This window comes from Cavia porcellus, unplaced genomic scaffold (assembly GCF_034190915.1).
Source record: "Cavia porcellus strain 051 isolate PalLab524CR breed Dunkin Hartley unplaced genomic scaffold, mCavPor4.1 scaffold_7, whole genome shotgun sequence".
Lineage (NCBI taxonomy): Eukaryota > Metazoa > Chordata > Mammalia > Rodentia > Caviidae > Cavia > Cavia porcellus.
In genome coordinates this window covers 52,890,312-52,962,400 of record NW_026947490.1, presented here as the reverse complement: position 1 = coordinate 52,962,400, position 72,089 = coordinate 52,890,312, and the positions used below count along the sequence as shown (strand labels likewise).

Below are 72,089 nucleotides of genomic sequence, written 5' to 3'. Positions count from 1 at the left end.
AATAGCTTGATTCACTAAGCAAGCAAAGAAACTCACCTTGAAGAAAATTGTGAAGAATGACCTTTCTGGAAAATAAATTCAATCATATCTCTAAGGAGAAAATTAAACCTTCTGCTATGATATTGAATGATATGTATGTAATATTCAAACCAATATAAGGAATTAGAAAGTGCAAGTTTGGAAATTATAGTCACAGAATACCTTTAGTCGTTGTGACAAAACTTGTTTTTTCAAGTATAATTATTTCTATATGCTTGTACGAAGGCATTATTAATTCATTTTGAGACTAAAGGAACTGAGGTTAGGAAGTTTAGATTAATTGCTCCAAAATCACACATAATGACTGAACAGTGTAGGTCATCTGCCTTTGGATCTCAGCCTCTTTCTGTATATTTAAGTGTATATTCGGTTGAACGTATATGATAAACACAAAGTGAACACCTGCACATTCAGAAACTTTCCATTTCTCCTGCCTTTTAGAAGGAAATAGATTTCTTGGATGGGCAGCTGCTTTTGTTCAGTGAAATCCGCTGACGGCAAGGGAGACCTGAATGATTGAGCTACACTGGTAAGGACCGAGAAGTACTCAAGAGAGAGGAGACTATTTCAGAAAAAGAAGCAGGCCAGGAGATGACAGCAAGCGCAGGCTGAGACTCCAGAGAGGAATTTTGGGTGTTTGTGGGGAGTGTGAGACATGAAATTGATCGCATGTCTGTGTTCTCTGAGAGAGGAGGAAGGAAATGGGGGAAAGAGATTCTTGAGAAGTTTTATTTTTATTATGAGTGGAATGTTCCCTTGGTGGCTTTTTAAGAAATTGTAGTGAAGATTGTGTTGCTTTTCAAATCTCGCTGACGGCTAACTTGTTCCTTCTTTGGATTCAGTGCCTCTCAGCAGTTGGCCCAGCTTGGTGTGCGTTTGAAGGAGCTCATTTTCCTACGGGTTTAAATTCGGTCTTTTGTGCAGTTAGGTGGGGGTAGAGAAGTGAATCATATGCAGAATCCAAGGTCAGTGCCAAAGAGGACTCAGAGAAATAGTTTCTCAGAGGGCAAAGGAAAGGCTTCTTTCTTTTCTCCTTGGTTGTCTTGTTGGAAGCCAGGGTCAGCTCTTGAACCACGCTCAGGTTTGCATTCTGAGGGTCCTTCATTGGACATCTTAAAGCCCATAAATTCTTCTTTATGCTAATCTGATTCTCTTGTAATTGCTAATGAGTATTAATGCCCTTTCATTCACAAGAAGAGAGATAACCGGTTGTAAGGGAGATTTTCTTTTTAATTTTCTCTCTTTTCATAGCTTGTGGTAAGCATGGCATAATAGCCCGGGCAGCAGTGCTACAGGTCATGGGTATGGAAATTTGCTGCCTTAGCAAAGCCACTGACCTTGTCCCAGGAGAGAAGCCACTGAGCCTGGCACAACTAGGGCTGGGAATAGGAGAGTCTGAGGCCAAAGGTAAAGCCTGGCATATGAGTTGTCTACACAGCTTCAGAGAATTGATACTTCATCTACAAGCTGTTATTGCAGGTGAAGGCGCTGAGTACCATTAATTCTGTAACAGTATTCAGAATGGCCTTATCTTGTACTGACTGACAGAGGAAGAGCTTGCAGTTTGAATAGGAATAGAAGTGACCACTTTTCTATTCCTGGAGCTACTTCCTATGACAATATGACATGACTATGCTTGCAAAGTGTGTACATTAACTAGAAAGTAGTTGATAAGTTCTGTAATTTAGGGGCATATTTTCATAGGCTCTGTCTCATTTGAGAAAGCTTCATTTACTGTAAGATGGCTACTTTGAAATAAATTGCCCTTATCTGTGTGAATAGCCTTTGGTATGTGAGTTTTTGAGATGGTCTCGCTATGTACTTCCGACTGGCCTTGGACTCACTGTGTAGTCCAACCTGTCCTTGATCTTGCATCAGTCCTCCTCCTGCCTCAGCCTCCCCAGTGCTGGGATTAAAAGGCACCCCACAGTATGTGAGTTTTTTTTTAAAAGCCATCCACTGTACCTCCAAGTATATATCTCTTGGTTCAATCCCCAGTGCTGCCAAAAAATAAAAAACTTTATATTATTTATGACCTGATTTTACAGGTGTTCAAATTTATTTCAGATAGGACTGCACTGCAAGGGATTGTTAAAAAGCCAGGTTCTTTCCTTCTGTTTGGGCCATTACAACAAAATACCATTGACGAGCTGACTTACAAACCTTAAAAATTTATTCCTCTCAGCTTTGGAGGCTGAGAAATCCACGATCAAGACAATGTCACACCCAGTTTCTGGTGAGAGTCTGTTTCATGGTTCATAGGTGACACCTTGTCACTATGTCCTTACGTGCTGATGGTGGGGCTCCTTGCTGAGGCCTCTTTTATACACACATCAATCCAATCAGGAGGGCACCATGCCCATGACCTTGTTTCCCAAAATGTCTTACCTCCTAACGCCAACACTTTGGGTTAAGATTTCCACGTATGAATTTTGAGAGACATAAACATTTAGTGTATACCACGTCAAATAAAATAAAAATTATGGTTTCATGGCTCCTGTGACTGAAAAAGAATGTGTTATCAAGGCTTGATTGTGTCCAGAGGGCCCATCTTCCCTGCACTCGGCTTTGCCCACTTCCTGGTTGCCTGCAATTTCACCTATGCGGGCTGTATGGCTGTCAGCACAGCGCTGCAGAGACGCAACTTACTGGAGAGGCTTAACTCATTTGGGATCAGTCTGGGAAATCTTGTGACCCTTCTGAGCCTCAGTTTCCTCATCTGTAAAGTGAGGATAATAAAATCACATCCACAGTGTATTGTGTGAATGATGAGTTAGTAAAGACACATTTTCCATGGTTAATAGCCTGGTTGTCACCTTCTAAATGAGTTGTGTATGTGAATGCTGATAATACTGGATCACAGGATGTCTGAGATTTAGGATGACAAGATATACATAAAACATCTAATAGCTTGTCTCACACACAGAGCCACTCAATAAATGACAGTGTTAATCGAGTAGGACTTTAAAAAGTTACATTTAATAGTTTTAATGGAAAGGCAGTGGGCATGGGCAATGGTAAGAAAAGAGGGTGGGCAGTGATTCTTTAGGGGGCAATTTGGTAGCAAGGTAAGCTCACGTTCCCCCCAGAGACATGTGGCTTTTACTCCTCATATCAGAGCTACAGTAAATCTTACAGTAAAGCTCTGTTTCTCTGGGAATGGTATGTTTTTGAAATTTTTCTTTTTGTAGATTTATGATATCTAGCTTAGTAGTCATTGTATTGACTTGAATTGTCTTTAAAGTCAGAGACAGTGGACTTGATTGTGGCAAAGGCTTCTTTTATGACGTGGATTCTGTAGTTTAGAGCAAAATTCAGAAATAAGATGGAATCAAACAGCCATTCTGATTCACACCAAGAAAGAATTACATTGGCATAGTTATTTTTTCCCTCTGATTTACACTGGCTTTTGAAAACAACAGTATAAGTTACAGTATTTAAATTTTTAACTAATATGTGTTTACAATACATAATGATTACATTCATTATGACAATAAGATACCTTACTTCTTTCTATGTTTCTTCTCCTCCCTTCCCTACTGGCTGCATTTTTTCTTCTCTGTGCTAACAAGTCAGCTTTATAATTATTCTGTATTTTACATATGGACCTATTACGTCAACAAACTATGGAGTACTTCCAAAGTACTAGACATGTTAAATGCTGGGTTACAAAGATGAATAAATACTCCGCCATTGGCAAGCCTAAGGTGTGGTGGCAAACAGGACCCAAAGATCAGCTGCTACATGATACACCAGGGTCTGACTTGTGGAGCTTATTCATGTTCTGAGGTAGTGGGCATGGATGAGAGGCGCCAGGCTGTACTGGTTTTTAAGGTTTTTAAGTAGTAGTGCTTGAGCAGAAAGCTAGAGGATGCACGTGGTTCATAAGAATAAGGAGGATGTAGGGGTGTGAGTGTGTATCTGAGCAATGTGAAGGTCTGGAGGCCATGAATATCAGCAGAAATAAGGAAATGAAACACAGGAAACATTAAAGGACAATTTTTCTCTGTTTAATGAGGCTGTGAGAGGCAATTTCTGATGTCTGACTGGGGGAAGCATCTGAAGAATCCTTGTAAAGTTATCCGGTCATGACAGTCAACAAAAAAAAAGGCAACTGAGAGAAAAGCTTTGCTTTCTTGCCTAATTGTCCCTCCCAAGGATCCTTACAGGGACCTCCCCACCCCCACCTCCTTGCTGGCTAAGTGCAAGAGAGTGCCTTATGCATGCTGAGGAGACCTGACCAATACGTGACGATTTTCCAGGTGAGAAGCCTGATGATCAGTGCATTTAAGTAATTTGCCTAAGGTCTCTGCAGGCAAGAAACAGAACTGAGCTTTGGGTTGGCCTTAGGATCACTCCTATGATATGCCACGCGTAGCATTTCATCTCTATCTGATGACTCAGGACTTTGCTCATCTCAGGAACACTTCAGAACTGGGGAACTGAGATGCAGCAGCAGGCACAGCAGCCTGAGCATGTGGGCTGGCCACAGGCGGTGTCCAGACCGGATGTTTCCTGGCTTTGAATGCCTGGGGAGCCTCTGAGTTACCTGTAGCCATTTAGAGTTCTGGGCTCTACTTCAGATAACTTGTCTTGTTAGGCAGCACCTAGGCTGACTTTGTGGCAGAGGAAATGCGGTATTCACTTTGGTTTGCATCACCCTCCATGAAGTTTTTTATGATCTGCTTTCTCTCCTTTTTCCTTTTCCTTTTCTTTTTCTCTTTCTTTTTCCCTTCTTTCCTTTTTTCTTCCTTTCTTCCTTGCTTCCACTAGCTCCTTCTCTCACTTGCTCCTATCATTGATTCCTTCTCTTGCCTTTTATTTTTCGTGGTGACTTACTTCTCAGATTATAGTGTTGGAAAACGCCCAAATAGTCATTTTGATCAATTGGGTTTTGAAATGTGAGGAAATTACCCACTAGCATTAGTCACTCTCCCTGTGTGGGGATTCTGTCTCTCCAGCAGGAGGAAATAGCAGGGATCCATCTCTGTGGCTTTCACAGATAGGTCTGTGCTCATCTACCTGGGATTAAAATCCACCCTGGTTCTCTCCTACCTTCTGATGGCAACCACACATTTTAGAAAACATCATTCAGCCAGGGCGGGCAGGTTCAGATACTTGTCTTAACTTTTTGTGTTGTCTCTGTGAATTCTCTCAGTGCACTCTGCCACATGGGCTCTGCCTTTCTAGCTGTCTGCCTTTCCCAGTGTCCTGAAGGGTTCTGGCCAAGGGGAGCGTTGGCTCATACTGAGGGGTTCTCTTTAGAGCGGCTCTCAGCCCTAGAACTCCCCATACCTGTTCTGTTCTCCTCATGTTCCTCTTTGATGCTTCTCTCACCTTGCCTTTTTTTAAAAATTTTTTTTTTTCATAGTTTGCTTTTCATTCAGCAGTCCAGGCTGCCATCAGCTTACTGTCTGACATGTCCCCTTCCTGGTGTGGCAGATCTCTGTGGAGGATCCAGTGTCCCAGTGAGGCAGTTTCCTCTTCTGGACCCTGGTGACAGAAGCCTAAGCATCGTGGCATGTTGGCTTCTTTGCACAGCACCACACAAGTGCAAGATTCCTTCCTGTCTCTGCCTTGGTGCGGCTCCCTGGATTCTCGTCAGGTTACAAGGATTCAAATCCTATCTGCTGACAATAAGCTTGGTCAAATTTTTAACCTCTTCAAGCACCCATTTTCCACATCTGTACAACAAAGATAATAAGTTCCTACTGAGAATTAAGTACAAGAATGTTTGAAATGAGAGAGTACCTGGTATTGTGGCAGTTGTTGTCACTAAGTGATTGTTTTTATTTTTTCTTTTAGAATTCAAGTTCTGTCCATCCTGCAATGCTCAGCTAGAGCGCTGCTTCACCCATAAAGATTCTTCTGTGCACTGTAGGCAGTGGGAAACCCTCCCTTACGTTATCATGATACCTGATGTAAGAGATTTATGTCTCATTATTTCCTTTAACATTGTGTTACTATGGGCTAATTGGTTTTATTCTTGGTCCCTTACTTACAAAAACATCCTAGATTACTACTAATAAAGACTTTTTCCTTTAGTCTTTTCACTGTTAGTAGTAATATTAGCATTAGCTCTTTTTTAAAGAAAAAGTCTTGATCAAGGCTGTATAGACCACTAATCTGTGTAAACTGGCAGCATCTACACAGCAAAAGACAGCAACCTGCTGCCCTCCATTTAGCCAGCTTCCTCTGGTTGCAGCTCTCACTAGATGGAAGAAGCCCTTGTCTGGGGAGTAGCGCATTTCAGGCTTTGAGTGAGCCACTGCTGCATGACCTTGTTGTGACTCCATTTCCTGGTGAGTCTCAGCCCCAGATATGAGGTAGAATCAGTCTGAGATCTTAAAAGACACCAATTCCCAGGCCACATTCTGGGCCAGTTAAATACAAATCTCTGTGTGTGGTGCCCAGGTATAGCCTTTTTTTTTTTTTTAAGCTTAGTGAGTGATTTCATTATGCAGTTGAGGTTGAGAGACTTTCACTACTCTAAAGTCAGGTTTCCCAGTCCCTCCACCTGCTGAATGGCCTTTGGTTTGACTGACATACAGCCAACCTAGTTTTTTCTGGGGGTGCTGGCTGTAGTTAGCATGTGGAAGTTAGCTTTTAAGAGCTCATGCTGTAAAAAGAGACAGTTTATTATGCTAGAATGCCTTGCAGACTGCTCAAGCCAGACTGTTCACTGACACTCAGCATGCATCGGAACAGAAGTTTCCTTGTCTTAGGTCACCAGTGCCATTGCGAAGCATGGCCAGAGCTCCCCAAGGTCCTAAAGTATTTATGACACTTACAGTATTTCTGCAAGTTGAGCTTTGTTGCCAGAGACCTGAACTGGTGCTGCTAAGCATCACCTGGAGTCAGCACAGCTGCTGAGGTCGCCCAGGAAAGAGTTCCTGGGCTGAGAAGATCTGTGGGATCCTCGGAAACCACCCAGGGTGACCCTGGAGAGGAGACTTTGAGGCAATCTCCTTTGCTTTGCTTGTGCTATTTTGCCAAGAAATCAATGAAGACCTTTTAAAAAGCAATTTATTGAGATGTAATTTACAAATCACAAATTTCACCTGTTGTAAGTGTACATTTCAGTGAGTTTTAGCAATTATACAGAGCTGTGTAGTCTGTCACTGTCTCAGTTACTTTTCTCTTGTTGCTAAGACAAAATAGCCAACACCCAAAGTTAAAGGGGGGAAAGGTTTATTTAGCTTAAAGTTTGTAGAGGTTTCAGGTCATAATTGACTGGGTCCAAGTGAGGCAGAGTGGCATGGCAGAAGGATAACAGTTCATGGCAGAAGACAGCAAAAACAAGGGAGAGCAAAAAAGGGGAAAATAAGTCTCTTTCTGTCCCTTGAATGTTAACTAGACTGCTGGGACTAGGGCAATAATCCAATCCAATCAGTGCTGATTGATAGATCGAGCAATCATCCATCCTTAATCCCATCACCCTTCATTTTAGCTCTGAACCATGAATGGATCGCAAGCTCTTGCTATTAGCTTCCTCCAAAAAAGCCCCATCTAAAATGCATGAGGCTCTGGGGGGACATCTAGACACAAACCATACCAGTCACTATTACCACAAACCAATTTTAGAATTACTCCATGTCTTTTTGCTGTCAGTGTGTGATCTGGCCCCATATCTGGGTAACCTGAAATCTACATTCTGTGTCTAAATTTTTGATCCCCCTCTTTTTTTGACATTTCATTAAATGTCATACAGTACATAATCTTTTGTATCTGCCTTTTTCACCTATCATATTTCTGAGGTTCATCTGTGTTGTAGCATGGGTCAGAACTTGGTTCCCTTTTTGCCAAATACTATTCAATTGTGTAGATAATTCACTTTTTACTCATCCATTCCTCATGTGATAGATGTTGAGATTTATTTCATTCTGGTTATTATGACTGACACTACCTTGAACATTGTGCTTAATTTTTTTTTTTTTTTGCAGGGATCAAATTTATGTCTATGGGCTTACAAGGCAGGTGCTTATGCTGCTGAGCTAAATCCCCAGCTCTGTGCTTAACTTTTACATTACACATGGGCTTCCCTTGCTCTTGAGCAAATAAGTAGGAGTGGACTAGCAGGAAGGTATCAGAATTTATGATTCACTTTTGTTTTTGAGACAGGGTCTCACTATGGAGTCCAGGCCGGTCTTGAACGGACTTTGTAGCCCAGGCTTTTGATGCTCCTCTTGCTCCAGCCTCCCAAGTGCTGGGATTACAGGTGTGTGTCACCAAACTGGTTTTATGATTCACTTTTTAAAAGACAGTCAAATTGTTTTTCAAAGTGGTTGGATATTTCTAGTTTTTCCACATTCTCACTAATACTTGCTATTTTCTTTTTACTTATTTATTTTTAAATTTTTGTGCATGTTTGCAGTAATGATTACATTCATTGTGGGGAATTGGTACATGTACAAAGCACATTGTAATTCTTTTTATCTCCCTCCGTTCCTCCCTTCCCCTCTATCTCTTGACCCTCTTTCAATTTGCAAATAATCAAGTTCCTGTTTCCTATTAGCTATGTTTTATTTTGCTCTTGATTCATACTGTTGGTGAAATAGAGAAACCATGGAATATGTGTCTGATGTACTTTATTAACATTTTGAGATGTTCTCAAGATGTATCATTTTCCCACAGATGATTCAAACTTATCTTTCTTTAGAGCTGAGTAGTACTTCATAATGCATACATAAATGTCACATTTTCTTTATGTCTTCTTTTTATGTGAGTAGGTATACGGTGGTAGCTCATTGTGATTTTAATTTGTGTTTTTCTGATGATTAATGATACTCATTATCATTTTATGTGCTTATTTGCCAGTTGTATGTCTCTTTTGTTAAATGTCTCTTTAAACCTTTTGCACACTTTTAAACTGGTTTGTTGTATTATTCAGTTGTAAACACTCTTTATATATTCTGGTTAATAAGTACTTTAGTTACTTTTCTCTTGTTGCTAAGACAAAATACACAACACTTCAAATTAAGGAAAGAACGGTTTATTTAGCTCACAGTTTGTGGAGGTTTCAGTCCTTAATCAATTGACTCCAAAGCAAGGTGGCATGGCACAGGGGCAACACTTCAAGGCACAGAAGACAGCAAAAGCAGTGAGAGCAAAAAGGGGGATGGGAGAACAAGCGTCTTTTTCCTCCCCTACAGTGTAAGCAGGCTATGCTCCTCGGGTGGGTGTAGCACTCACATCATCTCTATAGTTCTCTTTCACAGACTAAGAATGTTTACAAAGTAAGGACCCTGGCTCCCTGCTGAATCATTTAAACTTCTGACCTCAAATTAACCCAATGAGCAATATCCTAGAAGAACTGATACAATGAACAACTTCTTAGAGTGCTAAAGACATGTCCTCTACCACTAGAGTTGCTGAGTTACTTAGTTAAGCTTCTGGACTTCTGAAGTTGACACAATATATCAACCATTACATTTATTAAATATGTAATTTGCAAATATTTTCTCTATGGTTTATCTTTTCACTTTCTTACTGGTGTCTTTTTTGTTAATACATGTTTGCAATACATAATAAATATATTCATCATAGGGAATTGGTACATATACATATCAAATCTTGATCTTTTTACCAGTACCGGGGATCAAACTCACAACCGCCTGCTTGCAAGGCAGGTGCTTATGCTGCTGAGCTAAATTCCCAGCCTAAATCTTGATCTTTTAATATTCTCCTTTTTCTGCTCCCCTTATTTCCTCCCCATCATTAGACCTTTTTCCCATCACCACAAAGTTTACTGTTTCCTGTCATTTATCTTTTATTTTTCTCTTTGCATTATTTATGCTTTGGATTTCTCATATAAAAGAAGCCAGGCACTACTTAACTTTCTGTGTCTGATCTATTTCACTTAGAATTATGGTCTCAAGGTGAATCTGTCAACAGTGTCTTTTGAAGCTCAAGTGTTTAATTATTTCTTTTCTTTTCTTTTTTTTTTTTTTTTGAGGCAGAATCTCTGCTGTGCATTTCAAGCTCGCCTTGGATTTACCATGTAGCTCAACCTGGTCTAGAACCCTCCTGTATCAGTATCCTGAGTGCTGGGATCATAGCCATGTGCCACCATGCCTGGCTTCACATGTTTAGTTTTGATAAAGTGAACCCCATTAATTTTTTTGAATCATGCTTTTCATATAAGAAGTTTTTGCCTACTTAAGATCACAAAGATTTTCTTCTGAAAATTTAAAGTTTTATATGTTTTTTATAGTTTTATATGATTAATTTTGAGTTAAATTTCTGTGTGGTATAAATAGGGCTTATACTAATCTTTATGTAGGTATCCAATTGTTTCAGTTTCTTGAATTCCATGATATTTTTATTGAAATCAAGTGAGTAAATAAATGCAAGTGGCTATTTTTGGAATCTCACTTTTGTTCCACAATGTATACATTTATCTTTGTGGTCAGTATCTTTGGGCACAGTGTTGATTGCTAGAGCTTCAGGACGAATTTTGTAATTGTAAAGTATAACTCCTTCAACTTTTTTTTTTCACATTATTTGGGCTACTCTGGGTCCTTCGAATGTAAATATTAATCATCCTTTCAATTTCTACCAGATAGCCTACTGTTTTTTTTTTTAATTTTGCGTGTATGTATTTTGTTGGATTTACAGATTATTTTGGGGAAACAATTTCCATGGTAACGATCTAGAGCTTTCCAATCCACGAATATGGAATGTCTCTTCTTTAATTCCTCTCAGCAGTGGTCTGTAGTTTTTGGTGTAGAATTCTTACAATCAATACCTTTTTAAAGAATTTGTCCAACTCTGCCAGGGAGACAGTGTTTTTTGAGTTTTGTTGAATGCAATGAAAGGAAATGCATTTTTTTGTTTTGTTTTGTTTCCTGAGACAGGGTCTTGCTATACTGTCCAGGTTGGATTTGAATTTACTATGTAGCCCAGGCTGGCCTTGAGCTTTAAGCAATCTTCCTGCCTCAGCTTCCCAAATGCTGGGACAAGTGTGTGCCACCACGCCTGATCCAAGGGATGCATTTTAAGTGCAGGTAGATAGTGTGGCTAGTGGTCTGTCTATGAGGTCAAAAGGACCAGCTATTCGCTGACTTCTCAGTTCACAAATCTCTAAAATCAGTGTACTCTAATTTATTTAGCTTCATAGTTCTGAGGATTGGGGTTAATTCATGGAAAAGACTTAGAAAAAATGCAGATAAAACTCACTGTTTGGTGCTTACGTTATTGACACCTGTGTTGACTATGCACCATTGTGTGCATCATCGAGGGGAGAGGAAACCCTAAGCAGAGGTGATGCTTTGGGAGACCCTCATCCTGGTGTGGAGTTTCTTTGCTACTCAAAGCAGTAATTAACCATTCTTAGTAGAGAACTAATTATTCCATCTAATTTGACCTCCAAAATGATCCCACTGAGTTAGCTATTATCATCCACATTTCACATCAAGAAAACTGGTGTTCAGAGAGATACAGCCACGCTCCCAAGATCACAGAGCTGGGCACAATTTAAGCCCAGAACTGTCTAACTTTAAAGCAAGTGTACTTCATTCCTAATGCCTGCTATGGGGTCTGCTTAAGGAAGTACACATCACGTAATTTTTCAATGGAAAAATAGACACTAGTAAGTGACTGATGTATCTTGCTTGTTTTTGTTGCTTAACATGTAAGTTAAAAACTCCTCCAAGATTCACAAGGTAGTGGAGACTCTCATCACCAGGGATAAGGTAGGAAAACCGAAGTGAATTCACAAGAACTCATGGTGAGCTGGGATATAGAGAAATGACAAAGCACCCGGAGACATGGATAGAGAGTTTGAGATAAAACGCAACCTTTGTTTCCAATTTTTAGTGTCACTTGACTTGAGCTGCAAATTTCCAGCTATATGGTTTCCACTTTTTCAGCTGTGATCAAGTGTGTGATAGAGCTTTGGCCATGTGAGAGTTTAGAGCTACGGTGGCACAAAAAGTTCACGTACAGTGTCATTCTAGAACAGACTCTGCACTGATGGTTCATTAACCTTTTTCTTTTTTGCTTCCCACGTGAGAGACGTAGGGTTGATTTCTAGCAGATTTGTTTAACATGACAATATGGAGAGTGGAAGAGCTTTGAGGTGGGTTAGAAAACTTTTTGTTCCATTGCTATTATTTGCTAGCTTTGTGATCCTGGGAAATGTATCGATGCCTCACTTTGGTCATGTAAACATTGAAAATGATTGTCGTGAGAATTAAAATGGCATGATGTTTATAAATGGCTCATCAGAGCCAGATATATACTGTGATCTCAGAAACAGTACCTTCTCTACTTTCTATGAGAGTTTAAAATAACTCGATTCAGCTTTAAGGAAATCTCACTGTGGCAAGTATATTTTTTTTGCTGTGGTAATAAACAGCTCCCAAAGCTTAGTGATTAAAAACCAACATACATTTATTTCTTGTGGTCACATAGGGGCTGCAGTGGCTGTGGCTTTGCTGGGCTTCCTGGGTTGGAGTCTTCTTTTTTTTATCTTTCCGTTCCAGGACTCTGGTTGAAGGCATACACTGTTCTCATAGAGAAGAGCAGAAACTCAAGAAAGGTGGAACCATGCGAGTGTATTTAAACTTTCTGCTTGGCCATGGCGCCTGTCAGGCCCACTCACATCCCTTGTTACAGCTAAGATGAAAGCCTTTTGGGAAGAAATGTCCGTTGTCTAAAGAGAAGCGTGATAAGGTAGAGACTCCATAACTGAATTACTCAGTCTACTGTAACAAGTAAAAATTTCAAGAGGACATTCTTGGTAATATAAGAGTTAGTCCTTGCATGTATTGAATGTCTGAGCTTTTATATTTTCAGCTTTCCCATTGGTTGTGGCAGTTTGTCTGCTTTTTCAGCTTATTTAGAACAAAGCTGATGAAGCATAATTTGTCAATGTCTGAAAAAAGATAGCTTGTTTTTCTTCCTACCTCTTACTCGCCATCACTTGTGATTCATCCTCTTTGCTCATTTAAACGCTGACAATTCCCAGGCTTTCCTAGACCCTTTCCTCTTCTGTGCTGTCTTCCACAGGTGCCCTCATAGATAACTGTGGCTCGGTTAGCTACTCTCTAGTGACTTAACTCACCATTCTCAGCTCAGATGCTTCAGACCTGCAGACATAGTTAACTGCTTACCTGATAGCTCTGCTCTGACATCCACCTAAACCTCAACTCTGCTCATCTTAACTGTTCCCTCTAGGACCACATGCACACTGGACACCTACAATTCATCTCTGTACCTCTTTCTCACTCTTTTATCTAGCCCATCTACAGGTTCTTTTCCTTCACCTCCCTGGGGCCGCTCTTATTCAGCCACTTCTCTCTGTTCCCACTGTCACCAGGAAACCAGGAAACCATGATCCTCTTTCCCCTGAACTCCTTTCAACACCTGCAACTGTCTCCATACATCTTTTCTTCTTTTAATCTCTTTTCCTTGCTACAACTACAGCCAGTGTATTTTTTGAAAATTCAAACTTGATCATATATTACTTTGATTTCAAACTTCAATGACTTTCTGTAGCTTTTAGGATAAAGACTAACATGTTTTTCTATGGCATAATCTGGCTTTATTTTGTTTATGGATCTATCTATCTATTTACTTATTTATTTTTGTCTCTACCACCTTGTTTTGTACCACCATTCTTGTTGCCTATGTATTGCAAATTGTCTCTGTTCAAACCCGTGAACACGTCATGCTCTGCTATCTTGGGCCTTAGCCCTTGCTTCCCTCTGGAAGATTCTTATCCTGACCTCTATCTTCAAATCCCCAGCTCGGAGGTCTTCTTGATGAAGCCCTATCCTGTCTCTCCAGGATGAGAGAGTTGGTTTCTCTGGTGTGGTCTGAAAAAGCATATGCACATATTTATGCATGTGGAGTATCTTCTTTTTTAACTTTATATTTTTAATCTGTACACATTTTTCATATGTATTAATCTCATTCACCACAGGGAATTTCTACCTATACCTAATAAATCTTGGTTCTTCTTTTTTCCCCCTTTTTTACCTCTTCCCTTAGACCCGTCTTCCCCTCCCCATTTATACAAGCTTTGTTGCCATTTTTTCCTTCTAGTCTCTTTTTTCCTTTATTCCCTTCCCTCTCCACTTTCTTGTTCCCCTTCCCATTTGAACATTTTCTTCCTACTTCCCAAACTCTTCTATTATTTCTTTATGTGACTCTCTTTCTGGGCTGTAATGTCTTAAGGTAGGGGAGGTATCATTCTCTAAATAATTTCTAATGTCATTAAAATGTTTATTTGATAGATAATTGTTCCAATTTGGGGGTACAATGTGACACATGCTACATGTAATATGTAATGATCAATACAGGGCAATTTGAACATCTATTATCTCAACCTAAAAAATAATTTTTAAAATATTATTTTGATCTTAAATAAAATGCTGTAAAAGCCCAGTTCTGACTTAGAGAAACTAAAATTCTCTACCTGAAGAGCTCTTTTAGATTAAGCCATATACAAGCATAAAAACATTCTTAAAAAAATTTTATTTAAGGAGAAAAAGAAAAAAAAAGCAGAAAAAGGGTACAAGTTATACAGAATTTCAGAAAAAATAAACAGTAGGAAATCACTAGTTAACAAATTACATATTATCATCTTAGAAATAGTTGTTCAAGTTACAAAATTATAGCATATGCAGTGGACATTCAAACAGTGAGACTGCAAACAGTTCTGTTCAATAATCCGACAAAACTCAGTAATAAGGTTATCTATCTTACACGCTTAAATATACATGCAGTTATATCCATTAGAGCACCTTCTTTTCCTCTCTTTTGTACAATGACAATTACACATTTTGGGTTTTATTACTCCCACAGTTCTTATTACGTTTTTTGAACAGAATAAAACCAAATGTGACATAACAAAACAAATTCAGTCAAATCAAAAGGATGGACATAATACATACTGTAAAAATAAAATACAAGGTGATCAACAATGGTTACCATAATGCCTCTTGCTATCTTAAAAAGAATTGCCTATATCATCAGGTATAATAAAATTGAACAAAACAGTAAAGAACAAAACCAATAAAACCAAAACATGGGAGACATTACAGGACTTCAAAAGAAGATAATAGTCAAACCAGAATGGGCGTCATAATGAATCTTATTATCTTCACAGTTGTTGCCTATACTCTCGAACTTGGTACTATCAAGCAAAACAGAATAGAGGAAAATCAGTCAAAACAAGATGGTGAGAGTAATACAGGGTTTCAAATCAAGTTAATAGGAAATCAAAGTGGGTTACTATAATATATCCTGCTATTTTTAATTTTTCCCTTAATTAAAAAGATTAAAAAGTAAATAATAAAAAAGGAGATTGAGATAAAAGAGGACATAACAACAAAACAGTGCAAGTCAAAACATAACCATTTAAGCAAAACAGTGTTTCACCACAAGATATCCCGACATAAAAATAGTTACCATAGTGTCTCTTTCCTTGAAATCTTTGCGTATAGCTTCATATACTGTAGCATCAAACATATCAAGACAATATAAAACCATTCAAGAAAATGACAGTATTATAGGGTATTTAGAATCAACTAACAGAAAATGAACAATGGTCTCTGTATAATCTCCTTGTCTATAAAAGTTTTGTTTATATTATCACATATAATAAAATCCAATAAGATACAACATGTTAAGACCAGTGGAGACAGAAGAACAAAAGCTTGATGGGACTTCAAAATAAAATGATATTAATCAGCACTAGCTATTATGATGTCTTGTTTTCTCCAAAATAGTTATTCCTACTATCCAAACTTCTCTGCCTCATTTCTGTTGAGCTTTTTCTGTCATTAGTTGTCAGTTTGTCTTCTTCATTTTGCTTTCTGCTCCATTCACTCTGGCCTCTCTGCTAGTGTTTGTGGAATCTTGGTATTTTCCTTTTTTAGAATATCCTGAAGTATTCTCTGTAGAGTTGAACTGGTGGCTGCAAATTCCCCTAGTTCCTCTTTATCCTGAAAGTACCTTGTTTTTCCATTAACTTCTAGAGACAGTTGTCCAGGATATATCAGTCTGGCTGGAGGTTATTATCTTTCAAAGCTTGAATTATTTCGCCCCATACTCTTAGTGATTTGATGGTTTGTGCCGAGATGTCTGCTGTAATTCTGATGGGTGTTCCCTTGTAAGTGATCTGCTTCTTGTCTCTGATGGCTTTTAATATTCTGTTCTTATATTGGATTTCTGGAATTTTGATTATTATATGCCTGGGTGTTGCTCTGTTTGGGTTGTAGGTGGCTGGGGTCCTCTATGTCTCATACCTCTGAGTGTCTTTACCTTTTGCTAAATTGGAGAAATTCTCCTGGATTATTTCTGTGAATAGCTCTTGTAGTTCATTTGTTTGTGTCCCTACTTCTTTTATGTTCTTAATTCTTAAGTTATAGATCCTCTTATTATCTTCTAGCCTTTGTATTATTGCTGTTTGTTTCTTTGTTATTTTTAAGAAGTTTTTGATTTCATGCTCCCACATTACAAATCTGCCCTCCAGTTCAGATAATCTATCCTTAGTTTCTTTCAAGCTGTTATGCCAGCTTTCAATAGAGTTTTTAGTTTCCTGGTAATCTCTTTGAATCTGCTTCATGTATTCTATGTTTTCTCTATTTTCTCCATCAAACAATTCTCCCCTTTTTTTCTGTTCTTCCATTCCACCATTTGTTTTTTCTTGGGCGGTGCTTAGCATTTCTCTAACTATTCTACTTATATCTTGCTTTATTTCATTAAATATTTTACTTTTGAACTCATCTATGAGGCTCCAGAGATATTGCTTTATGTCTATTGGTGCTGTGTCTGATATTGCATGTTTTCTGTCCTCATTCTCCTTTGCATTTACCTTTCCTGGATCAGTGTTCTCAGGATTGGGGACTGAGGACCCTTTCTTGTTGCTTCCTCTTCCCATACTTTTTGTTCCTTCCATACAAGCAAGTATAGGAGGCCCAGTTTTTTTTCTCTTTGTCTGTTACAGTTTGTTTGAATTGCGCTGGCTAGGTGTTCCCGCCCACTGCAGTGTACTAGGGAGACACAGACCTGGGCAGCCTCTGCTGGGCCCGCCCCTCCAGGTCAACCTACTGAAGGCTTCACTGATAGGGTGCACTGCCAGGTGCTGGGAACTGGTTTGGGCTAGCCTATTGGATCTTAGTTCGCAGCGTCACCCAGGCCAACCACACCCCATCAATCCCGCTTGAGATGGGAATATGTGACTAAAGTCACTGCAGCATCTGTTCCTGCTAGTCTGCCTGGTCCCAGAATGTCCTCTGTTGGAGCCTCCTAGTCTATGGAAGTGTCCCCGTTCCTCTCACTCACTGCAGGTCGATGCAGGGCTCCCTGCCAGTGCTGCTCTCAACTCCATTTGCCAGTTTCCACTCTGAGAGATTTTGTGCGTCTCTTTCCCTGCTGTGCCAATTCAGACGCAGCAGCGGTGGCAGGAAATTCAAATCGTGGCTTCCAGTGGTGTGGGTTCCAGCTTCTGCACTGAGATTTTGTCTGTTCCTGTTATAGCACCAGGACTGCATTTCCAGTTGGTTTCTCTCAGCTTAGTTCGTTCTTGGGTCGGCAGGGTATATCTCCCCTTGGTTAGAACTCCTCACATCGCACCTTCCTGGATTCTAAGCTGGCAATCTCAGAGAGCCTCTGTAGCTGCTGTTATCTGTCTGCCATGTTATCCTGGAAGTCACAAGCATAAAAATTTAAGGTAGAAGGAATATGAGAATTTTATGTGGAAAGATGAAATGATTTGCTCACTTGGAGTTATGTCGCTGGTGGGCATCAAGGGAGAACAGAAGCCAGCATGTGAGGGTGATGTGGCTATGATGGCTATGACGTCTGTCACTCCATTGATTCTGGGTTGATTCAGTTTATCTGGCTGGCTAGGTAGGTGTATCTTTCCTCCCTCTCTACTCCCCATGTGTCTCTCCCAAAGCTGCTGTCCATCAAGGAGGATGAAGAGGTCCACCACCACCCCCGCCCAGTAGGGGAGGACTGCTTCCTCACCAAGAGTACATGACTAGTTGTGCCCCCTGCTAGAACCTCCAAAGAAGCTTCCCAGAACAGAAGCCAAAGTTTTCTGTGGGAATAGAAAAGGAGAGCTCTTGGATGTGGGTGTCCTAAGGGAGCTCATTCTGTCCTCATACTCACCATTTTTTGAAGAACTGCTTTGTGCCAAGGATTATCTGAAGTGTCTTTATTTAAAGAATCAACTTTAACACTGCAGGCCAAGTTTAATGTTCATTTTAACTTGACAGAAAATGAGTGTGACAGAGATTATAACTTATTCAGGGCCCTGAAGTCTGTGAGGCATTATCTATGTCAATAACATTGATCATTGCAGTGAATTTCTCTTCACTTATTTTTTGGAGTTTTAATTAATTTTTCTCATTGTTAAGACCAAATACCCAACACTCACAAGTTAAAGGAGGGAAAATTTATTTGGCTTACAGTTTGTAAATATTTCAGTCCATAGTTGGTTGGGTTCAAGGCAGGATGGCATAGAAGAGAATCATTGCAGAGGAGAAACAGTCCATGGTAATTAGACAGGAGAGAGCAAATAAGATAAGCCTTTTCCTATCTCTTATATCTTATCCAGGCTACTTGCCCTTAGGGTAGGCATCACAACCCTAATCTTAGTGTCCTTAATCATAGCATTGCACCATGAATCAGTCCCAGTGCCACACACTCTAGATCCAACTACCTCTGAAATGCCCCACCTATGACAAGATGAGGCTTTGGGGGACATCTAGACATGAGCCGTAACAGTTGGACAGAGATGAGGATGAAGGGTTAAGACTAGGTCAGCCTAAGGAGATTTTCATTGGAAACAAGTAATCCTTGAGAAGCATCTTTGTAAGACACTTGTAAGCTTCAGTCTCCCTTGTTGCAGGTTGGGTTCTGGTGAGACCAATGTTCAGAGAATGTTGGGGAGCTCCTGCCACGTGTCCTGGACAATGCCAAGTTCAATAGAGACAAAAATGAACTCCAAGCCATTGAGAATTTCTGATCAAAGTTATAGGCCAGCTTTAATGATTGTTGATTGGGAAAGAGTCCAGGGTCACTTAGATGAGTCCAAGGAGCAACACACAGGTAGGTCCCTGTAGCATATTGTTCCTTCTGGCCTAAATAATTGACTTGCTTAACAAACCAACTAGCCAGCATCTTTTTATCATTTGACTCTTGCCAAACATTGAGCACTGGCCCATGATTTCCTCTCATCCTCTGTATCCCGTAGAGCATCAGAATTGTTATTGCCAGTGCTGGCTGTCTGTGCACTATCCCACCATCTGGCTCCTTGTAAAGAATATGTAATCCTTTTAAAGACTTAATGGTAATAGATGATTTGTTTGACCTTATTTTCTAATGTTAGCTTTTAGACAGCCAATATCAAACCCACAGTTTTCAATTTCAATACTAGAGATGGAGAGCAGTTAGGAAGAGGTAAGAGCAGAAAGATGCAAAATCAAATCTGGGCAAACTTAATCATTTTCCCTGACACTGAAATCATTTTCTCTGCATAGACAGGCATGAGAAGTTGGTAAAGACCATGTGAAATATGGTACCTGGAAGACCTGGTCTGCTAAATGTCTCAGTCCTAGATTGTAATAGCTAAATTTTTGGAAACAGCCCAAATGCCCACCAACTGATGAATGGATAAAGATGTGGTTTTTAAAAAAAATACAGTGGAGTACTCTTCGATCATAAAGAAGGATAAACTTGAGACATTTCTAGGTAAATGGATATACTTTGAGGCTATACTCTTAAGTAAAATAAATTGGACATAAATGTAAATATCACATTGTTTCTCTGGTGTGAGAAACTTAAAATGTAAATAAGGACCAAAATGTATAACAGATATTGTGTAATAGGAAAAAAAATGTTCAAATGGGAAGGGGAGCTAGGGAAGGGGGAGGAGGGCAGAAAGGAAGGGAAAAGAAAAAAAAAACAAGAAAATAAAAGATGGAAACAGTTTTTGTAAATGAGGCAAAGTGGGGTCAAAGGGAAAGATTAGGGTAATGGGGAAAGAAAAAGGAATCAAGATATATCATGGACAGGTACAAATTCCCTATGAGGAATGTGCTCATTATGTATATCTAAGATGTACCTATAAAATTATTTTTAAAGCTTCAATTGTACAGGAAATACCCAGGTGAAAGAGGGCACTGGCAGATCCTTGTACTGTGTGACAGAAGTATATGATGAGTGTAAATCTACAGGGATCAGGCGCTGTTCTATGTGGAGCTCAACCTCTGTTTCTCAGGGGGCTGTGTTTGAGAAAGCCTCAGGACAGTGGGATGTGCACACAAAAAAGTTGTCTGTGAGGTTTCCTTAGTGCTGTCTTGACCTTGACGGAGACAGCTACCGAGTGGCTAGGGCAGAGGACCTCCCCTCAGAGCTTTGTGAGCTTATTTTGGTGGGTAGAGAAGACAGACAGTTGGCAGCTGAGAGTCTGGGCCGCTCTGCAGAGCAGCTAAATAGAGATGTCTGCCCAGTTCAGAGCTCTGCCGCCCTTCCTTGGGCTGCCAGCATCTCAAGTCAACCCCCAGTCTGAACTGGTGACAGAAAAGCCAGGCTTCTCTATTGTTAGTTAATCCATTTTCCATCAGGTCTCACTCCCCAGTTCTTTCCCACCTGCACATTCATTTAGGGAGTTTAAAGATATGTGAGAGTAATTCCTCTCTTGTGGTAGGCTTTGTTCCAGGACTTGGAGATGGCAGGGAATTCCTGTCCTAGTGTTGAAGGTGCAGGTGGGGACATAAGACTTAGCCTTTTAGGCTACTGTACAATTTAGTTGTTACTTCTGATAATGGTTTAAATTAAATGTTGAGCATGGACAGGGAGATGGTGATTGTGTGTGTGTTTGGGGAGTGTTAAGGCATTGTGATCCCAGGCACAGGGATTGGCTAGTGCAAAGGCTCTATGGTGGCATCAATGCCTGGTATGTTCTTATAACAGGCAGGTGCCAAGTGTGACTGGGCAGAGTGAGCTGTGGAGACAGTGATAGTGGATGACAGCAATCAGGGAAGCAGGCAGAGGCAGATCATGTAGGGTCTTTGGGACATTGTAAAGATGTTGGCTTTTCCTGAGAGGGAAATAGCCCAGGAAATAGTTGGAGCTTGGAGTGTTATGTTTTCATTATGTTTCCCCTTTTTTCATTCAGTATTGGATCTATCCACATACATCTACATGTGTATCTAGTTAGATGCTTCTAGCTGTCCAATAGCATTCATGCATTTTATCAGTCACTCTGCCCACTCGCTCCCATGACCACTGACATTGCAGTGAATGACCTCAGCATATCCCACTGTGGACTTGGATGGTTGTTTTTGCAGGAGATGCACCCAGGATGCATCATTTTGATGCAAGCAAAGCCAGAGTATTCTCCAGGCTGCATCTGTCCAGGTTCCCTCAGTCACATGTGAGAGTCTCTGTATGTAGATGAATATCCCTCCAGTACCTGACATCGTCCGGATTTCAAAGTTCTGCTGATTTAGTAGAACTACATTGATATGTCTTATTTTAATTTGGATTTATCTGATTATCAGTAAAAGTACTTCTAACTTGAGATCAGTGTTTCCACAGTATCGTGTGAAGGGGGAGGCTGAATGACAGGTAGTGTAGGCAGCAACTTTTGGGCGCTGGTGGATCCCTCCCATCTGTCATTCATTGCACGCAGAAGGCCCGCTTGACCTGAGATATTGGCCAAGGTCAGCTCTGGACCCAAGAGACCCTGGCACCTGGGAGGGCCTGGATTGAATGTTCATTTCTTTTTCTCATTCACGCTTCCCTATTTTAGGATCAAATCCTTTTGCTTGACCAGGGTTTCTCAAATTTTAGTGTGAATGAGATTCACCTAGTGAACTTAGTCAGATTCTCATGAGGACCTGAAGGTCCGAGAGACTCAAGAAAGAACCCCGCTGAGATGGCCAGGGATCTTATATGGAGATACCCTGCCCAGTGTCATTAGCTGCCTGCGTCATCTCCAGCCTCCATCCTCTAACTGTTTAGTTATCCTACAAGCTGCCAAATGAATGACAGCTATTTCCCCAGTACGTCTCTCTTCATATCTCCATGCTTTTGCTCTTACTGTTCATCTCAAACGCTCCTCCTCCTTATTCTGCTTTGCACATCATTTATTTGAAGAATCATAGTTGTACAATAGCTGTTATGAAAGCTGCCGTCTTGTACCCTTTGTTCCCATGTTTCCCCCACTTTAGAGGCAAATGCTTGAGTGCATTTGGCCAATTCTGTTATCTCCAAGAATGTACTTCTATTGCTCCTGTGTGACTTTTCCGTTTTAGGTACTATCTGCTCTCCAGTGAGGGAAGGAGGGTCTGACCACCTGCCTTCCCCTGCGCCCTCCACACATGTTCCTTCTATGCCAGATTTCATTGCTTGGCCACCTTTTGCATCCAGTGGGCCACCGTACCGTTTGTGTTAACTGTGATTCGTGTTACCAGCCCACTGAACCTCAGGAACCTTCTTATCCACTGAACAGTTTGCCTGGAGCATCACTCAGCCATGTGTTTGTTTATGTCCTGATTATCCCGAGTGTTGCTCCAGTACATGACACTTCAACAAGTTGATTCTTGCTTGTGGGAGGTACACTTAGTATCTGTGGATTTATTTTATATAGACTATTTTTACATACTTTTTTAGAACATTATGTTTGCCTTTGATGTTTGTTTCTAGTGAAATCTAATAATGAATTCTGTTTATGTCCTTCGACTAATTCATGTATTCGGTGAAAAATAACCTGTAATTTTGTGCTGTGATCTGTAAAATTTCTTATTGTAAGTACATTAGATATAATTTTTATGTTTCTCTGGAACTTGGTGGCATTCGTCTAGAATGCAAGAAGGATCCATTTGGGACATTGAGGCTGAATAGGAAATGCCAAAAGATCTGCAAAAGAAAAAGCTGAAGAAGGGAAGAACATTAGCATATCACAGGGGAAAAGTCTGTGCTATGAAATGGAAAGGCAAAAAGAAGTCTCCCTACTGTTAACTGTTCGTATCACAGATATGACACAACTTGAAAGAAGAAATGAAACTAAAATAATTCCAGTAGTAGTCAAAGGTTTTAATAATTCTATGGGTATGTTGACAAGGATGTCCAACATCTAACATGCTATTCTGTAATCAAACAGTGAGGAAAAAATTAGTATAAAATATTTATGCACTTTCTGGACCGAAAAATATGGAACTCACTTGTTATTTATTCAAATAAGGGAGTTCAAAAAGTCCTTTATAATTTAGAGTCGGTCTAATGGACCAAATAGTTGAAAAAATATGGGATAGTGAAATGCCAGCCAGGACGTCCATCACCGACATCTTCACTTTGTGTCTAGTGGGTAGACATCTTACTGCAATTCTGCCACCCACAGAAGAAAGGAAGGACCAGTGTGACTGAGTAAAGTGTGCTGTTTCAAGAAAGACAGTGATGCAAAAGGAATTTGGAAAGAGGCTAGATACTCTCCAGATTGTAACGGTGCATTGTATATTGAATGTTAAAATATACTGTACACAGAAAAATTATGGAATCCACTTGATAAAATTGTCATTTTTATACTTACTGATAGTCTATAAAAGTTAACCAAAAAATAGGTAATTTTTGGTCATTTCATATTTAAGTAATTGGATCAGTAAGTGGTAACTTCCATTCTCTTTCCCAGTTCTCCCTCCATTTGAATGTCCTGATCCTGCCCTACCTCCAAAGCCAGCCACTCACGAATCCTGTCAGCTCTGCTTCTGATGCTGCCTGTACATCTACCTGATTCTCTTTATATCTGTATCCCCTGCCCTTGGTGTTTCACCCTCATGTCTCCTTGAATACTGCACTGTGCAGGCCTCTTGGTTTCCTGTCACACTGTTCTCTGCTTCCTGCTTCAAGGTACTGCCAGAGTGAGCTTTCTCCCCTTTCTCCATCCTTCCCTCCTCTTCTTCCCGCCCTCCCTCCTCCCTCTTTCTTCTCTCTCTCTTTTCTTTCGCTAGCCATGGAGCCCAGGACCTCACATATACCAGTTGCTGTGCCGATAAGCTGTCTCTCCAGCCCCAGAGTGACCTTTCTAAGACAAAAATTAATTAGATCACGTCATTCTCGTGATTAAAACTCTTGAGTGTATTTTGGGAGAAAGTTCACATTCCTTATCATGGTAGAGGACAGCGACAGGTCTTTGTCAACGCCAAGAGCCTGTCTTCCTGGCAGGCAGACTGCGGTTCCTTGCTGTAAGATTAGGGCCATGTGAAAAGTTAGTAAAAATGACAAGTTGTTTGCAGGCACAGGCAGCGAAGAGCGATGACCCTAGTGTATCTCTTTTTTCTTCTGGCATGAGACCGAGGCCTGTGTTCTGTGTGTCCCTGCTGTAGAATGGAGGAGGGCTGCCCCACCCACCTGACTCGACGGTGGCTTAAGCCAGTGAAACTGGGGTTTGTCTCTTCCTGCAGATCACCTATCACAATGTCTCTGTAAGGGACTCAGGGCCTGCCCTTGCCTCGCTGTCATTATTTCTCTTTTCTTCTTTCCTTTACTCTCTGTGTGACAGCTAATGAGGTGTCAGGCACTTTCCCACTGTAGGCTTTTGGATGTGTAGTTCTTGTTGCTTAGAAAGCCTTCTTGTCATTTACTTCTTCTTGCCACTTTCTCAGCTTTCAAGCCTCGGCTTCCATGTCTCTTCCTCTGGGAAGTCACCAAGACTCCCTGCTAGCTACAGGTAAGGTCCCCCCTTGTGTTCCCTTGCACAGCCATGCCTGCCGCTCACTTGCCACTCTGTCCAGAGACTGGCTGTTCATTTTGTTTCCACCAAGTAAACCATAGCTCGGTGAACACTGTGACTGTCTGTCTATCACAGCCTTCTGTGGTTTACAGGTGGTATTCATACATTTTCATGGGATGAGCTCTTGTGAGGAGACAGAGGCACTTTCCTTAGGGAGAAGTTATTGTGAAAATTGTAATTCTCATTTCTTTTGTCAAGATTTCCTTAGTAATTTAATTTCCTGAAAGAGAGTATAAATTTGTTGTTTGGGAGAAACAGTGTATGATCAGAACTGGCTTGATTTCTGGTCTAATTAACTGTGCAATATTTAACAAGTCATTTATTAGGCTTTCAATGATGATCTAATAGGAATAATAATGATACCTGCTTTCTAGGGCTATGATGATTCAGTCTCTCTCTCTCACACACACAGAACAATGCCTGACATATAGAAGTATCCAGTAAATGTTGCATATATTATTTTTCTAAAATATCCCAAATGTCAATGTGATATCTTGGTTTGGCTCTTGAAGCAGACAAAAAGGCATTGGGGAAGCGTGAAACTGAGTAAGTTAGGAGATTTTTCTGAGACAAGGTCTCTCTGTGTAGCTCAGGCTGGCCTCAAAGTCACGCTAGTCTTCCTCTTAGCCGTCCAAGTACTGGGATTGCAGGTATGGGCCGCCTCACTTGGCTTGGTGAAACCTGATTAAGTTTAGACTGTAGTTCATAGCGATATTCCAATATAAGTTTATTAGCATTTTAAAATACACCACTATAATGTAAGATAACTTTCCAGGGAACTGGATAGGGATATCTGGAAACCCTGTGCTATCTTTGTAACTTTTCTGTAAGTCTAAAATTATTCCATAGTGAAAAGTTTATTGAACTAGAATCTTATTATAAATTGATATTCATTTCATTCTGAATTTCTGTATGATACAAGCACTGTTATGACTACCGTTATAGATGAAGAAACTGGGATTCTTTCTGAATAACTTACTTATGTTTAGCTCTCACTTCAGGATAATAAAGTGGAAACTCTTGGTGGGTTGGGGTTTAAGTAGAAGGCCATGACAAGCATGTACTGAGCCCCTTCCTTTGTGTGAGGCAGCATCCTACATCGGTGCCAACAGAGACTCCTGCGGGCAATCCATGTGTGACAGTGTGGGAGGATGAGGCAGGAAGATTATTGAGCCCAGGAGTTTAAAGCCAATCTGGATAGTACAGCAAGATCCTGGAGAAAGAAAAGGAGAGGGAGAGGGAGAGCAAGAGCGAGAGAGAGAGAGAGAGAGAGAGAGAGAGAGAGACAGAGACAGAGACAGAGACAGACAGAGACAGAGACAGAGACACAGAGACAGAGACACAGAGAGACAGACAGAGAAAGAGAGAGCCTACTGAAGGCAGATAGTCTGAATCATAGTGGTGAGTGCAGAGTTAAGGCTAGGGATCCAGTTCCTGATTCCAGACCCATGTTCCTATAGTTCATATCTAGATGTCCCCCCAAGGCCTCATGTGGTCATGGACTTTTGAAAGGTGGTTGGATTATGACTGTTTATAGCTGACTTACTGGTAGGAGGTGGGATTGGGTCTAAAGATATGAGTCATTGTGGGCATGAGCTGGAAGGGTTTCTCTCCCCGATTTTGTTTCCTACCCTCCATACCATGAGCAGCTTTCTTCCACCATGCCTCTCTACCATGCCATCTTACCTTGGATCCAGCTAACTATGGACTAAAAATGTGAACCCAAATAAACCTTTCTTCCCTTAAGCTGTGGCTGTCAGTATTGTGTCTCAGCTATGAGAAAGCAACTAAGACATAACCAGTGCACCAAACCAAGGAGGGACAAGTGATTAGAGTCACATGTGACTTGCAGTGGAGATGCAGAGGTAAGCACTTACTTGGTTGGGGTGTTAGGGACAGCTAGCTTCAAAGCTGAACTTTGGTCAATAGGATCATGAGTCTATCTGGGTGGAAAGGAAAGGAAAGATTGGAATGGATCTTTGGGCCCAGGTTGGGTCACTCCTCTCTTCCATGCCCCTTTCCTTCTTCAAACCGGCCCTTGACTGTTCCTGTGTGCTGTTCTGTTGGGCTAATATGAAAGACAGCAGTTCATGAAGTGCAGACCACTGGTGTTGGTGTCAGTAATAGCTCTAATTCTTTCTTATCGATTATACAGTCTTTAGCTGGCTACCACACATCTCTAAACCTCAGCAACATTAAGGTGACAGCTGACTTGGCTGTTGTGAAGGTGAATACAGTGAAAAAATGTATACAATACTGGGTACAATGCCAGGCTGGTTAAGCATTCAATAAACAGTGGCCGTCTCTGCATGCCTTATACCTTTGCTTTGCCCATGGCTGCAATGATACACCCTTATTTGTGTTGCTAAATGTTTCCCTGGGAGGTGGATTTAGGTCTTCAGTCATAAACGTGTGCTCACTTGATTTTGGGTGGACTCCCTTGACATTTCAATGCATCAATGACTTTTCTAGACTTTATGATACAGAGAAGGACAGCCTGCAAAGTGATCACCAAACATTTTATTTATGTTACTAGGAAGCATCATTACTTAAAAGACAGTTCAGCAGCGGTGATGTGGGGAGGGCAGGAGAGCCAGGAGCTGGGGAAGTCACAGCAGGTAGTGGTCGCTGGTAGCTAAATCAGCTGAGGGAACACACCCTGACCTGATCTTTCCTTGATTTGAAAAATCCACCTGGTGACTTCTGCTTTGCGCCTGGCCTCCTCCTCGGCCTCCTCATCCTCGCTGGACTTACAGCGGGCGCCTTGGTAGAGGACCGCACACATCCCCATGAGCCAGGCCGCTACTGTGCCTGCAGCGAAGATACAAAAGCCGATGAGCAGCAGGAAGATGTAATCTTGGCTGTCCAGGTGCGTGAGGCACATGTACCGGAGTGGGTTCCCCACTCGTGTGATGGGCCACCCTGCCAGCTCTGTGGGCTCCACGCATGTGGCATTTTCATCATCTAGGAAGAAAAACAGAGCAGGTAGTGTGCTGAAACACTAGAACTCCTGGGGTCCCAAGCCAGGGGGGACCTGGAGGAGCTGTGGGGAACAGACCAGCAGCACACCCTGGGTCTTGTTAGAAACTCAAAATCTCAGGCCCCATGCCAGGCCCCTTATCAGAATGTGCATCTCAAAAAGAAGAGTACAGTGCAATGCTTTGATTTCTTCTGCCTTTAGATCATAAAACAGACTTTGCTGCTTAGGGATCTTCAGGGGAGAAGAGACCCTAAGAGGAGACAGCAAGCTAGAAACTTAAGCAAGACTGCCATGCAGTGTAAGACTGTTCAGACTGTCATTAATGTTCATCATCTCTATTTTTTCCTCTTTCCTTTAAACTTTTTATAGTAAGCTTTATTTGAGTTGAAGGTAGACGACAATATACTTTCTCTTTTTTTGAAATTAGTGATGCAAGTTGCCATGGCAATATACAATAATTTAGTCATTTCTTTCCTAGGCAAATCAACGTTTACCCCACTTCTTGACCACATCCTTACCCTTCACCTCTTTTCTTTCTCTTTACTTGTTTTGGAGTCTGGCCAGGGACAATTAGTGCCAGCCAAGAGTGTCACAAACTACTCGTCTCAAATTTAGGGGAGGAGGTGATCCCCTGGAAATGTCTCTGGTGTGCTCATCTCTGGGAGAAGTCAGGGGCTCTGAGGGTAGGGAGGTAATCAGCAGGAGAAGCAGCTCACTTGTTACTGGTGGTGCGGACATCCACTGACTGACGATGTGAATGAACGAGTTTCCAGTCCTTTCGGGCAGTGACGCAGTTCCCTGGCTCCTTCTCTGAGTACCTCCTACATGAAGCGCCATGGACTTCAGTACAGAGCAGAAGGGAAAGTGCTCTTGAGTTTTACAAGAGTCACAACTTTCTTCATTTTCTCTCTGAATTCCCACTTTGCCTACTTACACGTACAAAAAAATGATGCCTGTTATCAGGGTAGTTGGCAAGATAGACAGACACAGGTGAGAAGGCAGGCTGTTGTGCCACATGTGTAGAATATTTGGAGAGCCCCTCTCACGCCTGTTTTTCCAGCTCTGCATACTCACTGTGTTGATGCCGGGTGCCTAGGGAATACACCCACCACACCCTTGATAAATAAGCTCAAAGTCGGAGTTTAACTGAGCTAATATTTACTATACTTTTACCCTATGCAAAGCGATTTACAAAGTTAGCTTTTGTAAAAACCTCGATGCCGAGCTATTATCATCATTGAGGAAATAAGGAGCCTGGGATGCAGGAGGGTTCATGACTTGAAGGTTCTAGCTAACCTACAAGCATGAGGCTGAAGATAGAAAACCAGGATTGAGCTGATCAGGCTTGTTTTGCAGAAGTGGAAGAGGCAAACAGAGAATGTTGCAGAGAAGAATTTTTTAACTTCAGGAAAGGAACTGCCTGGTGACCTAAAAGCATCCGTGTCCTTGGTCACCAGGGATGTTAGGAAAATCGGGTTCAGTTGGGAGAGGGTGTTTCTAAGCAGTAGCAGGAAGCAAGAAAGTTAGAAAGGAGTTGGCTGGGGAGGAGGCAGAGGGGTTTGGGAGTCTGGAAATAGCAGTGTGCATTCACCTGAATGCCATTGCTACACGGTGCTTCTGGGTCAGTGTAGCTACAGTAAAATCACCTGAGGTGTGTAATGCTGCTGAGTGTTCACTAGGAAAGGAAGCTGTACATGCCCAGGGGAAGCCACAGCTACTTTCTGTTGCAGTTACAGGGGAGAGAAGAGGGAAAAGATCCTCTAAATGTTGCCCTGTGCCCTCTAAGTGACCGTGCTCCCAGAGCGCACAAATGCAGTGGTGCCTCTAGATCTTTTACGGTCAGCCTGGCTCAGGACTCAGGCTTTGCCCCAGAGGCTTCTGGGAACTGACTGTTTGGGGTGCGGGATTCCCAAGGAGGGATCTGGTCACCTGCCCAAACACACAGGGCTATGCAAAGAAGGATGTCTTTGAGAGAGGAAAACGTGGATGGGATTCAGAGGGTCTGAGCTGTGTCTGGGGGCGTGGCTTAGCTCATTCTATTCTAAAGCAGACTTGGCTTTTAAATTGGAGTTTGGGCGGCAGAGATGAGACTAAACATTAAACACACACTTCCACATTTTGGAGCATTAACTTTGAAAGGAGCAATTAGGTAGTGATTTTAATGCATTGTTAGGCTGCTGTTAAGTGAGGGATGTGGGTGGCTCTGTTGGGAGGGAGAGGAAGGTTTGGGTTTTCCTCCGCAGAGCCCCTCCTTCCTGTCCCCCACTGAGGTCTGGGTTCCCCTCCCCATCTCCTAGCCTGTTTCCCAGCTTTGGGCCATTTCACACTCTCCTGCTGGGTTACCTTCGCAGTGTAGTTTTTCTAGATACACTATGGTTCAAAACCCTCCCGTGACTTCCCCGGAGGCCTGTGAATAACAGGCAGACCACCTGGGCCAGCGTTCACAGCCCTGTAGCATTTTGCTCTTCCTTTCCTACCTCGTTCCTCAGTACCTTTGTGTCCGGCAAATTCAACTGCATATCTGTGATTTATTCCTTGAGGAACTTCACCTTTTCCCTCAGTTATATTTTGTTATACTCTTTTTCTTTCTTTTTGTCTTCTTGAGGCAGGGTCTTGCTATGTAGTTCAGACTGATTTTGAGCCCACTCTATACCCCAGGCTGGCCTCGAATTCGCAGCAGTGCTGCCTCAGTCTCCCCAGTGCTGAGATTACAGGTGTCTGCCACCACATCCAGCTTGTTACCTTGCTCTTTTTGTGTCAATTTCTTCTTTCTCCAATTTTTGCACCATCAGTTTCTTCGTGTTCTTCAAGATCTGACCTAAAATACTTGACTCCAAGGAAAATTTCCCACAGCACCCATCCTCATAGTGCAGAGGACACATGTCTGTTCCCGCTGTTGATCTCATGCATGGCATTTCCTTGTATCACTATACAGTGGCCATATTCTGCTTTGCGTGATGGTTATTTACATGTGCATCTTTTCTTCCTTACCAGGTGGAGTTTTACCTCTTGAAGCCATAGAACATAACTGATCACTATTGTTCTTGTTAATAAGAAGTACCATTCATTGACTAAATTGTTTAATTTGCAAGTATGTGTGGATTTTGTAGTAATACTTTTTATTATTGAATTCTAGTTTAAATCTACCATGGAACATACTCTGTACAGTAATTCTGCTTTTTTGAAATTTCTTGAGAGTTTCCTTTGTGGCTAAAGGTAAGGCCAATATTAGTATATTTTCCATGTGTTCTGAAGAATATATATTGTTTTTGAGTGCATTATTCTATGTGTATCAGTTAGGTAGCAGCTGTATACAGATCTCCTATATTCTTATGGATTTTTAAATCTATAAACAGCTGTTGTCTCTTAGTATTAGTCTTACTTTGCATTAATTCCTGTGAGTAGTATGTAAAGTTTCCAGTCAAGATTGTGCATTTGTCTATGCTGTACAGTTCTCTCAAGCTTTGCTCTGCATATTTTGTGTTGTTAGATGCATAGAAAGTTAAAACCCTGCCATCTTCCTGGCAGACATGACCTTCTGCCCTTGAGCAGAATCTTTTTTTTCTCTAGTAATGCTTTTTTTTTTTAATTTAAGGAGAAAAAGAAAAAACAGAAAAAGGGTACAAGTTATACAGAATTTCAGAAAAATAAACAGTAGGAAATCACTAGTTAATAGATTACATATTGTTATCTTAGAAATAGTTGTTCAAGTTACAAAATTAAAGCATATAAAGTGGACATTCAAACAGTGAGACTGCAAACAGTAATGCTTCTTGACTTGACTATTTTGTTTGACATCAGTATGGCCGTGTTGAATTCCTTTTGGTTAATGTTTGCATTGTGTATCTTTCTATTTTTTGACTTTTAGTCTTTTGATGTCCCCATATCTAAGATTATTTTTGTAAGCAGCACGTACCTGAGTTTTGCTTTTCACAAGGGGGGCAAACTTAGTGTTTTTCAGGTCACCGGCATTTAATGTAATAATTACTGAAGGAAACCTGCTCACATCATGATGGCCATTGGGTTTATAACTCACAACATACCCTGTGTTTTTCACTCATTTCACTTGTTCCATGTCCTTTTACTCACAGTTTTGGCTTGTTTTCTAATTATTTCCTTCCCATCCCTTTAGTTTGTCAGTCATGCATCACTTTCCTAGGCTACTATGATAACTCTTAAGGTTACATCTCCATCTACTGATCCTGGAGTACTGGATACATCCCAGAGGGTAGTTTTAAATCTCTCCATGTTATGCAGTGGATAAACCGCACCTCAGTTCTTCCTTCTCTGGCTTACTTGCTCTCCTTACCTATCACACAGGGCTATCCTGCGCTGCTGTGCATGCTGAGCACTGTAGAATTCCAGAGTTTTCCATTCACATCATACACAGGAGTTTAGGCTCCAGATGTCCCTTCCTCCAGTCCTACTCAAGTGGGCCCAGAGCATCTGCCTCATTAAAAGCTCCCAGGTGCAATTACAGATGTTATTAATATTTTAACTTTTTGCAAATAGTTCCCAAGGAAGCATAAACCACACCTTGTATATGTCTGCACATAGCATGATGCTCAGAGGTAGAAAACATGTCTTCCAAGGCCAGATACATGAAGAACCAGGGCTTCTGTGGCCCAGGAACCTATGTAGTGGAGCATCCCAGGAGGCCACCCCTTCAAGGAAGTCTTGAGTCTGGCACATATACAAGAAAAGCCTTTCTTGGCTTGCACAAGGGACCACAGTTCTGGGTAGGGTCACCTGCAGGTTCCCAGGGGCTCAGTGTCCCAGGAAGGCAAGCCCCTACTCAGTATAGGCTTAGGAACTTAGATAGTTCCTGTGAGGATCACAGTCACTTAGATAGTGACTGTGAGGATGAGCCTCAAGGCATGGCATTATGAGGGGTGAGGGTGAGACTGAAGGCTTTGGTCCAGAATGTCTCCAAACTTTCAAGTGCTTGGAGGTGGGCCTTTTGGAAGGTGATTGGGTCATCACGACTGGTATAGTTGACCTGCTACTAGGATGTGGGGGCCTTGTTTTAAGAGGTGGATCACTCAGTATAACCTGGGGGGGCATCTCCCTTCCCAGGTCCTCTCCCTTCATTCTCCATGTCCTGGCCATCATGATGTGAGCAGGTTTCCTTAGCCAGACCCTTCACTCTTGCCATTCCTGACCTGCAGCCAGCTGAATATGGATTGTGAAAAACATCCCAACTCCTGTTCTGAACTGTCCCTGGCATGTTGAAAACCTTGAGGATTTGGATGATTTGGGCTTGTGCAAAGTACAGCTTTACCTGGTATGCACAATTTTTCCTTTTTTGGATAAGAAGCTGTAGTTTTGTAAAGGTTAAATGTGATTCACAGACTTATGCAACATATAGAAGAGACCTTGCAGTTTGGCAAGTTCAGACTGATTATTTCTGTGCTCTAGAGGTGTTTCAGGTGACGGCACTGGTCTTTCATATAACTGGTGGCATCTGGGTATGATGTGGTGCCAGAGTTCCCTGTTCCTCATAATATCTTCTCATGTGCTTGTCAGCACCTCAAATTCTGTCAGCATAAGAGAAAAACCTCTCATTTTATCAATAAAACAAGACTTACAGTGTGAAGTCTTCCAATGACTTAATCCCTCCCCTAGGTAAGCTTCTGCTGCCACAGTCCCCAGTAGGTGTTGCTGGGGTGAGGCGAGTGACTTGGGTGACAGGCTGAGGAATTGGGTGGGGATGGGGGTGTTGGAAGCTTAAGGCAAACTCAGTTTCTAGACAGTTGGGCTTCCAGCTAAACATGCTTAATAACCACCCATGTGCTCAAAAACTCAAGACAGTGCACAGTTGTTCTCATGGACATCAAGTGTTGGGAGTGGCTGAGCTGGTGATCACACACTCTTGGGAACTGGGAGCACAAGGGGCCTGAGGCATGTCCAAAGGGCACAGAGCACCCCCCCCCCAGGTGAATAGGTGTCACAGCCCCGAGAACAGGGCCATGAGAGGCGAGCCAATGAAGCAAATGGATGTCACATGACAAATTGTAAATAAACACATTGTGGTGGTTGATCAGCTCCTTTTCTGCTGTCTGGAGAGAGGCTCCACCTGACCTTGGCTTTCTGTGTCTTGTCTCTTTGTTTCTCCATCCTCTCACTGTACACCCCCAATTTTGACAGCTGCGTGGGATGTAGCAAACAAGCAATTTAATAAAAATCTCAGCAGCTAAAGGGCACCACCATCTAGCAGCGGACCAGGCCGAAACATGGGAGTGTTCTTTCTTTCTCTCACGTCCCAAATTCCAACAAAAGCAAATACTCTCAGTTCTATGCCCTGGTTATTGACTCTTATGAACTGTATCACTATCCTGGCCCTGGCCATTAGGCCTTGGCCCTGGGCTTCTCCTGAACTATGCTGGTCTCTTGACTTGTGTCCCTGCTTTTCTCTACAATCCTCCTCCATGCAGCAGCGGGAGCAACCTGTCAATCTTAGGTCACATCACTTCTGTGTTCAAAATCCTTCCTTGACTTCTCACCATACTTGGAGTAAGGGTGACAGCGCTGGGTGATCTGGCTTCTAGTTTTCTGCCTCATTGTGTTCCTTTCTCCCTACCTTCCATCACATTTCCGCAGCCCAGTCTTACTTCTGAATCTGTCAAGCTCATTTCACCCCAGGGCCTTTATATCTGCTCTTCTGTCTGTGTAGAAAGGCCCTTCTCCACCCAGGGTGACCTAGTTTAAATCTGCTGGGGACAATGGCCCCAGCAGAAGGGCAGCATCTGCTGACCACGATTCTGCCTTCCCTTCAGAATCACCATAAGGTGACTGTGCTGTAGACTTGTTTTGAGTGTTTTAACACCAGCACTGACAGCCAGTGGTAGTTGAACGCTTACTAATGCAATTCTAAAATTTTCATGTGGATTATTTCACTTAATATCACAATGATTCTAGAGGAATAGAATTTTACAGATAAGTTGCCTGGAGATTTTTGCTCACAGTCAAGTAGTTGACAAAAGACAGGCACAGGGTTAAAATCCAGGTGGTCTCAATCCAGAGATCTTCTTAGTTTTGTTTGTTACATAAGATGTGAAAGTCTGAGTCACAAAGGGATGTTTTATAATCAGCTAATAGGGCGGCATTACGGAAGTGTACATGCAACACTGTATTTAGATCTGCAAGGTCATTCTTCGATTTTAACTTACTTCTTGTAACATAGAGTTTCTTAAGATGGCCACTTCAGTTGTGTTTGTCCCCCATCATCATACTTGCCCCCGTCTGGGTTTACTCTTGCTTCCTGCTCTGCAAGTCCGGAGCACGGAGGGGATGCCCCCCTTTCATGGGCTCCCATCTGCCTCTGGGTACCATTGCTACTGACCCTTGGGACTCCCCATCAATTATTTCCTCTCTCTCTTCAGTGTCTTTGTTTTCCTTTTACTGACTCCTTCCTATCAGCAGGAAAACAAATATTTGCATGTATTTTTCTCCTAAAAAAGGGCTTCTTCTTTACTTAATTCCTCTCTAAGGATCACCCTGTGTCCTTCATGCACAGTCAATCTTCTTAGGAGGGTAGTTTACATTGTTTTCTCTTTGTTTTGCTGCTCCATCAATAGCCCACCACTGACTGGGGGCCACTCGTACCATCCTTGCAAGTGCACAAGACAGGGACCTCACTGTGTTAAAGCTGATGGTCAGCATCCGATCCTTATCTGACCTGCTCCTACTGTTTGAGCTGTTGGCTCTCATGAATGTTTTCTCTGATTTCCTCTTCCTGGCTGTTCCTGCCCTTTGTACTTCACGACTCCTTTTTGTTTCTTCACCCTCTCATATGCAATGGTATTCTGTTCATGAACTGAATTCATTCCACAATTTTGGGGAAGGCAGTTACAGTTGTGTTTGTCACTGAATATGGAGTCTGTGAAGGGAAGCAAATATTTTGCCGAATGCTTCTGTTCCTGAACTGAGGGATTACTGTACTAGCACCCCCAGAGCTTCTGTGCTTGGCCTATACTCTCCTTTCACTGTAAATTCTTTCTTAGCTGAAGCCATCTTGTTTGACTTCAGTGATTACCAGTGAGACAATGATCTAGAAATATGTGTTTTATGCCCTACTCTCTGTTCTGAATAATAGGTCAGAGCATCCCTCTGCCTGCTGAGACAAGAAACTCTCACTCAACAAGTTCAAAAGGGGACTTGGGTCCTCCCTATTAGCTGAGCACTGCCCCCTCACTGCCTCACTAACTTCACTGGCCTTTTGCAAGAGGTTTGAAGTAGATGTTACATGTCATTGAATGTCCGTGTGTTAAAGATGTGATCCTCAGGTCACACTACTGGGTGGTGGTAGAACCTCAAGGAAGTGGGACCTACTGGGAGGTCTGTAAGTCCCTGGGGGTTTGCTTTTGCAGGGGACTGTGGGACACTTACCCTGCTTTGCTCCCTGACTTGTGACACAGGCAGTTTTTGTACTGTGTACTCCCACTGTGATGTACTGTCTTACCACAGATCTAAAACAATGGGGCCAATTGATGATGGACTAAAAGTTCAAAACTGTAACCAAAATGACCTGATTCTCTTCATAAGGTGTCCTAGGTATTTCATTACAGTGACAGGAAGCTGAGTAACACAAGTACTTATCTCAGTAAAGCCCCACAATTGTCCAACTCAAAGCTTAGGAGCTAGCCTTGATTTTTCCCTTCTATTTATTTTTTATATCTCATTGATTTACTTAAATATTAGCTGAGCATTTTCTCTGTGCCAGGTCTTGTGTGCTAGTTTCTGAAGATTCAGACATGGTCTCTTAGAACTGCCAGTCTATCAAGACACATAGACAAGCCAGGAATGGTGGTGCATACATTTAATTCCTGTGCTCTGGGAGGATGTCAGAGGAGAACTATAAGTTCAAACCCCGCCTGGGCAACTTAGTGACTTAGGAGAAAAATAAAAAATAAAAGAGGACTGGGGATGTAGCTCAGTGCAAATGCCTTCCCTGGCTGAATCCCCAGCACCACCTACCCCACCTAAGACAGACATTAAAATAACACAAATTTATTACAGAGTATTATGCTAGATTTTATGAAGGAAGTAGAACAAACACTGAAAGCATTTGGTTCAGTCCCAAGTCCTGTTGCTACTGGCTTCCAAATGCTTCCCTCGGACCTGTCTACAGCTCTTCATCCTCACTGCTGCTATAAACCACCGTACTCTCACTGGGTTTCTGCATGGACCTCCTGCCTTTGTAGCACCATCTCAGACACGCCTGCCTCCCAAAGCTTCTCAGGATACATTGCATGTGTCCCAAAAAATCTCTCAAGGTCCTTTATGTCTGGACCTCTGTCTCTCTAACTGCATCCACTGACTGCTTGATTCCTCCGGGTGGGGAGCTCTTAACCTCTAGACAGGAGAGAACTGGGGTTGGCTGCTTTGGGCAGCTTGAGCCTTCCAGGAGTCTAGATGATGTTAGGTGACCCAAGGAGCTATACGTGTGTGTGTGTGGGGGGGGGGTCTGGGATTTCTGTGCTTGAGAGAACTTTAGCTCACCTATTCCCAAAGATCCCAAATGAGCTGAGTTAGGGATGTGTCAAGACCACCTGGAGATCTTGTCTAAATCTCACGTGCTTCTCACTTCCATCCCATCTTGGATGGAATGAATTAGGGATGACGGACTTGGCTGCTCTCGCTATCCTCAGGAGGCTACTCTTCTGGCTCTTTGCAGGAGGGAGCTATGAGGCCAGGGGGTTTGTTGTAAGACAGGAAAGCCAAGCTGGCAGAATTGTCCATAGCCTTGGAACAGTCTACTGTCCGGATGTTCTCCTTTCTTGGCCTCTGAACTTTATTTCAATTTCCCTGATGGAGGAGATGGGTTAGCATTAATGGTGAAAGAGTGTGAAGATCTGAATTAATTCTGGAAATCTAACTTTTGGCACAATTGTGGATGACTTTGTATTCGGTGATTTGAAATGGGGCCATTATCCTATTACGGCAGCTTTGAATAAGGATGAAATGGCCTCGGAATGAAACTGAGATGTTCTGTGTACAAAATGCCCTCAAAATGACTGGGACGTGGAGCAGCATGTGACCCAATCCATCTGCTCTCTGCAGATGTTCCTGTCCACCTGCCTCTGCAACATCACTGTCCAGACTCCTTCCTGATGCCTGGGCCTTCTTATCAGACTCAGTTATGACTGCCTAGGGACTTTCATTTAAGAGCTGAAGCAAAGGGACCCTCTGTCCTCAAACTGCCTCACTCCTCCTGGGGGTAGCTGTTTACATTCTCACTGTTTCTGATTGTTCTCTGTCAATTTGCAAATGCCCCAGAGAAATACATTGCAAAAACATGATTAGCCATTAGCATTTCATTGTAAATCAATTCACTTGCCAATTGGAGCAGCCCGCAACCTCCCTAACACAGGATATTGCCATAGGTTTCTGGAAAGTTCTCTTAGGTTACTTGCCTTTGCAGCTCATTGGATCAGAAGAATCCCAGGAAGTGAGACCTGGCCTTCGTGTTCATTAGACTTTGAGTTCACTGTCAGTTGGTTCCATGGCAGGAAGACCATGGGGGAAGGGTCTGGGTGAAGGAAAATGCTTAACTCATGGCAGCCAGGAAGCAGAGTAAGGCAGGATTGGGGAAACAGACCCTTCTGGATTACTCCCCCAGTCCCCGCCAAGTGACTGGACTCTTCTGCCCAGATCTTACCCTTTAACAGCATATTCTACTCTGAACTCATCAGAGAATTTATCTGCTGAGTACAGCACACACATGACCCAATCACCTTCCAAAAGCCTCAAGTCTGAACATACGATAGTTCTAGGGGGACACTGTACATCTACACCGTAAGAAGCACTGAGTCCATGGGGGAGAGGCGCTGACCTAGCCAAGTTGAGGATTCTTGAGACAGGAGGTGGGGCAGAGCAGGAGTCAGGGGCTGTGCCCTTTGTCACTGCACTCTTGTGTGACGCCAACCCTCTTCTCCAAGAATTCCTCCATGGCAGCACTTCTGCCCATCCCACGCGCGCTCCCTGGGGACTCTATCTGCTGACCACTGCTCTCCTCTTACATCATGTGGGTCTCATCTTCTATTTAGGTCTGTAGCTTGCCAGCTCAAGGGACCTTTGAGAGCACTGAAACGTGTCCCTTATTTTAAAGACAAGAAACACAAGGCTCAAACTGGAGGAGTAACTTTCCCAAAGTCACGCGGTGGCATCGCTTTGACTGGGATGGGACTTCCTGACTTTCAATTCCATTTTGTGTCTTTAAATCCCTATATTGTCTCACTAAAGGCAGGAATTAGGGCTTTCCCTCTCTGATAGAACTACCCTAGCACAGTGTTACAATGACAGGCACAGATAAGCCTATAGTAAGCGTTTTAGAGTTGAATAGACTCTGGTGTATCCCATAGCAAGGACATATGGCATTGGAGAAAAATATTGACCCTGATGAGAGAATCTAGGTGCTGGTTACTTACCTGTGATAACACTGAAGTCCCCAATTTAAGCATCATGTGTTAGAAGGCTGCTCTAATCAGTATGTTAACGAGGAACATTTTATGTCTTTTTAAGTGAATTGAAATGAAGTGAAATTAAAAATTCAGTTTCTCATTTGTACTAGCTAAATTTCAGGACCTCACCAGTCTTATATAGTTAGTGGCTATTGTATCAATACGGCGTATATAGAGTATTTTCACTGCTGCTAAAATTCTCTTGAAATTCTCTGGGCCAGACTTTGAGTGTGGAGAGAAGAAGATATAGGAGACCAGTTTCCTTATGTCTAGGAGTTTAGAGTTTAGTGACTTTTTCAGAGCATCCTGAGATGCATTCAACCCTGTCCTACTAGGGGAACCAAATATCCTGGGAAGAACTCTATTGCCATTGTCACCTTCAAATAACATTAATGACTGGAAAATTACAGCTTCAGCCAGGAATTACCTACTTGCTGACTTGGGCTAAAATGGAAACAGAATATGTGGATCTCTTTTAACTCTGTGCTGATCAGGGCTCTGCAGAGTACTTTGGCGACCGACACAGTGGAAGTCCGTTTCTGCTGTACTGTTTTGGGTTTGGAAAGTGAATATGTGAACTCTTAGAATTCTGAATACTTCTCTGTACATCTAGTTAATATGCCATTGGAGAGTTTCTTCTGATTCACACCTTCAATTATGGCTTCAAATCTTTTGCCAATTTGGGAAAGTTTCATAGTCCTGTTCAGTGTCGCCATATAAGAAAACAAAGTGAACAAAACATAGAGCTTTCTCCTGAGCCTCTCTATAGGGGGCACCCTGAGCCAAAATGTGACACAGAGGAAGAACATACAACCTTTGTATCTTCTTTTAAATCTCCTCCATTTTCTTCTAGGACCTCTGTGTCCTTTGATGTTGCCCCCTGTTGCAGGATTAATCAGAGCTGATTAGATTTCCCAAGAACTCACTCTTCCCTTTGATTAAAAGAGCTGATCAAGGTTTGGGGTACTTGCTTTATTCTCTCCAGGAGTTCACATATTTTTGCATAGTTTCTTCAAGATCATAACACTTTTGGGGGATACCAAAGGAGTGAAACTCTAATGCTTAATTTTAACTCGGTGGCAGGCAGGAGACAGGGAAGAGGAACTGAAGCAAAGGTATTGCCGAATACTCTAAACAAAGTTATATCACATTGGTGGCTTCTTTCACACGGCCATGTCACCTCTCAGTTGGACAAACTCTCTTAGCATCATTCCAGGAAAGTATTTATGCGTTCATACCTGGCTCTGAAAGTGGGACCTGCTTAAGGTAGTGCATTTTCCAGATTCAGATGCTCAGGAACAGCCACTTTGCTGGGGCTGGGCCAGCCCTGAGTGTCATGGATCAGGTTGACACCAAGCCCTGATTTAGACTTCTGCTTGAGCTTCCCAGGGGTTGGATTCCTATACACGTAATTTATCTAATACCTTGCTCCTTCCAGGGTTCCCCTGTTCCCTTTTGTTAATTTTGGAACCCGGAGTCCTACAACCTCTACTTACCACCCCGTATCCTATCTATATCCTCACCTGTATCTCTTTAGTCCTGTCTCCTAAAGAGAATATATCATCCTTTAGTTCCAAGTATCCTGAGCCTTCTTGAAGTCCGTTTGTCCAGTGAACCACTTGGTGTTTGTCTGCTACTCTATAGTGTTCTGTATTTTTCTTCTGTCTACTAATCCTTTGTTTATTGAGCATTTAGTATGTCAAGCTGAATGGTAATAGCAGTTCATAAGAGCTCTCAGTTTATCATTGCAACAGCCCTCAGTAGGCTGGTTCTGTTATTATCTCTGTCTTAAAGATGGGAAATTGCAGTTCAGAGAGGTTAAGTAACTTCTCTGATAGCCTACAGAGAGGAAGTAGCAGGTTTTATAACCCAAGTCTATTTCACTCTAGAAACTGACCTCACCACCAGGCTCTGCTGCCTGCATGGTGGCTGTCCTTTGTCACTTGTAACTGAGGCTGACCAAACTGCATGACTGGGAATATACTGGCCTCTCTTGGTTCTGTTCAGTTGTGTTGTGTCTGACTGGACCATGGGACATGTACAATGCCAATGAGCCACAGTCACGTGACTTTTCATGTACAGCCCTGGGATTGTGAGCTGGTTATGTCCATCAGCAGTTGTTTGGCACAGAGTAGGCAATAAGCAGATGGTGAGAGGAGTATGGACATCTATTACCTTTCCTTCTTGCATTCTGCTGCCATACTGACTTTGATATTACACCATTGGTAAAACTTCCCAGTGTTAAAGTCCAATATCTCCCTGAGTCTAAAACAAATCTGCTTTTAAATTGGAGAATACTTTCTTTCTTTCCCTTCTTTCTAGACAGGTCTCACCATGCATTCCAGACTGGTGTTACACTTATTCGGTGGACCAGGCTGGCCTTGACGGGAGTCTGATTTATGAACAAGTAGGTTACTCCGCTTATTTTACAAAACTCTTTCTATAACTAAAAGATGGGCACATGGGGGAATAGCAGTTGGGCTCCATTCTAGAGCATCTTCAAAGACTGCCAGCTTGATAGTAAATGTGGTATGAAATAGTTAGGTTTAGGGTTCAAAGTTCACCAAGAATTTTTGTCAATTACAAAGATATCTCCACTCATAGGAGAGTCAAATAAAATAAATAACTTCCCTTGTATTGATCTGTTTAAAGGGCAAGAGAGGAATTTGATGAATTTTACTGTAGGTATGTTCCACTTTGTGTGCATATGTGTCTGCATGTGCATCTATATATTTATATGCATATGTATATCCATGCATGCTTTATGTGAACACACATTTGTATCTGTATATACGTGTCTATGCACATGGATGTATATTGTGCTCACATGTGTGTTTGTCAGTATACATGTATTCATGTATATAGAGGAAGGAAGGTTCAGGATGATAAGGCCCCATTGAGTGCAAACAATAAAATTAGGCTCATCTTTTTTTGGAGTTTGGGTAGATTGGGGTGAAATCTGGATTTGCAAGAGACTATTGTAATGATGATAGTGTTTGTTACCCAATGTAAGTAATCTAGGGCATGTTCTGAGTAGTGGCTAGATAGGAAATAAGTTTAGGTATTATGGCCATAATCTTATAGTATAACTTACATTTAATTACTATAATGACTTAAAAGGTGGTAGCTATCATGTGATTTTCAGGTTGAGGACATAGTATGGTTTCTTGGTAAAGTAACTTGAAGTTTAGCTCTTAAATGTCCTCCAACAATCCCTGAGTTAAAAGTTTGATCCTTAGCCTATCATACAATTGGGAGGTGGCAAAACCTTTAAGAAGTGGGAACTAGTTACAGGAAGTCAAGTTATTTTGAGTGTGGCCCTAAGGGGGACATTGGGACCTGGCCACTTGCCATCTGTGGTGCTTCCTGAGTGCCATGAGGTAAATAGCTTCAGCTGCCACACGCGCCTGCTATGACATGCTGTCTTTCACAGGCCTAAAAGAAATGGGTCAGCTAGCCATAGACTGCAACCTTCCAAACTGTGAGCAAAAATAAACCTTCCCTCTTTCTAAAGTCGATTATTTCATATATTTTGCCACAGTGACAGAAAGCTGGCTGCCTATGCAGACCTGAATTTGAAATCAAGAGTGTAAAATCATTTTCTTGTTTTTTACCAGCTGCGTGATTTTGGATGAGTTGGTCTATTTTCTGATTGAAGGAAATGGTTAAAAATACCAATCCTGCCACTTGCATGAGAGGAAGACACAAAATTTTAAGATTGATGGGGTGTCTTAAAAGTAAAGAAAATAGGATACCATGGGTGAAAAAACTGTCCCAGTTGTAGAGTTCTATAACATACAAATTATGTTTGGCCTTGGGCTCATTCATATTTTTTAGCAGATAACAAAGGTGAACTGATAAAATGAGGCCCTATACTTCTTCATGAAGTGACCTGGAGTTTTGTTTTGGGCCACAGCACAGGGGAGGGAGGTGAGCTGATTAGCAGTCTGGGTGTATGTGTGGGGCCCACTGGCTTTGGGTGAAAACTTGGTTTACTTCAAAAGGCAGATTTCATTCATCAGGAGTTCATGGATTGATAACATAGGTATTCCTTCCTGATGTCTCTGAAAACATGCCATGAAGCAGACCTTATGTATAATCCTGTTCAGGTATGGACCTAGTTGAAGAGTCAAGAAATCCAAAGCAGTCAGCCTGAAAATTCTGAGAGGACACCCTTACACAAGCAGAAATTTGATTAAGGGTCATGCATGAGACGGGCAGAGACCAAACGACTTCACTCTTTTTAGCCAGGATAGGAGGTCCCTCACCTGTCCCCCCCAACCTGACCCGGATCACTCAGGAAGATGTGCACGTCAGGGGGCGGGGCAGGAGCAGCCAATGTCCTCCTGGGATTGGTTACATGACCACCAATGGGAGAGAATCCCATTTAGAAACTACACTTTCTGCATAGAATGACTAATGTTCACCCTCTTTTAGGGAATTCTCAAACCATCCCAGCAGCAGTGAGAGAAAAGAGATATTATCTCTGGCTCTTGGAGAAGGTGGTGTCCAAAATAACTGCTCTTGTGTTATGCTCAGAAGTATTAAGAAGATGGTCTGACCATGTGAGTTCCTTTTGGTTTATTCTAACAACTCAAGCTGAAGCTTCTGGCAGAAGGGTCAGGTGTCTAAGGCACAACATTTAAGGAGGCACTCAGTCTAACTATGCTGGGCTTCCTTAAAGTTTCCACCCTTGGATCTTTGCTGGCTTCACTCAATTCCAGGCCCCAGCAGAGGACCTTTTAAGCTATGCCTATGGGGAGAGTGGGAAGGCAGACTTTTACTTGGCTCTCTCTCCCCCAGCTCCTCCCCAGGTCTATCATCTTGACCAAGAATAATCCTAGAACATTGCCACATGAGTGCAGCATCATATAGGGCTTTGCACGAGGAGGTATTTCTTGTTTCTCGGAAGCTCAGACTTGGCCAGCTGATAGTGCCACTGGCTGAGATGGAAAACAGAGAGTGAGGACAGGACAGTGAAGTCCCTGAGAAGAGGGCGGACGAAGCACTGGGATGCTGCCGGGTCGTGGCCCAAGAACAGTGAATAGAGTGGCAGTGACTAGCTTAGGAGCCTCCCGCTATTGGTGGTTGGTTTCCTGTGAGACAGAATCTATCAGCCCAACACTGAGCTCTGTGACCTGTTAGTTCTTCACGGATTCAGGCCATTCTCTCCTTCCTTGAGGTCAGCTCTGAGAGCAAAGCTGCTTGCACAAGGTATGCTCCTGCCTCCTCTCCTTCCTCTCTCACTGTGCAGGTCGATCCTGAGCTGCTGCTGTTTCTATTTTTATGGATCTTTTTCTTCTATATATCCCATTCCTGATATACGGTCTATTGGCTAAGAATCACTGAGTTTACTTTTAGAGCCTAGAAAAATTCTGTTACTGAATTAAGTAGACCAAAACCACTTATCAATGGAATATGTATCTCTACATTACTTTGTGATTATAATAGTTTATCATTTCCACATACATCATTTTATTTGACCCAACATCTCTATATAAGCCTCAGTCATATACCCACTTTATGGATCAGGAAACTGAGGCTCAGAGAAATGGTGACTCTTTCAAGGTGCCAGTAGGTGCCAAGATTACAATGGAACTTGGTTCTTGGGTTTCCTAGCCCAGAATTTTTTCTACCAAGTCTTATTGCCTCTCCAGTCAACTCAAATTGGGCCCAGCCGAGCAATAAGATTGCATTCAGTCAACTTTTGTCCCGATTGGACCATCTTTTGACTTTAGCTCTTCTAGGACCAATTCCTCCTACTCTTATCACATCCTCTTCCAAACACACCCAATCACGCCCTCACCTGGGTGGTCCAGATGGGACACTATTAGGTAGATGGCGAAGTCCATGAAGGAGCAGTTACACTTCCAGGGATTTCCACTCAGGTACAGCGTCTGGAGTACCACAAGGTGGTGCAAGGCAGCATGGTCCAGGGTCTGAAGGCCAGTGTTTCTGAGGTCCAGGTACCTCAAGGAGCTGGTGTTGGCAAAGGTGTACTTGTCGAGAGATGACAGGTGGGGGTTGTTGGCAAGGTTGAGCTGCACCAGGTTGCTGAGCACCGAGAAACTGAATGGGGAAATGGAGGTTAGGTTGTTGGAGCTGAGGTCAAGGTAGATGAGTTTGAAGACCCCGATGAAAGTATAATCCATTACCTCTCGAATCCGGTTGTCGTGACAGTCCAAGTAAACAAGGTCACTGAGAAGTCCTAGATGCATGGCTGGCAAACTAGTGATACTGTTACTGTTCAGGTACAGCCTCCGGGTGTTGAGGGGAATGTCAGGGGGGTATTCCGTTAGGTGCATCGCTGTGCAGTTCACTTCTTGGGCTTGACACAGACAGTTATTTGGACACTTTGATCCCCAGACCAGCCCCATTCCAAAGGAAAAGAGTAACCATACGGGACCAGGGCCTGAAGCAAGGGACATAGTAAGAAGCCAGGACTGCCCTCTTTCCACCTTCCTGCAGGAGCAGCCTGTCCCTCTGATCCAGAGGCTGCCGAGAGGTGGGGCGGGGCGGGGGAGGGGCGCTGGAAAGAACTGTAAACTCTAGCTTTGTGCAAAGCAATTTTCCATTACAGGAGAACTGAACAGAGTTGAAACGCGAGGCCCAATGCCCCGCCGCCCAGCTTCGCGGCTCTGCTGCACTCCCAGTCCCAGAGTGCTGCTGGAAGGCAGCCCACTTGGCGGCTTTGAAAGGTCTCACCCTTCCCCTGCCTTTGAAGTGAAGGGGAGCCAGGGCAGAGCCACATGACAATGAGGTTGCCAGTTGACACCTTTGTGATGTCAACAGCCTCAGGAGACTGCCCGGCGAGGCAGGAGACACCTCAGCTCTGCCTCTGGGTGGTGCAGGGATGTTTTGTGTGTATCTCGGTGAGCCAGCTGTCCCTGGGGAGGGGGCTCTGCAGCTTGTGAGTGTGGGGGATACACGTGGGTCCAATGTGTGTCAGGGTCAGCTCCTGGGAGGTGCAGGAGAGGATTAGGCTAGACTGGCCCCTTTCAACTGCAGACCAGACAGAGAACCTGGGATCTCCAGCTCAGCTTCCCTGCTGATTGAGGCGCTGTGACGTGATGTGATTAAGGTCAGCTCTCAGAGTGGGTCTTTTCTGGGGCATTGAATTTGGAGGGGGTGGCGAGGTTTTGTTGTCAGCAGAAGATAGAAGAGCAGGTACTGCATTTGTAATCAGGCAAAAGGAATTCCTCTGTTAGATTTCATTCCTATCTGCATGTACACTATATATATTTATATATATTAGTATTTTTTAAAATTTTGAACAAGTATAAACTACTCCCCTTAAAATTCAAATGTACACGTAAAAAAATCTCAGTACAATAATGTCAACTGTTTTTTACCAATTGCATTCTCCTAGGACTTTTAAAATTCCGACGGCCTCTTTACTGATTCTAGTTCATTAACTACTTGACACATGATGGGAACCTTTTGGAGAGAGGGACTTGAGCCCGGAAGTTGAAGGATCGGGGTATATCACACACTCTGTGGAGGTAGGCGCATGGACAGAAATGAAGATACAGCATCTCAGGAGTTAAAATTTGTATTTCAGGGAAAATAAGCATTTATTCTTTAAAACAGTCACATGTAACTTAGCTGCAAATACTGTTAATGCAATGAAACCTATATTTAGCCTAGCATAGTGCCTGGCACCTGGTAGATAATAAATATTTATTGAGAATGAATGATGCGTGAATGTCTCTGAGGGTTTGCTTCCTTTCTTGCCTCTCTGCCAAGAGAGAAATTAAGTCAAGTGGATTTGTGGCTAGTTAGCTAATGCTTGATTATGTTTACTTACTCAGCATTCCTTGCGTGACTGGCGATGAATTAATATGACTTAGGAGTGTTTACCAAATTGAAAGTGACCTTATTTAAGTAGAGATTTCAGACACTTAAAGTAATGACCCAAATGCTAGTAGTACTAATTGAAGCTGGATTTAATTGATAGGGGAAGCCACGCTTTCCATATAATTAAAAAAATGCTATTAAAAAATAAATTCCTCCCTAGATCTCACATGATTGTCCAGGAGGGAAATTTGGAATAAAGTATATGGAACAGAATTAATTTCCAAAGTGACTCTCTCCTCGGAGGGTGATGGCAGGCTCTGCTGTGCAGGCAGGGTGTGTGGGGACCCTGAACTGGGAGCGGGCTGTGTGTGTTGACTGCTGCTTCTCCATGAGAGAAGTTCACTGGCCGACCTGCCATAGTTGGTGGAGCGATTCTGCTGACTTTCTGCCATTTCTTTTATACCATTCTCCCTCGTTTTGACTCTTCTTTTTCTCCTAGAGCCCCATCTCCAGGCTGTCTCTTTTAATTTCCAGTTTTCTTATCTAGATTTAACTTTTTGAAGACAGTAGCCTCCGGCTTGGGCTTAACCTGTTTGACCACAAATGTCCTCACTTAGCAAAGCCTAGGTAACTTAGATAGATAAATCATACTGAAAGTTCCTGACTAGTCAGCTGTGCCTCACACTCTGGGGTATTACCATCTTAAAGCACTTCGAATGGTTAACCTCAAGGGATATTCCTTTCACTTGTGCTGGCTGTGTAACTTTTTGGTCCTAAAATCAGTGCTCCTGGGCTCATTTTGACTTTGCCAGGTTACAGTATGCCTCTAAAATGGGTCCTCAGGTTTTAGACTGAATGTCTGCTAAATAGTGAGAGACTAGACGAAGGAGAACACAGACTATACCATTTTGCAAATTCTTGATCTCTGAATGTTTAAAAAAAATTTTTTTTCTTTCCAATAACACCTTTGTGATTGTAAATTTCAGAGATCCTGCTTTGGGAAGGTCAAGGCTAGGCTGCTGGCCCTTGGTTGGACTGCTTGATTTCCTGGGCTTTATTTTTCTCTTCTATCTACTGAGGGCTACATAATCTCAGGTCTCCTCAGAACCGCCAAATTCCTTCACAATAGAAAGGTTGCAGGTTTTACCTAGCAAGCAAACCAGTAGCACCCTTAGTACTTGGGGGCCAGAAGAAAAGTCTTTTTGCTCCTTCTGATCACATCAGTGCATTTGTAAATAAAGAATTTGCTCTCTCCTGATGGCTGTTTGTGCCATTCCAGCAGCAGCTGGGTTGCCCTCTGTGTGTGCAGCTGTTTGTCAGCTCATCTCTACCTGCCAGGTTGCTGGTGTGCCCATCCTTCCAGGAGGGCAGGTGGGTCAGCCACGAGCACTGAGAGACCTTCCCAGCAGTGCTGGCACGCAGGCAGGGTGGTCGTGCACAGACCACTGCATTTAGATGTCCCATTGAGACACTGCCTTCCCTGATCAGTGGTCTCTCCCAGATGCCAGCATGCTTCTGATGACCCCAAAGACACTGGGCACTGCCCCTGATCTTACAAAAGGAAAGGGCAGGGGCCCACCAGTGACACTGACGCTCCTTCATGGTGAGACAGTATGATTTTGCCATCTCCTAGGGCCTCAATTGCCTTTCTGCAAGATCAGGATGCTAATGGTTTTTAAATTTACTTGTGAAGGGAGAGGACAGAGCAGTAAAGACAGAGTCAGCAGTTACCAAGGTTGGCAGAGTCCATAAATGTCTCCCACTAGCTATTCCACGTGGAGGCCTGGGTACAAGTGCTAAGAAAATTTGATTTTGGTCTACTTTTATTTTCTCGGGAAGAAGAAAAAGCAGAAAAGAATATGTATGCCATTTTGTTAAGTGAAAACTGAGAATGTGTCAACTCAGAACCCATGTGTGCTTAGAAACCTCGGCTGCACAAGGCACTGCTTTGTATTAGAGGAAACAGTGGGTCCGGGTCCAAGGAAAGTCACAAGCTCAAGGACTGTGGCGTAGGAGCCGCCTGTGGCATCCAGTCCATTCCAGACTTTGCTCCTGCCCGTGTCTCCTCAGCAAGTGAGTGAGTGTGGGGCTGGGGGCAAGTCCATGGGAAGCAGGTGGAATGAACAAGGAGGTCAGTCTGCAAGAGAAGAAAAATTCTATAACATGCTGGGACCTCCTACGTATCTGTGTCTGACTTGGGTCTGTTCTTAGCACTAGCTGGCATGAACTAATTTTATCTCCCCTCAGGCTGCCTGGGTTCTGACTCAGGACACTGGACCTTTATGGAGTAAGGGCTGGAGGGAAATCACTCCAATGTATTGTGCTCACCAGCGATGACTTTGTTTCCTGGCTTCATCCATGTTATCCGTCTCTGTGACATTTGTGATCTAGGAGGATCCAAGGGGAAGTCTTGAATTTGAATACCTTGTTTAGGAAAGAAATTGGGCTCATTATTTATCTTATAGCAATTGCCTATAGCTAGGCTTATGCATAGTATTCACTATGCCTAAAACTGAGATTGTAATTTTGTCAAGGACAGCTGTCAGAGCCCGTCAATTGGAGGAAAATGGGCTTTCTTTCTGGGTGCTTTGTGGATTTCAGTGTGAGAGAGGTAATTGTAGCATAGCTTTGAAATGACAGGACTCTTTATGGAGCGATTCTGGGCAAACACTATCCTCTGTGGGCAGTAGGTAAAATAGAGTTATGGAGATTGCTTTTCCAGGATTGTGACAAGGATGGCATGGGATTTAAGGTGACAGGTAACCACTGTTACTTCTAATCCCATGTCAGGCATCTGAGCCTCCCATCACGATTAGTCACAGCCAGAAGCCCACCTTACAAATGAGGACAGAGGCACTGTTAGAGCTATGACTGCCCCAAGTCACAGAGCAGGTGCCTGACAGCCTTTACCTCCTGAACATCACTGCATCATGTGCAAGGGCTTTAAAATGCTCTTTATTGTTTTCATTGGCTCCATGGAGTAAACTGTCCCTGCTTAGTTAGCACTTCCAATCGAGCCACTGTTTCTAAATGTTTTTTGTTTTTTAACTGTTGATACATTGAAGTTTCCTTTCGTTTGGAAAACTTTTAGGAATATAGGAATCTAAAACATTTTAGGTTTTAGATTCCTATATTAAGCCTTGAGATTGTGCAACATGATTTTTTCTTTTGCAGTGGGGAAGAAATGAAATGGAAAAACACTTTGCCTAAGTTTGCTCAGAAAAATCAACAACAATTGACCCACCGATCCCTGGGTTGACCCTCTTTCCCTAGAAAGCCACTTTTTTTTTTTTTGGTACGAGGGATTAACTCATGACTACGCACTTCCAAGCAGGTGCTTGTGCCACTGAGCTAAATCGCTGGCCCTAGAAAGCCATTTTTGTAGTGAAGAATTCCTTCCAGCACTGGCTGGAACATGCTGTGGCTACTGTGCTACATGGTGTAGCAAAGTCCTCCATGGTGCACAACTACCAGGTGGCAATCTCTCTGTAACCAGCCACCCCATTTTCACCCTACTCTTTATTGCACTATTTGAAACTGTAACTTTAAGGTGGTGAAAACTTTATATGGTCCCTTGGTGAAATCTAAACTCACAGGCTTGTGAGGTCACAGATTGGGAAGGAAACCAAGTCCCGTCTCTTAAGCATCCTCATGGAAAGATTGTCAAGAAGACAAGCGATGCAGTGAAAAGTTTACATTTAAGTATGTTGGGCAGACATTCGAGGTTTCTTTCCCATATTTTGATGCTCTGTGGCGGTGGGCTCAGCTTGGCCTTTGGTTTGGAAGTTGAGAACTGATAACACTGACAGATGAGAACTATTGAGAACCTCGCTTGCGGCTGGTGAGAACATCTCTAAACTTCATTGTTTTCTGGATGTCTTCTGCTGTTCTGTTTCTCCTTGGGCTGGTTGTCAGAGAGATGAATTGAAAGACAGGCTACCTCGGGGTGATGTCCCGACTGGATAAGAGGTGGCCAAAGCAGTTACTCTCCTGTGGAGGAGCATCAGAGCTGCCCATCTGGAGATCACATCCTCTCCCTCAGCTGGGCTCTTCCTATGCTTACCTCAAGTGAAAACGTTGCTTTTAATGCCTACCTGTGGCCTTAGTGACACCAAGTCAGAGGAAAGCTGAGTGAACTGGCAACCGTGAGATCAGCGTTTCTGCTCTGCTTCCCTGGTGTGGTCTGCACTGGGACTTTCCTCCCTGAGAGCTTACATGACGGCAGATGTGGGAAGGCACCCTCTCTCCTTCTCTGTTTCTTTTGACTGGCCACAGTGTCAGGGGCATGATCTGTAATCTATCATGGAGCCTAAACAGCTTCCCCTCCATTGTTCTTGCTGTTGTGCCCACTGGAAAGCCTGTGTTCCCCAAAGTCCAGGGGTCTAAGGTCAGGGAAACACTTATGCAAAATCCTGTCCCATATGACTTCATGTGTCACCTGGCCACTTCCCTTCAACCTGTTTCCCAGACTTAGAGCCTCCATATTTTTGTGCAAAAACCTACTACTTGAGTTCTCCCTGAGATAGGTTCTTTTGCTGTTGCCCTAGTAACAGCATTATTAAACCAAGCTCCAGCCTTGGGAATATGTGTGCCTGGTGAGGTAATGTCTGTCGCATCCAGCCTTATTTTTCCTTGTACTCCCACTCCCTCCCTTCAAACCCTTTGTATCACAGACCTAGCATGACGTCCCATCCTCTCCCTGACCTCTGTGCCTCCCGCCCAGCCTCCTCGAAGGGGAATCTCTAAGTGCAGATACTCCTCCTCCCAAACGCTGGCTTTCAGAGCTCCCCATGGTTCCCCCAAACAGCCAGTCTATAACCCACAGTGTGACTGTGCTTACAGCCAAGTGAGCCCTGGCCAAAGCATGGCGAGGAGGACAGAGCCAACTGGAATCAGGAAGGAGGACCCATGAGGCTTTATGGCTTGAGGGTCAGGAGATAAAATAGTATAATGTTTAAGCATATGGAATTTAGGCACAGACTGCCTATAACATTACAAAACTATAAAGTTTCTTAACTTCTCTAAGTCTTACACTGCTCAAATGCAAGATAGGGGTAATGATCCTAACTTCCTCATAGGGGCTTTTTGGTCCAAGTAGAGAAGCTCAACTTCTAAAATGCTTGTCTTAGAATCTTCAAGCATAGAAATGTACAAGATGTCGGCTGTGGCAGCAACAGTGATGACGGAGGAAGGTAGCAGAGAGGAGGTGTGAAAATTGGACCAGAGACTGGCTCCGAAATTCAGCAAGTGCGTGGACATCATGCAAATGGAGAATGCAGGTGCAAAAGAAACAGATTTTCAAAAGCGAGTAATGATTTTGTTCCGAGGCTTACTAAGTGTGACATGTCATAGCTCACATTTATTGACTTTGCACTGAGTGGCAGGCGCTATGCTAAGCACTTTGCATGTGTTGTTTCTTACATAATTCTTCAATAACCCCTTACAGTAATGAGTGTTGATTTCTGGCAGGGTTAAGTAACTTGCCCACAGTTATGAAGTCTCAAAACTGGGATCTGAACCAGGTCTGAGTCTTCAGACTTTCCCTCCAAAAACACCCTGTTACCGAGTGAAACACACTGAGTTGCTGAGTAACCCTTTTTATGCTTTTAGGCTGGGATGGTCTCCTTGGCTTCCTGCCTGCTTAATGTTCTGTCCCTTCCTCTAGGGTCTGCAAGTGTAAATGTGGCCCCCAGATATAGGGACTTCTTTTGTGACACACAGAACAGCTCTTCTGAGCTTGTAATTAGCATCAGTGACTCAGTCTCACTTTTCAACTTGGTCTTTTTGACTCACTTCAAGTGCCCCTGGGTGAGATTTTTTTTAAATCTGGAAGTGAATGAGCTTTTCAGGATCTCGGTTTCTATCTTGGAACAGTTTATGTATAGAAATGTAGCGGAGTTCCCTGAGAAGATGAGGCATTTGTGATTTTTCTCAGCACTCATAATACCGGGACAGTGCTGGGCATGTCAGGTGCTCTGTGATTACTGACTGAGTCTATGTCGCTCTGAATGCATATGTGGCATTTAGCATGCACATTTGCTGCCTTTGCTTTTTTCAGATGGGACTGTTCCCTTTTTCAATTTTCCTAGTGTTCTGGCTGGTTACCCGGATGTTCGCCGCCTTGGGAATGGAAAAGTTCTGAGATCAGGTTTACAGCCAAGGTAGAACTAGGCCATGATGCTGACGTTGCGTGATTGCTGGGTGATAGGAACCTGGCTGCATGTGAGGTGGGGAAGTGGAGGCGGGGAGAGGGACCAGGGTAGGCTGGAGCGCATTTCTTCCACAGACTTTTTACAGTGCAGAACGATGCTCTGAACATCCATTCCCTTCACTTAATAGGACCCAGGGTGCAGTAAGATTTTAGCAGGCATTTTCTGTTCTTTTCATAACAGTGCTTCAATCTGGCAACTTTTCAAATACTTTCCTTCCCCACATCTTCTAACACTTACATTTTCAATAACCTTTATATGGATTTCAGTGCCATTTAACTAAGCCTTAAACCTATAAAAATGCACATTTAATACTGAGAGTAAACCCTTGACTTGTTCCTTCTGAAAATAAACAGGTGAGATGTCTTCTTGTACGCAGTGTTCTGAGATAATTAAGATTAGTTGCCATAGGGAGAAAGAGAGCGGGAAGCACATTAAAATGTATCCTACTTTTTGCATTTAGAAAATTCACATTTAATGAAATATTCAGCACCATTAGATCTACCCAGACCTAGATACCTATTAATCTGTTGGTGCCTGAAGCCCCATCAGGAAAGCTTTTCAGCTCTCTACCCTTCTGCTCAGAAGTTCTAGTGTGTACAGCTGATGTTCAGTCTTCTAAGCGTATGATATACCAGGCCTCTTCGAATCTGGACCCATCCTTTTCCTTCAGCTTCATTGTTTCCCATCCAGCTACAAAAGTGCTTGCTCCCTTCCCCTGGTTCTGTGTTACCCCAAGTCTCCAGTCTCTCACAGTCTCTTTCTTGTATTCTGCTGGCTTTGCAAATTCTTGCTCGCTCTGAGATTCATTTTAAATTGCTTATCTCATTCAAATGTGAGGTCTTCTTGGATTCCTCTAGACAAAATTACCTTAAGCCGCCTTAGACTTTGTAATTTTGTCACAATTCTCATCGCCTTGTTCCCCGATCATGCATTGCTCCTGCTAGACTGTGAGCCCCCTGAGGGCCGGGCACTTTGTCTTACTTATTTGTGTACTTGTATAATGTCGTTAGGTCCAATAGAATCACTCCTATCAAAAGGATTTGGTTAATGATGTCATATTGCCAATTAATAGTATGCATTATGATGTCATAAAGATTTTCTTAATGGAAGCAATATGATCATGTCTGTGGTGGTGCATATACAACTTACACAATTTGGGAGCCTGAGATGTAGCTCAGTGATATGGCATTTGCCTAACATGCACAAGGCCCAGGGTTCAATCTCTAGCACTGCAAAATAAATAAGAAAAATAAATAAATAGAATTTACTATTGAAGGAGGGTTTTCTTTACATACTCAGGAGCAGCTGTAACATGAAATTTAATCTAGGGTTTATTGCTACCCCTTTGGTTAAATAGTGAAAAGCTCGAAGTTAGAGTCTATAAAAAATTACTCCCTTCAAAATGCTCATAGCTCTAAATGCTCACCTGTGAGCCTGGTAGTTTACTGAAGTTCTCCTCACTTTTGCTGTCTTTAAGATGGCAGCCAAGTACGCTGGTGCACACCTGAAATCCTCGCACTCCAGGAGGCTGAGGCAGGAGGATTACAAGTTGGAGCCCAGCCTGGGAACTTAGCAAGACTCTGCCTCAAAATAAAAAAAAGTTAAGTTTAAAAAAATTCTGGAGATGTAACTCATGTAAAGGACCAGGATTCAATCTCTAGTATCACAAAAACGAACAAAACCCAAAAAATAACACAGACTAATAGACAGACAGACAGACACACACACACACACACACACACACACACACACCCCAAAACAGAGGAAAGGGGTAATCATAAGCACATTTAAGAATGTTTTGAGTATTAGCTGTGATATTCAGGCTATTTGATTAACAGGGCACTTGCACATAGGAAAATGTTCAATAATCATAGCTATCATTTTTGCTTGATTTTATAATGGTGTGGAAAATCTAGACTAGCAATACTGAAAAAAAGTGTTTTCCCTAAGTAATATTAACTATAGTAGTAATTACTGACTCGTTAGAATATAACTTTGGCTGGTAACTGAGTACCATCGGATGTCACAGCTAGCTTGTGAAGAATTCCAAAAGAGCAGCTTGCTAAGGCCATCTCTCAGAAGCTGCTCAGGTATCTGAGGTTCTAGGCCCAACAAGACCGATTACTGCAATTTCTAGACCAAACATTTAGACTCTGCATATATTTAGGATCAAACACTTGGATTCTGTCTATATTTAGGACTCTGTGTGTGGATGAGAACACAGATGTGTGAATGCAGATGTTCAACACCAGCCATTGCACAAAGCATAACTGGGCAGGTCATAACCTAGGAGACTGTTGTCCCCTGCCCTGGACACAAAACTCTTGACCATGTACTCTCTTAGGAGGTATTTCAGGAAGGTTAGACCAAAGGCTGCCTTGAGAATGGCTCCTACCATTCTCAAATCTTGTCACTTGTTTTGAGTAGGATGTGTGGGGGGGTTGTAATACTTTATGGATAATTTTATTCAAAGTTGACTCTTAACATTTTAAATATGCTTCTCTATGATCGTATGTCATAAAAGAGTTGTTTGTTTGATCATTTGACCTCTGCTTTTATTATTACCAACCCACTCATTTTATTTTTAAGGCAAGAGGTTTCTGTAATAGATTTAAAGTGTACTTGATTATGGAGTGTGGGAGGGAAGTTATGTATGCCTGGAGATCTGCAAGTTGTGGAGATTACTAGTCTCCAGAAGTCCCAACAGTGCCCATGAGCTGGCCTCAAACATTTGCCAAGTCCAGGAGAGGCCAGTGAGCCTACAGGAACTCTGGAAGCTGCCTTGTGGTGAACTGGTTCTCTTCCTCCCTCAGCTTGCTTCAGCTTCCCTTGAAAACCAAGCATGCAGCAAAGGGAAGAGATAATTGGTTGAAGTTAGGGTCTGAATGGGAGATCTAGCCAGATTCCCTGCTTCTGGGAAGATGAAGATCCCAGCTTTAGTCATGGGGTTTTTATAATCTTGCCTGAAACCCCAGACAACCACCTCACTCTACATCTAGGCTTCTGCTGCTTTACCTTCTGAACAAGATCACTATGTCTTTGGGTCTCAGGTTCTGTGGAACCAGGCCAGGGACAAGCAGTGGACTGGGAAACAGCTCCTTCACCTCCTGCTGAAAAGCACATTTCAACTGTCCTTTATAAACAGCCTTGTCCAAGCTAATGACCCACACTGATGGTATTGGCACAGTCTAGATTGGCTGCCTGGTGTTCTGGAACAGCCAATGGCCTCTGGGAAAGCAGAGGACACTAGCTGGGGACAGCAAAACTCTCAGCTTTGTTGGGAAGGAAATGGAGAGCTGGCTTCCAGAGCCGCTGACCATGGAGCTCAGCAGAATGGTGTAGTTAGATGGCTTTGGGAGGAAAATGGAAGAAGTGAAATCTTGGTCCTTGGTTTTGGTGGTGAGGAATCTTTCCCACAAAACAAGAACAAAAATGTGCAAGACATGGTGGCTTCAGTTCAGAGAACTGGAAAAGCTTAAGGATGTTGGTAGCTATAGGGGAGGTGGGGGAGTTATTATATAACATGTGAATAATCATATGGGCTAATTAAAACAGAACAAGGGACCAAACAGAAGATTTTTTTTTAATTCAAAAGATAGTTCATGTTTATGGAAATAATTCAAACAATGCAAAAATCATCATGAAAATTATGATGTTTCCCTCTGTCGTGTACCCATTAGTGTCTGTTTCCAGAGGCAACCATTATTAAGTGTGTTTCCAGAAGTATTCCAGGCATCATCTGCACTTTGCTTTTTTATATAACAATATATCTTAGAGATTGTTCTATAACGGCACATATTTCCATTAGTGATTTCAACAAATATTTGAATGCCTCTTGAAAGCCAAGTACTGACTGTTTTAGCAGCGAGAATACGGCATTAGAAAAGCAAGACAAGATCTCAGAGCTCCTTAACCTTTGGGTTACATACCAAAAACAAACACAGAAATGATAATTACGTAATGTCAGGGAGTGATATGGGCTGCAAAGGTAAATAACCACGGGAAGAGAGAAATGATGGAGACTCTGGGATGACCAGAGATGGCCACTCTGTGGGGAGATGACCTGAGTGAGAGAAGGGCATACCAAGGGCTGGTGGCAAGCTTTCCAGCTGGATGGTACGACATGGACAAAGGCTTCTCGATGGGCATATCCACATGCTAGTAAGAAAAGAGTGAGATGGGGTACAGGGGAAAGGGGATGTGGGAAGCAAAGCCCATGAGGCCCTGCAGCCATGGTAAGGTGTTCAGCCTTTATTCTCAGTGGCACAGAAAACCACTGAATGGTTTAGGCAGGAGGATGATGGCTGGCACATGTTTTGATCCTTCAGGCTGCCATGTGGTGAATAGATTGTCAAGGAGCAAGAATGGAGTGGAAGGATACCAGCTGGCTATTGGCAGAAGCAGGAAGCAGGTGACGGTGGCTTGGTGCGGGGAGATAAAGCAGATTGAAATTTGGAGAGTAGAGCCTATAGAATATGGAAAGTGAGTGAAATGAATGAAAATGATTCCAAGCTTTCTGGTTTGAGTGACAGGGTAAATTTTTCATTTGCTAGGAAATGGGGACTTGTAAGCAAGGAGGAGCTCATACGATGTCAGTTCCATTTTCTCTCCCTGACATGTTAAACTCAGGATGCCTATTTTGTGTCTCAGTGCCAATATTAAGAAGTGACAGTGAAGGAATCTGACTACTGCCATCCTGGTCTAAGAAGAGACTCCTTTAAACCCGTCTCACTTTTACTCCTGCTGCAGATATTGTGTCAGGGGTTGGTGAGGCCCAGTAAGCCCAGCTACACTTTATAATTTCAGTCATTGTTCAGCCAAGCAATGAGACTCTAAAAGGTTCACCATCACTGTCCTAGAGGATCATTAGGAATCGAAGGTAGAGAAAGAATATAGAGAGAAAATGACCAGGGACCGACTGTGTGTCCCTTTAACATTTAAAGGTTGGGAAGAAGAAGGAGCAATAAAAGGGACAGAGGTCAGAGGAAGGAGGAAAACGTCCTTGAAGGCCACCATAGAAAGGTTGGGTAGGTCTCCTAATTCTTATTTATGTCTGCATGGTATTCCTTTGTGCTGCTGTGCTCTAGATGATTAAATTAGCCTCTTATCCATTGGTGTTTGGATGGTTACCAGCCTTGTTTCTGCCTGTGAATGGTGAATGTGATTGTCCTTATCAATGCTCAGTGAGGAAGATCCCTTGGAAGGGGAATGAGTTGGTGACGTAGTTATTTAATTGCAGCAGGGCATAGTGCTGGCTTGCTGAGAGTGCTATTTATGCATTGGTAAATTAATATTGAGAGAGTCTGAAATCAAGGGCAGGAAAGCCCTTTTAAAACCACTAATACCAGCCCCAGCTTCTATGGGCAAGAAAACAGTGCCTGAAGTCATCTGACACCTCGACACAGCCAGTGTGAGAGCAGTGTCTTGAGTCTCAGTCTGTTCTTGGCAGAACTCCACATAGCATGCAAAAGCACTTGTGATGATCCGTTCATTCCCCAGATCTGCTGAACCTATCTTGATCGAAGGCAGTTACATAAACACGAATGATCAAAGATGTGAGATCTGACATTTGTTTTTTGATAAGGTGTTAATAGATAGTATCTTGGCTGATAGATGGTGCAATGCAATAAAACCCTACCCTTGCCCTGTGTATACATGGAACAGTAAGTGTGACCCCTGTTTCTGTCCACCCCAGCTCCTTCCTTACAGGGCAGTTTAACAATGAGAGAGAGCCTGGGAACTCCTTATAAGCCTAGGAGGAAGGAGACCTCAGAAAGTGAACCAAAGTGTGTACAGGCAACTTAAAGATTTGTCTTGTTCTGGAACTAACATCTTAATGTACATATTGGTAAGCTAACTATGAAAACAGAACCATCATTCTCAAAGACTGGCTAGTGATAGGAGTAAGAAAAACCAAAGGAAACAGAAATCCCTGCCTGGCCCTCATTTAGACAACTTCTATTTTTCTCAGTTTACAATCTTTCTCCTGATTATTATTATATATTACACATTTTTATTATGTTATTATACTTTCTTGGGGGGCAAAAACCTGGAAAATACAGAAAAATATGACGAAAATAAAAATTATGCAAAATTCCATAACCACTATTACAATTCTGGTGAATTTTTGATCTTTTTTTATGTAGATTCAGCTGTGGGCAACTTGGATCCTTCTTCAGGGGACACTTCTCTGCAGCTGTTCCTTTCTCCAGGACTGGTCCCAGCATCTGAACCACAATCCCTTATTCTAAGAGGAGCCCCAGCCCGTGACTGGCGAGTTTGTGCCATAAGACCCTGGCTATTTCCCCCAGCATGGAACCTTCTAATGGCCAGCGTTCTCTGCGGCCTGCTGGGCTGCCAAAGATTTTCCACTTATACATTGTAATTTGAGGGCTCTCCTTCGAGGTCGTGCTGTTTTTCCTTTTCTTTTCTTTCACAGGTATTATTCCCCACTAAATCCATTTGCTCTCCTAACACCTCCTCATTGTCTACATTCTGGAAAACCCAAATTATATATATATATATATATTTACCCTTTCAATAAAATTCTTTGTATACCTCACTTAAAACATGTCTTAGTATTTTTATACACACATAATAAAATATGTACACATTATTACTATTCAGATACTACTGGTGAGCATTAAGAAGTTTGAATCTTTGAGAATAGCTCTGATGATTTGCTTGGTCAGTGTGTCTGAATATTCTTGGAGCTCTTGGTAGGTAGCTCCCCATTGCTGTGGAAGGGCTTCATCAGTTCATACCTTCGTCAGGGAGCTGATAAACCATTCACTGCACACCATCACCTGCAATGTGGATTGTTACAATTAATCTGATAGATAAACATGTCTTGTTTTATTGTATTGGTCTTTGATTCTTACAAGCATTGAACCTTTGGTACAGATCTGTAATCCCCAAAGCCTCATGCAGTCACAGAGCAGACTTTTTAGAGGTGGCTGATTCTAGAGAGTGTGGTTCTGAAATGAAGGATGTGGGACTTTAAAGAAGTCCAGTGATAGGTTTGGCATAGTTCTGCTAGGATTAAGGGTGTTAGTGTTACACCCACCCAAGGGCAAGTAACCTGCATAAAATATAAGGAACAGAAAGAGAGCTAGTATCCTCTTGCCTGCCTATTTGCCAGGGACTGTTTCTCCTCTGTGATGCCCTTCTGCCAGACCACCCTGCCTTGGAGCCAGCCTGCTATGGACTGAAACCTCTACAAACCATGAGCCAAATAAACCTGTACTCCTTTAACTTTGGGTATCTGGTATTTTGTCTCAGCAACGAGAGAGGAGTAACTAAGACAATTCATCTGAGATTTATTTTGTTTTATGGTACCAGGAGAAAGATCTGCATGGGATAATCCCCAAATAATTTGCTAGTACCATTTATTACTTACCTCTTTTAACTTACATTTCCTTATTAAGAGACAATAATGTAAATGCCACTTCACAGTGTTACATGAAAGAAACAAATGAGCTCATTGATAAGAAAGCATTCTGTAAAATGCTATAGAAATGTTGGTTCATTAACATGGCATATGGGAAAAAATACAGCTGACACCTATTGGTTCTGCATCCACAGATTCAACCAGCTGCTGTTTGAAAATATTTGGGAAGATAATTGCTTCGCATTGAACGTGTAAAGGTTTTTTTCTTTCATGTCCTTAAACAATATGGTGTAATAACCATTTATGTTGTGTTAGGTTACCAATGATCTAGTGGTGATTTAAGGTGTATGGAGAATTGGCCTAGGTTGTGTGTAAATACTGTGCCCATTTTCTATGATGAACTTGTGCATCCCTGGATCTGGGTTTCCGGAAGGGATTTGTAGCTATGTTGTGTTTATTATGGCAAATGCTTGTTCAGTGTAGTCTTGTCCCAGTTCAGGGAGGAAAACCACCCTGAATAAGGCTAGTCCCTTAGAATTTAATAACAAGCCCAAGCTTGGCCCGACAGGAAGAGTTTACAGCACCACGGAGGAGTTAAAATGTGGACTATTTATAGTCAGGAGAGTTCAAGGGCACATATGTTTAAGGAGCGAGGAGCAAAGGAGAATGTGGAATCTGAATGGGGCTGGGGTGGTGATCAGGGAAAGGGGCCAAAAGCCTTTCATAAGACAGAGTCGGATGAAGGGAAGGACTTATTCTTCTCTGAAGTCGTGAGGGATCACAGAGAGGGTGGGATTTCGGGAATTGTTTCAATGATAGGAGACACATGGCTTGGTATAATGAGAGGCAGAGTTTTCTAGGCTTCTTGTGTTTCTCTAAAGACTGTTGGAAGAGAAAAGAAGCCAGACGTACCCAGCCATGCTCAGAAGCATGCTTTGGACTGTCGCATCTTGGCATGGCCATGATTTCCACTCTACATTTAGACAAGAAGCGCAGTATCAGGCTGGGGATATAGCTCAGCAGCATAAGCACCTGTCTGGCAAGCTCAAGGTCATGAGTTCGAATCCCAATACCAAAACCCCCCTCTAAACCACCCCACAAAAAACAAAAACAAAAACCAAGAAGAGTGATGTCTTGCTTCTCATTAGAGGAAGATGCAAGGGAAGTTTCCTGGCAGATCTAACTCTTTAACTCTTAATTCTGAGAGAATTAAGCTAGAGCCAATTCTTAAGTCTCAGAAAATAGCTGAAGCTAAACATTATAAAGAAAGCACTCAAAATTCAGCCACCTCACCTCCAAAGCCAAATGAGTTACTGACTTGTCTGTCCTTCCTGGTTTAATCTGCCAGGACAATTGAAACACGTGCAGAAAGCAAAGGCTATCGAAAGTCTAGAGTTTGATGAGAAATCTGAAAGAAGACTGCCTCTAAGAAATGGGAGAACAGCAGAGACTTATAGCAAGAGAGAGAGAGAGAGAGAGAGAGAGAGAGAGAGAGAGAGAGAGAGACTTACTTTGAACTTAGGAATTCTATCTGCCTTGTGCTTGAGAGAAGAGGGGAGTTTAGCGAGGTAATTTGCATGTGGAGGGTATGCAGTCTTTACTGATAGAAATGGATAAAGTCCAGACCAGAGAAACAGACTTTGGCAGCCAGGAGTTAACTGGTGTTCTGGAAGATTGCTTGGTGGTGGGTAAGTTATGGTAATATTGTTCATTCCTGCTTCAGTGTGCATTTCTCGTTCAGGGCACGAATTTGACGAGGCCTCCTTAAGTGGGTGACTTGGGTAGTTCTCTTCATTGGGGGGAAAAGTCCAGGTAATTCATGCTGGCTTTGGAACCCAATTTCCACTCTTTCTCATCGCAGGACCTTTTTCCTAGCCAGGCAAATCTACTCACTACTGTCTTAATCTAAATGGACTGTGCAGATTCTGCACGGTGCCTCTGTTTATGTTGTCCTTTGAAAGTGCTATACTCGTCTCCTTTTACTGAGCCCCTGCTTGTCTGCAAATCCCAATGCTGGATGCTTCCTTAAAGCTGCCCTGAATACTGCCTTTCAGAAATCTCTCTCAGCTGGAATAATGTATATTCTCTAGTATTGTCATTGCTTTACTTGGCCCCTGTTTATTGTCACAGAGTTAGTTAATTTTTAAATGATATTTAACTTTATTTTACTTATTTATATATTTATATATAGATAGAGTCTCACTCTGTTATTCAGGCTGGCCTTGAACTCACTATGTGGTCCCAGACTGGCTTTGAACTCTTAGCAGTCCTCCTGCCTCAGCCTTCTGAGTGCCAGGATTAGGGCACTAACATGCCCAGCTATAAATTGCTATTTAAATCTTTATCAAAGTCAAGTATCTTGTGTAGCCTGAGACCTAGTTTCACAATTCCCTATTATCACCCTCCCCCAAGGCGCTTAGTACAAATCTGGTCCCCCATGAGGTGCTCAAGGATTATGTGGCAGATTATTTGAAGTTTTCAAATGATTCCTGGAGGCTTATTGCAGGGGAAATCAATGCATCTTATTCTCTTTGTGGTGCTAACAAGGGGGGAACAAAGGCAGTGCTCAATTTAAGCTTAGCACATTGACAGCACTCTCAAGAAAATAGTTGCTGTCACTACTTTAAAGGCAATAAGATTCACTATGATGCCCATTCTGGTTTGACTATTATCCTCTTTTGAGGTGCTGTAAGATTTACAAAGTTTAGGTTTTATTGGTCTTGTTCTCTACTGTTATGTTTAACTTTATAATACCTAAAAAGATAGACAAATCTTCTTAAGGACACAAGAGGCATTATGGTAACCATTGTTGATAACCTTGTACTCTGTTTTTACATCATGTGCTATGTCTATCCTTGGTTTTGACTGACAGCTTTGTTTTATCATGCTTGATTTTATTCTCTTACAAAAAAAAGTAATAAGATCTAAGGGAGCAATAAAGCCCAAAATGTGTAAATTTTGTTGTAATAAAGAGAGGGAAAGGAAAGTGCCCTGAAGGATACAACAGCAAGGGTGTTTAGGTGTGTTACATAGAAGACCATATTAATATTTTGGATTGGATTACTGAACACAACTGTTTGCAGTCTCACTGTTTGAATGTTCGCTTTGTGTGCTTTGATCCTGTGACCTGAAACACCGTTTCTAAGATGATAGCGAGTGATCTATTAACTAGTGATAGCATACTGTTTTTTTCTTTTTTTGTAGTTCTGAATTACTTGTACCCTTACACTGTTTTGTTTTGTTCTGCTTTTTTTTCCTCTTCTTCCTTTTAAATAAAATATTTAAAAAAAATAGTTGCTATGAAGGTGGAAAGCAAGGGCTCGGTGTTTCTTTATTGTGTTTTGTGGCAAAACTGGCTCCAGGCAGAGGGAGCAAAACCGTGGCTCTGTCCCCTCTGCACAGGTCAAGACACCGATAACTACAAGACAGTGTGATAACTATGCGTAAGAGGGCATGAAAGTCCACACAAAGGGCATCAAAATAGAAGGCCTCCTGCAAGAGGTAGCACTTGTTCTGAATTTAGGCTTAGAAGACAGGGAGGAAGAGATTTTGTGGATCATCCAAGCCAGAGTCAAGAAAGAGTGTGGGGAAATTTAGAAGGGCAACTTTTCTAAGAGAAACTTATTTGACAAAGCAGCAGCAGTGGGAAATCAAGGAGATTTAATTACAACTGCCTCACGAGCAGGATTTGAAAAGGAGTGGGAGGCTCGTGGAAACCTTAATTGCTGAGAAAAGTTAAGAGGAGAAATATGACAGAAGTAATGGGTCTGTATGTGTGTGATGTCTGATTTGTCATTTTCTAGACAGGCATTCTGCCTCCTGCCTTATTCTAGCTTTGAGGAAGGAAAAAAAGAAAAAAAAAAGAAGAAGATTCTTCAGCTGCTAAGGTGAACGCACCATTCAGGATGCAGAAATGGGACCTGGAACTACTCCATATTCCTTTTAGGGAAGAAAAGGTCCATCCTGCATTACCTCACTGTTAAGTATAATAATAACCATTTGTTCAGCAATAACAATGTGTGAGATGCTGAAAGAGCCTGGGATCAGGCTAAATAATTTCTTCCTTCCTTCAGAAAATAAAAAACAGCTTTCCTGGTTTCTCTTCCAATTTATTCTTGTGGTTTCCCATTCCTTTGGCAATCTAGGAGGATGCTTATTTTATAAGCGTTTGTAGACTAGCTCTTCTATACTCGGAGAGAATGTCCTTGTGTGAATTAAGCTGGGTCTTTAAGATTAATGCAATGTGCAGGAAAATGTGGTAAATGATACAGCATTAGCAGCTTTTAACTTGTCAAAGTGGCTGCATGTTGAAAGCATCTGGAAACTGCAAATTGCAGCATGATCAGGGCATTACCAACACATGCCAATATTGAGAAGTGGCCAGTTGAGAAGGATGGAACTGGACCTGACCCCTGGGGTTGTCTGCATAGGGATTGTTAAAGAGAGGACAGGATTTAGGACAATGTGTTTCATAATTGTTGTAGCATAGAGGTACTAGAAGAAACAAGTCTGTTACTGCAGAGAAAAACAAATGTGGCTGAGAAATGAAGCTTTATACCCAGGTAGATTGATACACTAAACCATCTCCAAGGTCCTGTTTAACTTAAAATTTGATCCCATGACTCTGAAAGATGATTTAATGAGATATATCATGGGCTCTTATATATCACACACCAAGGGAGTCTTTGGTGATATATATATGCCCTCTCAAGCTTTCATAGCTTACATTTGTATAATATTTTACAATTTATGAGAACCTAGTTTCATAGACTGTTGGTTATCTATGTCAAAAAGGAAATAGGGATGGAGAAAGATGGAAGAGGAAATAAAAAAGATCAATATGTATATGTATCAATAACCCACATGAACATATTCATTATATATTGCAAATATGTACTGATAAAAATTTTAAAATAATACTTTATACCAAATAACCATAAAGTTTCAGAGATACACAACATCTTGTGTTTATTGCTCCACATGTCCAGAAGTTTGCAAGGTGACTTTGCTGATTTTGGCTGGCTTGGTCACGTATCTGGGGTGTAGCTGGCCACCAGTTGACCTGAGATGGCCTTGATTTTGAAGATAAGGGTGAGTCAGTGCTGGTCTGTGTATGTATTATCTTCCACTGAGCTAACATGGGCAGGTTTTCATGGCATTTGACGAGGTGACATATAAGAGGCACAGAAAGCAAACAGAAAGGAAACATGCAAGAGCTCATATACTGCTCAGAGCAACAGCTGAATTTGCATTAACATGGAGGGAAATGTATTGTAGGCACTTCCTTTGCTGAAGGAATTGCAACCACCTAACAAAGGAAAGACAAAGGGAAGGGAAAATGTAGCTACAGCAATCTACCGCACGGATACTGTTTCTCTTAATTCTCCTTATAATCCTTTACTCTGAAGGCTGGTATTACTAATTTCCCTTTTATAGGTGAAAGAAAGTGGACACCGAAGTGGTAGGAAGCTTTTCTAAAGCTGTATGACTAGGCATTAGGATTTTAGAAAGAAAAGCATTATTTGTAAATGTAAGGAACTTTCTGTTGTACCATGTTATGCTTAGTTAGGAGCATGAGTCCCAGGAATTTTGTCAGGGACTCCCTAGAGGTACATTGGGAAAGTGCATGGCCTTCAATGTGGGAGAATGCACAAGCTTTTATTCACTCACTCTTTGCCTATTTATATAATTCCCAGTAGTTTTTATAATATTTTCACATACACACATACTAATCCAAGGAATTCATTAATCATCTAAAAGTTGAATTTTTAGGTAGTTGCTTTAGTGTATTTGTTATGATTAGAGAGCTGCTGTAATTACATATCTCTAAATTTTAGTGGTGTACAACAAAAAGTTTCTTTCCTTTTTATATTGGCCAGAATTCAGGCACATGGCCAACCCAACAGGAAAAGAGGCCAGGGAATGTAGTGGTTACATGAAGGTAGTTTACAAACATTTAGCAAGTCACAAATCAAAGGACCATATCATAGACAAGTTTTGCAGAGCGCCTCAGTATATTTTAGGTGACAGAAGGTCTAGGAAGAAGGAAGAGAAGAATCTCATAGATTGAGATTCTGTCCAAGGAAATGTGTAGACCCTAGATTTTAAAGCATTATGCACAATGTACTTTCTTCTAACTAGCATAACTATGAATTAGGCATGTAAGAATTTAAATATATATCATTCTGCTTAAAAACACTCAAATTTCTACTCTAAAAATAAATGATTAATATAGGCTACACATTTCCCCAAATCATATCCTCTGTCTGTTTTGGTTTTTATCTAGATGTCCCCTGAAAGCCTCTTGTGATCGTAGGTGGGGCTTTTTCAGAGGTGGCTAAATCAGGAGAGTGTGATGCTGGGATTAAGGGTGCATGATTACCAAATCAGTCCACTGATTGGTTTGGCACCACCTTATTCCTGGTAGCCTAGATAGCATATAAAATGAGCAGAGAGAAGCTGCTGAGATCCTTTGCTTGCTTTGCTGTCTTCTGCCGGCTATGAATTGTTTTCTTTTGTGATGCCTGTGTCATGCTGCACTGCCCTGGAGCCAGAAGATTATGGATTGAAACCTCTCCAAACTGTGAGCCAAATAAACCTTTCCTCCTTTACCTTAGAGTATTGGGTATTTTGTTTTAGCAATGAGAAAAGTAATAAGATGCTGTCTATCCAATTTTACCTATTCACTGTGAGGATCCCTTCTCACCTGTAAGCTATCAATCATGCTTTTTCTTCCATTTCTTGGACCCTCTTCTCTGTAACATTTCTTAACATCTTTTTCTCTGATTAAGTCTTACTGGTTTTTCAGTTCTTAGTCTAAACATGATACCCTAATGGTAGTAAAACAGACCCACCATGAAGACACAAACCACAACAAGAAACTTAGAGAACACACATACACACAAAAGGATAAATATCAAAATAAACATATTCAAAGCACTAAAAAGCAAACGAGTTATTCTGCAAGATAATTAAACAACAACAACAACAAAAAAACACACACTACATTTAGGCTAACAGCAAACTTCTTGCCAGAAAGTATGCAGGCTAGAACAAAATGGAGTAGCATTCTTGAAGTGATGAAAGAAAAAAAAAATTTCAATCCACAATTCCATATCTAGCAAAAACACCTTTCTAAAATAAGAGAGGAACACAGATGTTATGGGACAAACAAAAAGGAAAAGAATTTATTTCCAGAGGACCTGCAGCACATAAAATGTCAGGAATTTTTTCAGGCAAAATGGTGTTGGATAGAACCTTGAATCCATAAAAGAAGTGAAGAACAAGGAAATGAAAAACTCGCACACACACACATCTAAATATTCATTTTTCAAATTCTCTCCCTGTCTCTTCTCATTTTGAGGTTTCAACCACATGCTTGTTAGACAGATACTGCCCCACAGCTTTTGAACATTCTGCTCCAGTTTTTTTTATGTTTCAATTTAGATTCTTTAAATATTGTTCTATGTTTAAAATCACTTATTTTTCCCTTGGCTATTTTAGGTCTCCTGTTAATATGAGCTTATTAGAAACATTATTCATCCCTAGTATTCAGTTTTTCATTTCTACTATTTACATTTGATTCTTCGTATAATTTCTGTGGAAACTATCCTTCTATTCCTTATACATTATCCACTTTTTAACTAGTGTATTTAATCATAATAATCATAGTATGGTAAATCCCCCCTCTTTTTTTGATACTGGGGATTGAACTCACAACCTCGTGCTTGCCAGGCAGGCACTTGTGCCACTGAGCTAAACTCCTGGCCCTAAATTTCCCTTTTGATAGCTCTTTACCTCTTGATAGTGTTTTTGTTTTTCTTGTTAATTCATATATTTTAATGTTTTAAATGAAAGCCAGGTATCTTGCGTAGGATGGCAGAGACTGAGTTAAATTATTGTTATGCCTGGAAATGGCCTGGCTTTTTCTTATATTGACATTTAATGTGGAGAATGAGTCAACCCGCTCAGGAGTTGAACCCGTTTGGGAATTTGGGTTGCTATGGTTATCTTTAGTACACATAGTTTTCACATTACTCTAGTGTGTGTGTCTTATATTTAGGGTGCAGACTGATTTGCCAGGAGGTTTGTTCCGACGCGTGCTCTACCCTATACTTTAGGTCTTCCCTTTGCATTGGGCCCCTGGCTCTCTCCTCATACCCTTGGAACCTCCTTCTACGCCCCTTATTATAGATGCTTGCTGTGGCCTGGTGGTGGGGCTCCAGGAGAACACTGTTCTGGGTAAGTCTTAGTTGTAGGCAAACACTGTAACTCTGGGTGCTGGGCTTTCTCAGTGGCCATCGTGTATGTTGGCCATAGCTCTGGACTCAGCCTGGATTCCCACTCTTTCTCAAAGTTAGAACATTTTCACTCTCACTTTGACCCTTCTCCCAGCTGCAATGGATTTCTCACTGGTGACCTGTGGAAGACCCTTGTCCTGCTCCAGTATTTTCTTTTTAGTCGTTTTGAGACAGGGTTTCACTGTGTAGTTCAGTCTGACCTTGAACTCATGTTGTAGCCTAGGTTGGCCTCGAACTCATAATGATCCTCTTACCTCAGCCTTCTGAGTGCTGAGATTACAGGGGTGTGCCACCACTTACAGATCTCTAGTATTTTTGTGCATAATCATTGAGATCTATGGAAAAGAGCCTGTATTTTGTATGTCCACAGGTTTGATAGTCTCTTGCTAGCTTAACTCAGCCTTAGCAATTTGTTAAAAATTTTAGCTGAGTTATTTTTATTTGAGACCAGTGGCATCTACTCCTAGTAAACCAATGCTCATGTTTGTCTGTCTGGATATCTTGTGTTTTCTCACACTTGGGGTTCACTCATTGCCATAGCATTAGCTCTCTGATATATTCATGAAAAACAAACTTGCAGATTGTCTAACTTTTGTGTATATGCATATGTGCTTGTGCACGTGTGTGTGCATCAGGATAGGAATGATGTTCTTTCCAGTTTTCTGTATTCTAGTGGGAAAAATAACACACAATTCTTAAAATATCACTTACCTATTTCTGTAGTTTATGAGTGTTTCAAGCGATATTTCTCATGGTGTTATACCCAGACCATCTATAATCATTGTCCTAAGCTTATTAAAAATGCTGATTCTAAAGCCACACTCCTGATGTGTATATCTGAAAAACCTAAGGAATACTCTTTTCTGGAGCTCTGCCAGTGACATGTATGCATTCTAAAGTTTGAGATTGTTAGATTCAAAGTTAGCAGTGCCAGGGTGATGTTTTTAGGTAGAGTGCTCTGGCAGGCTGAGTGCTTTGAACTGAGTGATGTTGGAAGGCTCCAGAAACAAGTTCTTTCTGACCTTCTCCCACCTGCTTATCTTCCATTTGCTTGTCTCCTACCCCATCCCAACGCTCATAAAAGGAGTCATAGAAACAAGAATTTCTTTCCCCCAAGGTCAGTTATAGAAAGTAGAACTGTTCTCCAAAAAGCAAGCCATAAAACCATAAAAGGTCATTCTCTGACCTTCTCCCTTTTCTCCTAAAGATCCTCGTGTGACAGGTCTTCTATTCTATGCCCTGGGAGGAAAGGAACGCTACACAGGCCAAGAAGAATCTGAACAGGCAGATAGGCAGACAGGCAGACCCCCATCTCCAATCTATTACCATTACCTCAAACCCTTTTTGTTCAATCACGTTTCTGTATGGCTGCCCATTCTTCACTGAATCTAAGCATAAGATTTTCCCTTGGCTTTTGGTCTTCATTTTTGAGGTTTGCATTTCAAAACTGAAAATCCAACATAAGCACCCATCTTTCTCTTTTTTTAAATTTTATTTTTTGGTATCAGGAATCGAACTCAAGATGTTGTGCTTGCCAGGCAGGCAGCTACATCATTAAGCTAAATTCCCAGCCTCTCATGCCAACACTTTAACCTTGTCTCCCATCCTGCCCTGACCCTCACTTTAGTGTTAAATAAATTTGTCATGCTTTCTCTTATTAACCTGTTTTTTGTTATAGGAGTGTCAGTCTTAATCTGTATGATGGTGATTTAAAAAAAAATCATCACCCCTACAGCAGCAAACATGTATTAGCACTTATGTGTCCAAGGTAGGAGGAGAAGAAAAAAATTTTCCTTTACTTTTCTAGGTTCTTTGGTTACAAATGAAATGGACATAAAACTTATTAACAGGAGAAACCTGACTTTAATAATGTATAAATTCATAGGAGTCTCACAAAATATCAGACTTGTATGATCAGCTTTTCATAAGTGGGACAAAATTCCTGGCAGTCACAATTTAAAGGAAGGAGAGATTTATTTTTGGCTCATGGTTTCCGAGGTTTTAGGCCATGGTCTGCTGGTTCCTCGGCAGAAGCATTAGGGTGCAAAGCCGCTAAACTCATGTCAGCCAGGAAGCAGAGAATGAGAATAGCAGGAGAAAAAGACCAGGAACCAGACATAACGCCTAAGGTCATGCCCCATGACCTACCCAGACACACTCAGAAGTGCCTTGTACTAATTTCCTAGGTGTGTCTCAAGCCAATCCAGTGAGCCACCAAGATCAACCATCGCAAGTCTTAAGTGAAAAAAGACTGAAACTGTCTAATATTCTGAACTACAGAAAGAATAGGAGTTTGGGAGTTAGGGGGAGGCTGGGGTAGACAAACTGTGGGATGGTGAGGGAGGAAAATATGTGGTAAGTAAAGTTTGCCTTATTAGGCAGACAAAAATCTCTCAGATGGAGATTCTTCCTAGTACAGATATTCCTACTAGTGAAAATTTCCTTTATATATATTTTCTTTATAAAAGGGCAGCTTTTCAGAGCTGCTCCTATGTCTGCAGTTTCTCAAAATAACTAGCTTGAGTCATTGTACGGAAGAGATAGATGTGAGGGTAGTATCTTCTGATGTCTTGTAGTCATATTTTGAGGTCTTGACCCCAACATCAGGCACCTTGAACCAAAAATAAGTAAATAAATAAATCTCATAGCAATCCACGATGTTGGCACCATTATCCTCCTCTTTACAGACAATGAAACTGGGTCCTAGAGCGGCCGTGTAACTTGTCACCTGTCCAAGGTTACACAGATGCCGTGTGGCAGGATCAGGATATGAACTTAGGTGGATTCACTTTACAGCCTAGGACCTTTCTAAAAGGATGGCACAATTCACATAAAGTGTTCAAGTTGGTGGTTTTTGCTGCATTCCCAAGTTTGTGTACTTACGCCTACTATCAAATTTTGCATTTCATTTTCATCACCCCAAAAGCTCATGTAGTTTTTAGCACTCCCCATTTCTTCCCCTCCAGCCCCTGGCAAGCATGAATTTTTTTCCCTAGTTCCGTGAATATGACTATTCAGGTCATTTTATGTCAATGCAATCATATACTGTGTAGTTGTTTATATCTTTTTTTTTTAACTTAGTAAAGCCAGAGATCTTAACCACCATGTTAGAAAACCAGAAATGGGAATTTTAGCTGATTAGATCAAAGGACTAA

The 72,089-nt window shown here is 42.1% G+C and overlaps 1 protein-coding gene and 1 long non-coding RNA gene across 3 annotated transcripts; one reads left to right on the top strand and one right to left on the bottom strand.

Annotated features, from left to right (window-relative positions):
* Positions 1-27,366: 27,366 nt before the first annotated feature.
* On the bottom strand, positions 27,367-45,734 carry Lrrc52 (leucine rich repeat containing 52). The gene is made up of 2 exons (XM_003468659.4): positions 45,042-45,734; positions 27,367-27,757 (listed from the first exon to the last, which is right to left on the bottom strand). Exons 1-2 carry the CDS (start codon positions 45,661-45,663, stop codon positions 27,429-27,431), a joined length of 951 nt encoding a protein of 316 aa, XP_003468707.1. The 5' UTR covers positions 45,664-45,734; the 3' UTR covers positions 27,367-27,428.
* A 304-nt stretch (positions 45,735-46,038) lies between these two features.
* On the top strand, positions 46,039-59,797 carry LOC106027432 (uncharacterized). 2 transcript variants are annotated; one of them, XR_001201021.2, is made up of 4 exons: positions 46,039-46,316; positions 46,605-46,737; positions 52,162-52,311; positions 59,391-59,797. It is a non-coding gene; the product is annotated as an uncharacterized LOC106027432 (long non-coding RNA). The 2 variants fall into 2 exon arrangements; XR_010048534.1 differs by lacking the exon at positions 52,162-52,311.
* Positions 59,798-72,089: the final 12,292 nt, after the last annotated feature.

Coding starts and splice junctions, on each gene's coding strand:
- Lrrc52 (XM_003468659.4), bottom strand. CDS start 45,663: ATGTCCCTTGCTTCAGGCCCTGGTCCCGTATGGTTACTCTTTTCCTTT. Junction 27,758..45,041: donor GTCCCATCTGGACCACCCAG/GTGAGGGCGTGA, acceptor TTTTCTTCCTAG/ATGATGAAAATGCCACATGC.